General features: G+C 56.5%; 3 protein-coding genes and 1 pseudogene across 8 annotated transcripts; 2 read left to right on the top strand and 2 right to left on the bottom strand.

Annotated features, from left to right (window-relative positions):
* The first annotated feature begins 334 nt into the window (after positions 1-334).
* Positions 335-13868, top strand: AIFM3 (AIF family member 3). Of its 3 annotated transcripts, XM_004442367.3 has the most exons (21): positions 335-1000; positions 1604-1646; positions 2207-2379; positions 6135-6348; positions 6569-6678; positions 6935-7044; positions 7140-7184; positions 7435-7531; positions 7605-7717; positions 8008-8094; positions 8568-8659; positions 8768-8898; positions 9001-9116; positions 9218-9289; positions 9382-9445; positions 10050-10126; positions 10229-10346; positions 11602-11700; positions 11981-12056; positions 12565-12669; positions 13533-13868. In XM_004442367.3, exons 3-21 carry the CDS (start codon positions 2349-2351, stop codon positions 13570-13572), a joined length of 1797 nt encoding a protein of 598 aa, XP_004442424.1. In that variant the 5' UTR covers positions 335-1000; positions 1604-1646; positions 2207-2348; the 3' UTR covers positions 13573-13868. The 3 variants fall into 3 exon arrangements, with proteins under 3 accessions (XP_004442424.1, XP_087279919.1, XP_087279920.1); XM_087423793.1 differs by lacking the exon at positions 6135-6348 and having other exon boundaries at positions 337-1646; XM_087423794.1 differs by lacking the exons at positions 6135-6348; positions 6569-6678 and having other exon boundaries at positions 337-1646.
* Positions 13869-15362: 1494 nt separating this feature from the next.
* On the top strand, positions 15363-33227 carry LZTR1 (leucine zipper like post translational regulator 1). Of its 3 annotated transcripts, none has more exons than XM_087423791.1 (21): positions 15363-16004; positions 16483-16545; positions 19635-19691; positions 21179-21258; positions 21698-21806; positions 22349-22432; positions 23363-23420; positions 24473-24612; positions 26578-26779; positions 27235-27390; positions 27810-27920; positions 28313-28405; positions 28556-28666; positions 28750-28915; positions 29186-29355; positions 29523-29634; positions 30487-30613; positions 30704-30853; positions 31792-31897; positions 31985-32065; positions 32356-33227. In XM_087423791.1, the coding sequence occupies exons 1-21, from the start codon at positions 15805-15807 to the stop codon at positions 32470-32472; spliced, it is 2493 nt and encodes an 830-aa protein (XP_087279917.1). In that variant the 5' UTR covers positions 15363-15804; the 3' UTR covers positions 32473-33227. The 3 variants fall into 3 exon arrangements, with proteins under 3 accessions (XP_087279917.1, XP_087279916.1, XP_087279918.1); XM_087423790.1 differs by having other exon boundaries at positions 15366-16004; positions 29478-29634; XM_087423792.1 differs by lacking the exon at positions 15363-16004 and adding an exon at positions 16637-18289 and having other exon boundaries at positions 29478-29634.
* Positions 33228-34764: 1537 nt separating this feature from the next.
* THAP7 (THAP domain containing 7) lies at positions 34765-37662 on the bottom strand. Of its 2 annotated transcripts, none has more exons than XM_087423795.1 (5): positions 37219-37662; positions 36838-37046; positions 36398-36553; positions 35677-35817; positions 34765-35475 (listed from the first exon to the last, which is right to left on the bottom strand). In XM_087423795.1, exons 2-5 carry the CDS (start codon positions 37044-37046, stop codon positions 34911-34913), a joined length of 1071 nt encoding a protein of 356 aa, XP_087279921.1. In that variant the 5' UTR covers positions 37219-37662; the 3' UTR covers positions 34765-34910. The 2 variants fall into 2 exon arrangements, with proteins under 2 accessions (XP_087279921.1, XP_004442421.1); XM_004442364.3 differs by having other exon boundaries at positions 36967-37046; positions 37219-37659.
* Positions 37663-38168: 506 nt separating this feature from the next.
* Positions 38169-42860, bottom strand: LOC101388124 (tubulin alpha-3 chain-like; annotated as a pseudogene).
* Between the last annotated feature and the right edge of the window lie 10424 nt (positions 42861-53284).

The raw sequence follows: 53284 nt of genomic DNA, 5'->3' as shown, positions 1-53284 counted from the left end.
TGGAAAGGGCCTCCCGGATAGAACGCACTGCACGTGCAAAGGCAGGGAGAGTGCACAGGAGGTTTGCGCCTGAGCCCCGTGGGGAGGAGGGGAGGGTGATAGCCCCCTAAACTGGAATGCCGGGCTGAGAGCTCGGATGCCATCCCGAGGAAGGCTGGAAGCAGCCTCTGGGTGGGGGGTGGGTGTGGGGAGGGCCCATGAGATCCTTGATGAAGCGGGGGGCGCTAGGCGGAGGAGTGGGGAGAGGCTTCTGCCCAGCCTGCAGTAACTGGGGGTGTGCTTGGTGAGTCAGGACACAGGCTCCTCCCTGGGGGGGGGGTAGTTAGCACTTGGGCACTGTTACAACTTTTCAGCATTGGGCAGCTTGTGGTCAAGGGACAGCACCCCGCAGAAACTTGGGGGCCTCTCCTGCCCTGCCCCTAGCAAGGACCTTTGCCTTTGAGTGGGGCTGTCTGGGTCTGCAGGAGGCAGGAGGGCTCCAAGCCAGCCGGCACACAGTAGCCCTGCGGGAGGTTCTTTTCCCAGCAAATCTCTTTCCAGGCCCAAGGCTCTGAAATAAATACCTGGGGACCTGGGAAGGGAGAGAACAGCCTAGACAGGCGCCTGGTGGCAGGTTGAGGTCCCACCTTTTCTGGGATCTGTGGTCCAGCAAGTGAGGCCCGAGGCCAGGCAGGAAGGTGGGCAGGGCTGAGTCAGAGGTGAAGCCAGGATCTGGGGAGGGGGCAGGCAGGGAAGGAGGTGGTCACATTGTACAGACCTGTAAAAAACCTGGGAAAGAGCATGGGTACATCCAGGTGGGCTTTGGGTCCACCGCCTCCTCGCCTCTAGGGCAAGTAAGATCAAGTGCCAGGCAGGAGATGGTTGTTCCCCAGCCTTTCCCTCCTATCTTGGCCCCTTTGCTCTCAGGCACCTGCCCAGCTGGGGCCCTTGCTGGGATCTGGGCAAGACCAAGTCGGCCTCAGCCCCACCTCGAGTTAGACTTCAGGAAGAACTTCCAGGGGTAACGGAGGGGATGTCAGTGGGATGGACCATGGGGAGGTCAGTTGTAAACAGGGCAGTTATTCTTGTCCCGGGCCTTCCAAAGTCCAGTCTGTAAGCTGCATCTTGCAGAAGGCCCACCCTGTGGCCTTGAGGGCTTCTTGGCTGCAGGATCTCTTTGCTAACCAGGTGACCCCTCCCCCAGCCTGGTGGCTTGCAGGGTGATATGGGGGCTGCCTGGGGCCCTGCCCGTCTTGGAACTAACTAAGGTGGGGGAGGGGTGGGAGGCCACCCAGATGCCCCTCCCTGCCGCTTGCCCCGGGCCCCTCAGTTTCTCCATCTGCTGCTGGGCATGACCTCAGCATCGGGGGCCTGGTGGGCATTTGTGAAGAGCGGGAGATAGGGGTATGGGAGCCAGTGCTGTGGGCCTGGCCTCCCTTTCCCCGAACCCCAGTGGCCTGGGCTGGCCGCCCACTTCTGTTCACCATGGAGCTGGGTTTCCCTGGGGACCGGTGGACTGGCCCAGCCCTGCCCCCTCACCCCTCCTGGCCGCAGCTCACACTGGGAGGAGGGGTGGAGGCTGGGCTGCCTCCTGGACCCCTACCCCCCTTGCCTTGCCTTCCAGAACCTGGGCTGGGAGCAAGAGGCAGTGGCTGCCCTTGGAGGAGGTGGGTATTCAGGGGCTGTCAGCCAAGGGGGGGGGGCAGGGGAGAACTAAATGTCACCCCCATTGTAGGCAGGATAAACTCGAGGACCAGGAGGGCTGTAATCTGCCCAAGGTGAACCGGGGCTTGACCCCAGGCATGGTGGCCTCCAGGAAGGATGGAGGATCCCAAAGCTCCCAGGCTGTGTGATTTTGAGGGGGCAGCAGAAATCAGGGAGGACTTCCTGGAGAAGGCAGCTGTGGGGCTGGACCCAAAAGAGTGGCTGAGGTTGGGCCAGAGGGGCTCCCCTGGCAGTGGGCACAGCCCATGCAAAGTAGGAGGAGGGAGTGAAGGTGCTGAGCCTGGAGGGCCTCAAAGGGGAGGTGTCCTCCAGGGTCCCGTTGTTCCTCTGGGATCTAGCTCTGCTACATACAATGGTTCCCAGCTTAAATGTGGACTTCTTCCAGAAGCTTCCCCCCTCCCCCATCCTGTGTTTCCCCCATCCTTATCTGTCTCCCTCTGTCTCTACCCCCACCCCCCATCAAAGTGCTGGTCCACATAGATGCCCCATGTCTCCCTTGCAGGTCCTGGAGGCAGCTCTAGCTGGGATGGTGGCTCCAGCATCTCTAAAGGCCGTGGGAGGTCCAGCCCCACCGAGGGCACCCTAGGCCTCCCACAGCCCACCACCTGTGCCCCTTCCCCCTGCCCATCCACAGGCCACTCGCCATGGGCAGCTGCTTCTCCAAGCCCAAGCCAGGTACCTCCTCTCTTCTTGCCTCCACCCTCCCTCTGTTCTCCCTTCTCCCTCCCTCCTCCTGCTATCTTCCTCCTCCCCTTCCCCCTCTGCCTCCGAAGTAGGTCAGGCTGGGCTGGGTGGCAGCCGGCTCCGGCTCCGAATGTTAATGCACTGCGGGCAGGAGGGGGTAGGGGGCCTAGAGCCCTTCTCCTGGCCTGTCTCCAGTGGGTCCCCCTCTGTATTTGGGGCTTTGGGTGCTGGTGGTGGGAATAGCTGCTGAATCTTTCTCGGAAAGGGGAGGGGAGGGTTTCTCCTGCTGCAGGGTGGGTGAGGGGAGCAATGTTCCCTAGGGCTGGGGAAGGGGGACTCTGGGGACACCCTCAGCCACTGTGTGACCCAGGGCATGCACATCACTTCTCTGAGCTTCAGTTTCCCTCCCTACAAAATTAGCCTGACTTCTCAAAGTTGCTATGAGGGTGGAGTGGTCAGCTCCTGGCCCTTTTTACCTCTTCTGATCCCCTCTGTGACCTTGGGCCACCTCCTCAGCCTCTCTGGGCGTGCTTCCCCATTTGTATAGGAAATACCCACCCTGCCTGGCCCAAGCTGTTCCAGCGGGGTTGGAGGTATCCCGGGGTGCTGGGGGAGGCCTGGTCTGCTCTCCATGGAGACCCTTGTCTGCCAGGCTGTCCCTCCAGCCCCTACTCTCCCTCTTCCGTCCTCACAACACCCAGGAAGGAAGGGTGTGCAGGCCTGTCACAGATGAAGAAACCGAGGCTGAGTGAGGCATCTCTAGTGCCCAGCCAGTGCCCCCACCACCCTGGCCAGCCTGCCCTGGCCAGGTCGACCCGGCTCCCCTTACCTGATACCATCGGCTCCATTACCTTGGAAGGCGTGAGCCTTTTCTCCTTTTCCTGGGTCTGAGGGGAAACTTGGGGGCAAGAGGAGACCTGTGATGCCACCAGGCAGAGGGACTCACCTGCACCTGCCCCAGGAAATGGGTTCCCCTCCCCTAACACCCAGCCCTGGGCCCGATCCCGCCGCCCTCCCCACCTGCCTCGATGTATGACTTGGGCTCATGATGTGCTCTGTCTTGACGTCAGCTTTCCTCCATCAGAAGTGGGTAGGAAGATGCTGGCTGGCCCCATATTGGGCTCCTGTAGGACACTGGGCTGGCAGGAGGCCCTGGGCAGAAGATGCTACCTGTATTTTCTTTTAAAGGACCCCAAAGGGCCAGCTTGCCTGGGACCTCTGGCCCCAGGTCTCCTGGTTCAGGGGCTAGCCACTCTCACCACCCCAGAGGCAATGCTAAGAACTTGGGCTCTGAAATCTAAATCCAGCCCTGCCCCTTCTTTGCTGTGTGGCCTTGGGCAGGTGACTTCACCTCTCTGAGCCTCTATATTCTCATGTGTAAAATGGGGCTGTTGTGCTTATCACAGGGCCTGGCACACAAGAGGCATTTGCAGAATGGTGTTATCCCCTCTTTTGGGGGCTGGGATCCATGCTGCCAGGACTCCCCTGTGGGGCTGTGGCAGGAGAGCAGGAGCTCAGGCCCCAGGCACCCATGCTGGGCAGGTCAGGGGTGAGGCTCAGGGAATTTCAGGGTGTGGGAGTGAGAGCATTCAGCCATGAGCGTTCAAGGGGGTCAGCAGGGGCCACAGGGAGGCTAGAATAAGCAGAAGATTTTTGTGCAAATTCTTCACTTTCTACCTTGCTTGACTCTGGCTTGGTGCACATTAGCACATGCTTCCTGAGCTCCCTCTGTACTCTCCATGCTCCAGTGGCTCTGTGTTCCTGATAGGAAGTGTTCCAGGCCAGACCCTTGCTAAGCTCAGAACTAGGAGAAAGTGCAGCTCTCTTGGCATCTGGTCACTTTGCCTTTTTTTAGGCCACAAGTGCTACCCAAAGGCTTTCTGTCTTCACTATGGCTGCCAGGAAGCTCAGAGCTAACCAAAAAACACCACTACCCAACTTCATCTATTGAGCTTCTACTCTGGGTTACATATATTATCTCCTTCTGCACTGTTCTCTCCGTTTTATAGTGAAGCCATCTGCCCAGTGGCGCTAAGGCAGGGGCCCATGGTCATGTGGGCAGCTGGCACTCATGGAGCTAGGGCTGATCCGGCTCTGTGGGTGAACAGAGATCCCCTTCCCTATCTGCCTTTCTGCCACTGCTCTTGACTTAGTGGCTTCCCATTAGACGGCATCAGCAAGTGCCTCAGAGTCTTCTGGAAGGAGGGGGAGGATGAAAACAGCCTGGCTTGGCTGTTATCTGGGCCCCTGCCAGGCTGTCCCTGGGACCTCCCTCTCTCCAGCTCTCATAGCTAGTGTCAGCTGAATCCGAAGTATTTTTCTTTTTAATTCTTCTGAAAACATTCTAACACAATTACATAAAGTGTGGAAAATGGAGGAGAAAACCCACCCTACTCGTAATGCCCCCACCTGACATAACAGATTCAGCGTGGGGGGTGCTCCTGCACCCTTCCTGCCCAGCTGGAGTCACCCCCACCCCTGCCATGCCTGGGCTTGGGCTGGGGCCTGCCCCCCAGGCTCCTGGGCCAGGCCGGGGTGGGGACGAACACTGCAGGATGAGGGACGTGCAGGGGCTGGGCACCGGGGAGGCAACACCTGAGCTGCATCTGGTGGACGGACAGGAGGTCTCTGGGCCGAGCAGGATGGCAGTCCGAACCACGGGGAGCTGAATAAGCAAAGGTCGGAGGGGTGGCTCGGGTTCTTTGTCCCTGGAGGGTCAGGTCTGAGGTGGAGGGGGTGAGAGGAGAGGCCAGAGAGGCTCTGGTGCCCTGGGAGGCGAGAGAGGCCCCTCCTGCTCCCACCTGGGGCCCATGCTGTGCCAGGGGCTTAGCCTCCATCACTCCCTGCAGCCGCAGCCCAGGAGGCCAGATTATCGCTGCTAAAAATTCTGTTTATTGTTCCCTTCTAATTAGAAAAATACCCCAGGCACACTGCAGGGAATTTGGAAAATGTGGAAAAGAAGAAAGAAGACAATTACAATCTTTGGCTAACTCCCCCTAGAGTAGGCCCCATGTAGGGGAAGTGTCTTCTGTGTGGAGGCTGGGGACCCCCGTGTCCCCTCTTCGTGGTCCACATGCACCTCCCCCAGGTGGGGTTCACCTCCAGGGCCCAGACCCCTGCACACGAAGACTGACAAACCAGCACCTGGGTAAATGGGCAGGATTCTCAAACTGGCGAGAATAGCTATGTTAAGAAGTTGAAATTATACTGTGTACACTTTTAGTTTTAGGAAAAGTTGCAAGCGTAGAACAACGAACCCTCCATATCCTGTCACCCAGATTCACCGGCTGGGAACTGAGCCTCCCCTGGTTTTGATGCCCTGATCGCGCTTGAGTCAGACTCTAAATGCGCCCCTGATCTGTCAGGGATATGGTTGTCCTGCACCAGGGGCTGTGCCCTTGGAGTCAGAGCAAGACTCGGGGCATAGGGTTCTTTCCTCCACAGAGATTCTTGGAGAAAGGGCAATTTCAGGGTCGAAGGAGCTTCGCTTTGTTCCGCCTGATTGATTTTGTTATTGAAAAAGAAAACATGCAGAAATTAATTGAAGCCCACCCAGCCGCCCCCTGCCGGCCCTGCTCTGCTTCTTCCCTGTTTTAAAGGCTCTTTGCTGGTGGTGCACGTGGCTTTCTGGAGAGGTCGGGCACAGGGGAGAACCTGCGCTCAGAGGAGCCAGCCGCCCAGAGCTCGTGGGGTGGGCGAGGAGGGGGCCCGGCTGGGGGCTCACCGGCCAACTCGCCTCCCTGCAGTGGAGCTCAAGATCGAGGTGGTGCTGCCGGAGAAGGAGCGGGGCAAGGAGGAGCTGTCAGCCAGCGGGAAGGGCAGCCCCCGGGCCTACCAGGGCAATGGCACGGCCCGCCACTTCCACACTGAGGAGCGCCTGCCCGCCCCTCACCCCTACCCGGGCGCTCAGGACTGCGTGGAGGCCGCCATCTGCCATGTCAAAGACCTCGAGAATGGCCAGTGGGTGCTGGGCCTGGGAGTGGGGTCAGAGGAGCCAAGGTGGGAGGACAAGGTGCAGGCCATGGATGGGGCCGGCAGGGTGGCTTGCAAGGGGCCCCTGGCCAGCTCCTGTCCTGGTGGGTTGTGGCTTCTGGTCTGGGCCTGCTCCCCAGAAGGCCGGACTCTGGGAGGAGGCGGTGCCTGGTGTCTGGCCTGAACTCTGAGTGCAGCCCCTCCCCAGGATGCGGGAAGTGGAGCTGGGCTGGGGGAAGGTGTTGCTGGTGAAGGACAATGGGGAGTTCCACGCCCTGGGCCACAAGTGTCCACACTATGGTGCGCCCCTGGTGAAAGGTGAGCTGTCCTGGTGCACAGGAGGTGGGGCTGGGACCTCCATGCAGGAGGCTTGGCTGAGGCACCATCACAAGGGGGCGCTCTACCCCACCTCCACTAGGCCCCAGTCCAGCTTGGCCCCTCCCTGGACCTCCAGGCCCTGGTCTATTAGTGGAAACTCCTGGGCTGTGGGGAAGGGCCAGTGGGTGCTGGGACTGAGGGATCCTTGGAGAGGTGCTCCTGCTGGTGGCCCCAGCCTAGCACTGTCCCCTCCCAGGCGTGCTGTCTCGTGGCCGGGTGCGCTGCCCGTGGCATGGCGCCTGCTTCAACATCAGCACTGGGGACCTGGAGGACTTCCCTGGCCTAGACAGCCTGCACAAGTTCCAGGTGGGGCTGGGACAGTGGTGGAGTGGGAGCCTGGGGTGCAGGGTCAGGGGCTGGAGCACCCCAAAGCCTGGTCCTGAGCAACACAGCCTTTGCAGGTGAAGATTGAGAAGGAGAAGGTGTACGTCCGGGCCAGCAAGCAGGTGAGGGAGTGGCTGGGGCTCAGGCAAAAGGGAGGGCCAAGGAGGGCATCTGGGCCCAGGGAACAGCTTGTGCAAAGGCCTTGCAGTGGGAGGGAGTGTGATGTGTGTGGCTGGGGGGCAGAGTGCAGGGCTGCATGGTGGGGATGAGGCTGGACTGGAGCAGCAGGACCTGGCCTGCTGGGATGATGGCATAGGAAGGATGACGATGACTCCAGCTCCCAGCTGCCCCCCACTCTCCGGCCAACCCCAGGCCTTGCAGCTGCAGCGAAGAACCAAGGTGATGGCCAAGTGTATCTCTCCGAGCGCTGGCCACAGCGGCAGTACCAACGTGCTCATTGTGGGCGCAGGTTGGTGGTGGGGTCCTAAGGGGCAGGGTTGGGTAGGGGAGAAGTGGTCCTAACCCCAGCCCTCTCCCCTCAGGGGCAGCTGGCCTGGTGTGTGCGGAGACCCTGCGGCAGGAGGGCTTCTCAGACAGGATTGTCCTGTGCACGCTGGACCGGCACCCCCCCTACGACCGGCCCAAGCTCAGCAAGGTGGGAGGTGGGGCGAGTAGGGGCTGGGCAGGGCCCACACCCTCCCCTCTGGGTCCCAGTTAAGCCCACTTGGAGCCTTGCTTGTCTCCCCTTGGGGGTCTGGCCAGCTGCCCTCTCCGCTCATGCCAGGCCCACCAGTGGTGCCCCAGGAAGACATGGATTTGTTGAGTTCTGTCCTGAAGCCCCTATGTGACCTGGTGCTGGCCCTACCCTCCCTGGGCCCCAGGTCCTCTGTTGCAAAATAGAACAATGGCCTCCTGGCCCTGTTTCAAGCTGGCTGTCTCCTGCAGTCCCTGGATGCACAGCCCGAGCAGCTGGCCCTAAGGCCCAAGGAGTTCTTCCGAGCCTACGGCATCGAGGTGCTCACGGAGGCCCAGGTCTGGGGCCAAGGCCAGGGAACAGGCCTGGGGAAGGCTTCGTGGGAACGATGAAGGGCGTGAAGCATGTGGGCCCATGGATGGGTGTGCAGTGCTCCGCCCTCCTGCCCCCACTGCCCTGGCACCTGGGGTGCTGCAGGCCTGGGAGGCAGCACTGGATCCTCTTGTTGGCAGGGTCATGGGCACTCGTGGAGGTCTGGTGTGTGGGGACACAGACTCTCTGCTCGGGGCTGGAGCAGGAGAGCCTGGTGGGACTTGGGAGTGTAAGGAGGGCTTTGAATGGAGGGTGATGTCTGAAGCTTACAGAGCGAGGAGGAGCTGCCAGGAGGGAGGGGAGACGACCGGATGATAGGAACAGCCCTATGGAGCTGCCCAGAGGGCCTGGCCGGCTCTGGGTGTATTGCAGGACCCGAGAGTGGGTGGCCAGGCCCAGGTCCATGCCCAGGCCACACTCTGCCTGGCGGGGGTTGCAGGTGGTCACAGTGGACGTGAGAAATAAGAAGGCCGTGTTCAAGGATGGCTTCAAGCTGGAGTACAGCAAGCTGCTGCTGGCACCAGGGAGCAGGTGGGAGGGGTCTCCCCTGGCACCCTGTTGGACACTGGTTAGAACACCAGCCAGGATGGGAGGGCTTGGGGTGCCACGAGCCCCTCACTGACACCAGCCACATCTCAGCCCTAAGACCCTGAGCTGCAAAGGCAAAGAGGTGGAGAACGTGTTCACCATCCGGACGCCTGAGGATGCCAATCGCGTGGTGAGGCTGGCCTGGGGCCGCAACGTGGTGGTCGTGGGAGCTGGCTTTCTGGGTGAGCAGCTGGGGGTGGTGGTCAGGCCATCATCACCGGTCCTGGGGTGGTACTGGCCCTGGGAGGTGCAGGGTGCCAGCCTGCCCCCTACCCTGGCCCCAGGGATGGAGGTGGCCGCCTATCTGACTGAGAAGGCCCACTCAGTGTCTGTGGTGGAGCTGGAGGAGACGCCCTTCAGGAGGTTCCTAGGGGAGCGTGTCGGTCGTGCCCTCATGAAGGTGAGCCCACCCCAGCACTCAGCGCTTCGGAACCCTGGGCGCCCAGCTCAGTCCCTGGGCGGGCTCTCACCCACTGCCCCCCCACCCACCTTCCCTGACAGATGTTTGAGAACAACCGGGTCAAGTTCTACATGCAGACGGAGGTGTCGGAGCTGCGGGCGCAGGAGGGAAAGGTGGGCCCTTCTCCTTGCTCCTGCTGCTTTCTGTCCCCGCTCCCATGTGCCTGGGGGCTGGGCCTTCCTGCTCACCCAACCACTCCCCACAGCTGAAGGAGGTCGTGCTCAAGAGCAGCAAGGTCGTGCGGGCTGACGTCTGTGTGGTGGGCATTGGTGAGTGGGTGAGCAGGCAGGCGAGAATGAGCAGAACTACACACACGTGCTTGAGAGTGACCTTGGGCCAGTCCCTTCCCCTCCCTGAGCCTCAGTTTCCACATCCGTAAAGTGGGGACCCCAAACGTACCCACTTCACAGGGCTGTTGGAGAACATGCATACCAGGCTTAGCCAGGGCCTGGCACAAGGATGCTCCCAGTGACCGCTGCCTACTAATACTTGAGTGCATGGCCTGCCCTGTGCAGGCTGCAGGACATGAACAAGCCTCTAACTGGTCCCTGCTCCAGTTGAGGTGCCTATTTGGGGAGGGACAAAGCTGGGATGTGGCAGCACAGGGGCTGGGGAGGTGTGGCCCACTGATCCCCCAGGGGGCTTCATGGAGCGCTACTCAGAGGAGGTGATGCCTGAGGCCTAATGGGAGACACGTGGGTCTGTGGGGGTCCAGGCAGAGGGAACAGGAGGTGTGGAGGCTGCAGGGTGGGCAGCCGGTTGGAGGATCAGTCTGGGGCTGGATTGCGGCACGTGAAGGGTGTGGGTCATGGAGAGCAATGAGGCGGGAGAAGGGAGGGACCGGGGAGTGGATGCTGTGGTGTGTCCTGTCAGGTGCGGTGCCCGCCACGGGCTTCCTGAGGCAGAGTGGCATCAGTCTGGATTCCCGAGGCTTCATCCCTGTCAACAAGGTGGAGCTGGCTGGGGCGGGCAGGGTGCTCGGCTGGGGGCCGTGGAAGGTCCAGGTCAGGGCCCCTGACCCACCCATGGAGCCCTGAGCCCTCTCCCCACAGATGATGCAGACCAACGTCCCAGGTGTGTTTGCAGCTGGCGATGCTGTCACCTTCCCCCTGGCCTGGAGGAACAATCGCAAAGTGAACATCCCACACTGGCAGATGGCTCATGCACAGGGTATAGCCAGCCCCGCAGAAGGGTGGAGGGTGGGAGGCTGTCCCAGGGTCTCAGCCTCCCCCTGGCCCACCCCTCAGTTGCTGGCCTTGGTCCTGGTCACTGGGTTAGCCGTTCAAGGCTCTGTGGTGACCTATCTGATCAGCCTCACCAGCTGATCAAGCCAGCTCACAGAGCAAGCCCTGTGGCCCATCTCTAGAGACCTCCTTCCAGTGCCCTCTGGACACCCCATTCAGCCATCCACAGTGCCCCTCCCCCCTCAGTTGTCCTTCCACCAGCCTCTCCTTTCCTTTTGTCCTCAAACACACACGTTCTGCAGAATTCCCCACCAACCTGTGCAGTCACCCAGGGAGAGAGAAAGGGGCCATGGGACATGGGCCACCTCCCCAGTCAGTGCCTCTGTCTCCCGTGGGCCATTCGACTGGCTCTGTGAACCCAGTTGCCTCAGGCAGGCCTGGAAACTCGGGCTCGGTGGGGAACTGTTGTGCTCTCTGAGGAATAGCTTTCCCTTCACGTCTGGTGGTCACCAAGCCTCTGAAGCCTCACTCACCTGTGCATACCTGGTCTGGGCCCCTAAGCTGTAGGTGCCAGCAAGGTAGCTGCCTCACAGGGAGGACCGCCAGACTCCCTGCACCCCCCCTTCCCTCTGCCTTCACCTTGTCTGAGCGGCTGCCTGAAACGCCACTCCTGGTACCAACTTCTGTTCAGGTCCAAGGTCTAAAGTTGGTGCTAGGTTTCAAGGAACCAAAGGCTACTCATCAGCCAGGGTACCTAAGGTTTAACTGGGGGGTCCAGGGGACTCTCATAGACACCCCACTGCTGGGGTCCACTGGGGCCTCACATGAACTGGGAAGCCACTCATGCTATTCTCTCTGGGTCCCTGGGTGTGACTGTCATCTCTGCTTCTCTGGGGACTTGTGTGCCCCATTCTCCTGCCTCCTCTTCAGACCTGACGTGTCTGAATAGTTCTGTGTGCACACCTGAAATGGCCGGGCAGCCCCACAACCCCAGGAAGCAGACCTTCCAGACCCAGGACACGTCATTCAAATTCTCCAGAGAAGCAATCTAAGTGGCCAGCTTTGAGCCAGGTGTACCCCTCAGCACCCATCAACTGCAACTGAGGTTGTGCAATGATGCCCTTCTTGATCTCTGGGAAGGCGAGGAGTCCCCACATGTCAGGGTCCCCATAAAGCCTTGGCAGGCAGTGTAGGGGTGGTGAGGACTAGGGTCGGGGCTCACACGACCCTGGGTCCCTCAGGGCGGGTGGCGGCCCAGAACATGCTAGCGCAGGAGGCAGAGATCAGCACCGTGCCCTACCTGTGGACAGCCATGTTCGGCAAGAGCCTACGCTATGCAGGTACCAGAGGGGCCTGGCACGGGGGCGGGGCCCAGGTGCTCGCGGAGGGCAGAGGCGGGGCTTGGAGGTTAGGGCGGGGCTATGAGCATCCTAGGGCCGGGGCCGTGACAGCTATACGAAGGAGCACAGAACTCGCTGGGGGCGGGCCCGGGGACTACCTAAAAGGACAAAGGGAGCCGGGCCTGGAGGGGGTCCCCGCGGGGGGGGGGGGAGTTAGAAGGGCACAGGGCGCTGACCCGGTGGAGCTGGCTCACGTGGGCGCCGCCCGCCCGGCCCACAGGGTACGGAGACGGCTTCGACGACGTCATCATCCAGGGGGATCTGGAGCAGCTGAAGTTCGTGGCTTTTTACACCAAGTGAGAGCGACGTGGCGGAGCAAGGGCGTGAAGCAGCGGAAGCTCGGGCGGGAGGGGCCTTCCCAGAAAGCTGGGCCAAGTGGCGAAGGGAGGCAGCTAGGCAGGAGACAGCCAGGAAAGGTGAGGAGGTGGGCAGCAGTGACTCCCCTGCCACGCGTTGAGGAGGGGCATTTATCTTCAGGACAGCTCTCTGAGGCGGGGGGTGACACCCTACTTTTACACTGAGGAAAGTCACACAGGTAGAAAGTGATGATCCCCGACGGAGCCAGCCCTGAACCCCATTGAGGAGGAAGGCTGGAGCCTCCATGGGGTCCTGCAGGAGCCGGAAGCCCTTGCTGGGCCAAGCGGTAAAGTGCGAAGCGGGAGGGCTGGGTGCTCAGGACGTTCCTGTTGTCTTGGGTAAGATCCCTGCCTGGGCCCCAGGTAGGTGGACAGGAGTGAGTCAGGGTCTCCAAGAAGGGCTGCTGCTGCTGGGCAGTTCCTGGGCTCAGCCACCCTCTCTCTGCAGAGGCGACGAGGTGATCGCCGTGGCCAGCATGAACTATGATCCCATTGTGTCCAAGGTGGCTGAGGTGCTGGCCTCAGGCCGTGCCATCCGGAAGCGGGAGGTGGAGTGAGTGTTGGTCTCAGAGGCCTTGGCTGGGGTGAGGGGGTCCGCTGAGGGACTGGCTCAAGCTGCCCATGGCAGCCAGCTACCCCCACAGCCCTCTAGGGCCCTTCCCCCAACTCTTGGCCCCCACAGTCTGAGGATGCCAGGGTTGTGGGGCCGTGTGGGGCAAAGGTTGTGGTTAGGGAGCGGGCTGGTTATATGTGCTCCTGGGGGTGGAAGGAAAAAGGGCCGTGTCCTAGGGCAGGGCCAGTGCTGTGGGGAGGGGTCAAGGCCCACTGCTTGGGCAATCACCGGGCCTGGGACACCTGACTGGACATGGTTGTGTTGAACCTGGCAGAAGCTAGGTGGGGAAATGCCCCTAGTGATGCTCCTGGGGACACCCTGCACAGAGATGTGGGGTGGTTGTTCAGGGTCTGGGGGATAGTGGACACCAGCTGTTACCCTCATCCCGGCATGGTGGCAATGGGAGTCCTGTCTAGGGAGAGCCCCCAGGGACTGGGGAAAGCCTGGAGGCCACAGGACAGGGGTAGGCCTCAGGCTAGAAACAATAGAGAACCAAGAGGGGACATGATGAATGACATGCTCTCTCCCTGATCCTCTCTCTCTTTTGCCTTCGAAAAGGCTGTTTCTACCGCACAGCAAGTACGTGTGTCCTGTCCTTCCTGTTGACTGTTCTGAACTTTTCCCACCTCAGCCCAGAGCCTGCCCCGATGGTCTTCCCTCCTCTGCCCTAGTACACACTCGTGCTGGGCACCAGGGCCTGGCACAGAGCAGGCCCCCTGCTGTCCTCAAGGGCCAGCTGCTCATGGTGCCGAGTGGGGAGCCTGCTCTCTTCTTCTGCCCTGATTATTCCCCCATTCCTGCAGGACTGGCGACATGTCTTGGCTCACAGGGAAAGGATCCTGAGCTCGCATGCAGCGGACCTGGACAGGCACGCTGGGGCACCAGGGACAGAAGCCATGCCTTGGGGGCAGGTGCCAACCTCCAATTTCCCAGGACCCCCCAGGGCAGCATCTGAGCCCTCCCAGTGCTTGCCTTCGGCTGCCTCCAGGATGCTCACCACCCAAGGCCTCGGCTGCCACCAATGGCTGGCGGTGGAGGCAGGACAGGCCCTGCTGCTTCTCCCTCTGTTGGGACTGGTTCCCTCTAGGACCCTGCAACATATTAGACATTATCTTAAAATTAAAATGCACACATTTGCAGATGTGTGTGACTTCCAATGTCATTGGGCAAACACTTGTCAGGAGAGGGAGAGAATCTCCCTCTGCCCTTTTCCTTAAGGTTCTTATGGCTGGCCAAATAATTAACAAGACAGGTTAGCAGGAGAAAATAATACCAAGTTTAATAACATGTATACATGGGAGAAAGCAGGGACACTGCGTTTCTCAACACAATAGCAGAAATTCTTGTCTTAAATACCATGTTCAACCAAAGACAAAGGAGGATGTTGGGGGTGGGGGGAGTCAGTTACAGGAGATTACCACTAAAGCACAGTAAACAAGAGTAAGGTTATTATGCAGTTTTAAGGCCTCAGCTTCCACATTGATAAGTTTCTAGAAATGAGGTCATCCCCCCTCTTCCCAATACAGAGAGGGAGATACCTTTACAAATGGAGACTTCCCTTATAAATGTAAATGTTTGCCTGGCAACTCCTCGCAGGGCCATCCAGAGAATGTGGCCAGAGAGACAGAACTTCCGATAAGATGGGCTTGTTGGTGCCTTTTCTATTGTAACCTCTATCCTACATTATCTTTACAGCCGTCATGATAATAACTCCTTACTGAAACAGATCTTTTGTTTTAAATTCTTTAGGCAGTTTGGGAGGGGAAACTCAAATATTCTTCCTGAGTTCTCTGAGTCCTTATTGTCTTCAGCTCGAAATAATCCGCATACCAGAGTGGCGCCTCCTGGGGTAGCTTGCCCTGAGCACCATCACACTCATGAAGGAGAAAGCAGATGATGGAGAGACAGGCACAACCACAGAATGCTCAATGCCACACCAATTAAGTTTGGCCTGTGAGTGCCCAGAGGAGGTAGCAGCTGATCCACACCCCTCCCCAATCCTCCCCGCCCCTCCCCCGGTGTTAGGAAGGTTTCTCCAACCAGTGTCTTGGATCTGGATTTTGAAAGAAGTGCACTCCAGGTGAAGGGGACAGCACACACAAAGGGCTTGAGACAAGAAGTGCTACTTGAGAGGCCAGAGGCAGCTCCCGCTTGGCAGTTTGGGGGCATTTGCCCACTTTTTTTTTTTTTTTTAAAGATTTTATTTATTCATTTTTTTTCCCCCCAAAGCCCCAGTAGATAGTTGTATGTCATAGGTTCACATCCTTCTAGTTGCTGTACGTGGGACTCGGCCTCGCGTTGGACGGAGAAGTGGTGCCTCGGGGCGCGCCCGGGATCCGGACCCGGGCCGCCAGGATCAGAGCGCGCGCACTTAACCGCTAAGCCACGGAGCCGGCCAACCCACTTATGGCTGTAGAGCCTGGGTCCTGAGACAGACCCCATGCTTCTCATGGCAGCCAGAGCTTCCCGAATCCCCATTTCTCAGGTAAAGAACCTGAGGCTCTGCTATTAAGTAGGAATGAGAATCCAGAGCCTCTGCGCCACTCTGCCTCCCAGACAATAGGAGTGCCGAGGGGAGACGCGGGGGGCCAGAACTGGGGGCGCAAGCAGGAAGGGGATAGTTGGGCTTCCTCGCAGGCCGCTGAGAGCCCGGAACCCTCCACCGGGGATCCCGGGAGCGGCGGACGATCAAGGCCGGAGCCACGCGCAGACAGGGCATGCCGGGAAATGTGGCCGACCTCCGGGCGGCGTGGGCCTGGCAGGCACCGGGACAGGGCTGGGGACCTGATACCGTGTTCATTGGAAGGGGGAACCGGGCCCTCATACTTCGCAGGAAACGTTTCCCATAAGGTGTCGCGCTTGCCGCAGGATCCCGACGCCGGTGCCTCCCGGACCCGCGGCGTCTCGAGGAGCGCTAGGCTTGCCGGGAAGTGCGGGCCGGCGAGAGTGGGGCGCCGGCCAGAAGTGCCGCGCGGTCGGCACAAAGCTCGCCGGGAAATGTAGTCCTTCGGGGGAGGCCCGGGGCGGTGGCCGCACGTCCCGCGGACCCGGTGGCCGATCGGGCGTGGACCCGGGATGGCGGGGCCGGGCGGCTCGGGGGGTCCGATCGGGGCCGGGGCCCTGGCAGGCGGCGCGCGGTCCAAGGTAGCCCCGAGCGTGGACTTTGACCACAGCTGCTCGGACAGTGTCGAGTACCTGACGCTCAACTTTGGGCCCTTCGAGACAGTGCATCGCTGGCGGCGCCTCCCGCCCTGCGACGAGTTCGTGGGGGCCCGGTAAGGCGGGGCTCAGGGGGCCTTGGTGACGGGACGAGTTGTCTGAGGGGGTCCCATGGCGGGGGTCCAGGGGCGAAGCTGGGGCGTGATGTCCTGAGTATGTCCCGGTAATGGGGGGGAGGCGGGGAGTGGTGGTGTCCAGAACGGTGTCCAGGGCAGAGGAGGGGGTTCTGAGGGAGTCTCGGAACGGGGTGGCCCGGGGCAGGGTGCTAGAGTTAAGTTGTGTTTGTGGGTCTCGAGTGGGGGTCCCAGGTGCTCTGCAGTGTGATGGGGGAGTCCAGAGAGTCCCAGGGCAGTGTCAGGGCTCCTCACCTGCAGGGTCCTTTGGGGTACTGTTGGAATTTAGGGGTCTCCATTGATCTGGGCAGCTGATAGATGTTATCTAACTTCTGTGGCAGCCCCAGATCTTAGTCTCATTCCTTGGGTGCCCCCAGGAGGGTCCTGGCCTCATTGCTACCCACCCCTCCTTTCTTTCCAGGCGCAGCAAGCACACAGTGGTGGCCTATAAAGATGCCATCTATGTGTTTGGTGGAGACAATGGGTGAGTGAGTCTGAGCATCACGGTGTTTGGACCAGGGAGGGAGAAGCATGATGGTTCAGACTGGGCCTCTGCAGCTCCATGCTCTTTCCAGATGTCAGCTAAGCACCCAGCCTCAGTTTCCCCATCTGCGAGGTTCATCACATTCAGGGCCCTCAGCGCAGCATCCAGTGGGTATCACATGCTCAGGAGACAAATGTCCCTCTGGTTCTGAGTGAGTGGACACAGTCTTGGAAGAAACACATCTGCCCTGGCTGCTACCTCTGCCAGGGTGCACTTCCCTCCCTGCACTTCTTTCTGGGCTCCTCCACATGCTCACATGGCAGCTGAGAACGTATGGAGGACACAGTTTCATTTATTTCCCATATTTTTCACTTTTTGTAAGAGTTTTCTCTCATTGCTATAAATTCCTGGCAAACAACTTACCTGGCAACTGCCTGATGTTCTGTTGGGGGGCACACCTCCATGCCATGCACTGGGGATGTGCCCAGTTCAGTTGTGGCTGGGGTCCTTTGGTGAAAGGTAATGGCCAAGATGAACTCTTGGTTTCTGCAGCCGCTTCCTTTTCCTGACATGTTTCCCTATGACCCAGCCCCCAGGAGCTGGACCTACCCAGAGGGAAAGAGCTGTCTTAGGGTAGGCTGGGCCATGCCAAGTCCTGGGCGCAGGCGCAGCAGGCATGCTTGTTCTGGACCAGGAGAGGGGGATCTGGTCCATCAGAGAAGCCTTCCTGGAGGGGCTGATGACTTGAAAGATGAGTAGGAGTGAGCCAGGCAAAGAGGAGGAGTGTGCCAAGCAGAGGGATCAGTGTGGGCAATGGCCTGGAGGTAAGAGAGTGCGAAACAGCACCGGTCTGGAGTCTAGGTGGGGCTTCCCACCCTCATTCATTCGTTGATGTGCTCTGGAAAGGCCAGGGCTGCCCCCCGAGCCTGCTGGACGTGGTGCGGAAGCTTGGTTTCCTGGATAGACAGGGCTCAGGGCAGGCAGCTTGACAGCATGAACTGCACCCCGGTCTCCTCCTCTGTGTGTGAGGGTGGCCACATGCCTGCTTTTTCAGGGTACTCCCGAGGGTCAGTGAGCACAAGGCTGTGAGGGGCTCGAGACAGAGGTTTCCTTGTGCTGAGGATGCAGTGTTTGCACACGACTGATCCTGCCTGAGTCCTGTCTCCGGCTCTCAACCACAGCACCTGGCCTGAAGCCCAGGGAGGGCTGGCTTCTGATTGGTGCTGCAAGACTCCCTGGGGGAGCTGATGTGGGGCTGGTGGGGTACGCAGGACCCCATGAGGACCTGCAGACTAGGCAGAATGGTCTCCTTAGGCATGCCCCGTGGCTTCCAGCCTGTCTCCCCCTCTTTCCCCATGAGTAGCCAGAGGGATCCATTTGAAAATGCAAGTTGGAGCATGTTCCTCCTTGGCTCATAACCTGAGATGTCTCCCCACCTCTCTCTGAGTAAAAGCCCAAGCCCTCCTGGCAGTCCGCGTGTCCGCACTGCTCCTCTGCCCTCGTCCGGCACTGCACAGGGCATACCGCCTTGCTGTGTTCTCATTGGACCAAGCATCCTCCTGCTCAGGCCTCTGCACTGACTGTTCCCTCCTTCCTGCTCCTCTTCTGAGTCTCCTGAGTGAGGCCTTCCCAGACCACCCGGACCAACTGGACCAGCTGGCAGCACCCCCCTGCTCTTCTGCACATCTTACAGTCTCCATTGGTCCGCAGAGCACATAGATGTTTATTTGTCTCCTCCGCCAGGGTGAGACCTGTATCCCAGCACCCAGAGAATTAAAAAAATTTTTGTCACACAAGGGAATGGAATAAGGAAGAGGCATCTGCCCACAGATGTTTACTGCAGCCTTAACGAGAATCCTTCAACCCAGAACAGGCCTGGTGTCCAGCACAGGGCAGTGGGTGGGATCATCCCCAGGTATATTCTGTAGCAGGTAGAGTTTGCTACGATGTGACACTGAGAGACAGGATACAAATTTGTCTCACTCTAGTTGCAACTTTGTAAAGACTGGGTAGAAAGAAAGAAGGCCTCCTCAGCATTGGGCGTGGGGAGGAGGAAGGGCAAATGGGAGAGGGGTGGATTACAGTCACACCCCTGCTTCCCAGCTCCTGGCTTCCTGTCCCATGGCCTCAGGCAGGCCCTTTTATCTCCCAGGCTGGTTCCTCTTCTGTAAATAGACGTAGAGAGCTCCTGGTGTAGACTGAGCAAGGCAGGGCCCTGCCTGGCTTGCAGGAGGTGCTGGGCTCCCGCTGGGTTGATGCCCTTCTCTCCTCTTACTGACAAGGGCTGGGTGAGAACAGGCAGGTCTTCTTTTTTTTTTTTTTTTGTGAGGAGGACTAGCCGTGAGCTAACATCTGATGCCAATCCTCCCCTTTTTTCTTGAGGAAGATTGGCCCTGAGCTAACATCCTTGCCCATCTTCCTCTACTTTTATATGGGATGCCGCCATAGCATGGCTTAACAAGCGATGCGTCGGTGCGGGCCCGGGATCCCAACCTGTGAACCTCTGGCCACCGAAGCGCGTGCACTTAACGGCTTGTACCCCCGGGCCAGCCCTAAGGCAGGTCTTCTTAGGTGGTGCCATGGCTGGTGGATTTGTTTTCCAAATATCATATCTTTAAAGTAGTCATTACATTGGCTTTTTGATAACAAGGTGGCAGGAAGATCAGAGAGAAGGGAGGGGGCCTCCCCTGAGATGTGGGCAAGCATCTGCATTGTGGTGGCACAGACTCAGAGAGGGGGCGCTGGGACACGTGAGTGGGAGTGCCAGCTAGGATTCTGGAGCCTGGGGTGACGTGTGAGCCCTCAAGTCAGCTGCCGGGTGGCTGGGATCCTGGTTTGGTCCTGACCCCGGGCAAGCTGGTCCCACCTATGTGGCAGCCCTGGTGCCTGCACCAGCTGGGGAGCTTCCTTTGCGGTCACCTCTCTGGTCCCTTGGGCATCAGCTGGTTGTCTAGCCCTGGCTAAGTCCCTCAAAACAGCTCCCCCCAACCCCGACCCCGGGCCGCAGTGTCCATCTCCTGGGTCCTGGTGGAGCAACACCCTCCAGAGCAGACCAGGACTGAAGCCACCTCTCCCTGGCTGTCTTTCAGGAAGACGATGCTCAACGACCTCCTGCGGTTTGACGTGAAGGACTGCTCCTGGTGCAGGTGGGTGGCCTCTCCACCTCCAGGTCCCTGCTCTTTCTCCTAGGACATGGTAGCACCGTGCTGGGCCCTGATTGCCAGCAGAATCTGCTCATCATGGAAAGCTGGAGAGAAGCTTCAGGGGGCAATGACAGCGGCCCCAGGGGTGCCACGCCCAGAGCCACCCTTAGCGTTTCCCTCTCTCCTGGGTTTCTTTTCTGAGATTGATGTTCTGAATCCTGTTAATTAAGAGGATCTGTTTGATCCAGTTGCGGGTCCTTAAATTCTGCCCTGGGAGAGCCTTTCAGTCACCAGGCCTGTCTCCTGGGCCGGGGGCTGCTGTGGGAGTCAACATGGTAGCCATCGGCTGATGGGTCCTTCCAGGATGGACTCCGCTGCTGCAGGGTGCTGCCCAGGGGCTGGCAGCAGTGGCTCCCCTCCCCTCCCTGCCCTGTGGGGCCCATCCTTTGCCAGGAGACCCCACATGAGCAGTGGGCAGCAGGCGGGCCCTGGCCTCCCTCCCACAGATGGCCCTCCCCAGCTGTGTGACCTTGGGCAAGACATCTACCCTCTCTGAGCACTGCATATTTGTGCCCATCTATTCCAGTCCAGCCCCTGCTGGGGAGCAGCTCAGAGCTGAGGGGGAGAAATGGATCCCGGGATTAGGAGATGCTGGGCCTCCTTCTGAGCTCTGCCATCTGCTCGGGCAGGAGCGCAGACCCACTGAGCTGCTCGAGTGCCCTGCTCCGTGCAGGAGCTCTGTGTGCCGCCCTCTCGGTCCCCAGCAGCACTCTGGGATGGGGTCTCATTGCCCCCCTCTGACGGAGGAGGACGTCCAGGGCCGGGACTCACAGCTGCCGAGCCTGGCACGCCTGGGTGGCGTCACTTCAGGCCGTCCACTCTCTGCCCGGGAGACCCAGGTGGCGCTGGGATTGGAGCAGAAGTGCATGTGTTGTTTCTCTCCCACTGGATTCTCCAACATGGCGGCACACAGCTACAGATCAATTTAAAAAGTCACTCTGAAGACTTTACAATTCTTTGTTAAAAATTGCTTACGTATAAAACTCTAAAAATGAGCAGCCCTGGGAAAGCAGTATAAATAGGTTTTTAATTCAATAAACAAAATTTGTTGCAGAATACATGCTGCGGAATACAGCACAGCTGTGAGAATGCGGGTCTAGATGATTTTAGAGTAGCGTGAAGACCTAGTCACATTCTACTGTTCAGTTGAAAAAGCAGATTACAAAATACCTGCTACGTGATTCCATTTAAAAAAGTTACTCAGAGGCATAAATATACATAGCAGAGATGTGAGGAGAGACCTTGAGATAAGTTTTAGGCTGGTTTTTTGTTTTTTCCTTACTGGCGATTTTTGTTTAAGTTTCTATAATGAAACAATTATTACCTTCAAAATACAAAATTAAAAGGAAGCATGGGAGTGGCAGGCACTGCCTTGTGACCGTGGACCGCACAGCTGGCTTCTGCTGACACTCCCTGCCCCCGTACCCCAGGGCCTTCACCACTGGGACCCCGCCAGCCCCCCGCTACCACCACTCGGCTGTCGTCTACGGGAGCAGCATGTTCGTCTTTGGTGAGCTGCCTCTCTCCTCTGGCCCGTGGCACCCCTGCCCTCCCACCAAGCCTTGGGCTTGTGTGCTGGCCTCAGCCGGCCTCTCTCTGTCCGCCCCTCGGCTTTCTCTGCCCGAGTCCTCTAAGTTCCTGTGCTGGGTTAGGCGCCTCGCCTGGGCCCCTTTCCCTAACCGTCCTGATCTCCTGGGATTGGAATTGTCTGCCTCCGTGACTGGGCCCGAAGGTAGCCTTCCGCCAAGGGCAGGGAACGCGGTTCTACTCATGGCTGTGTCCCCGGAGCCTGGCATAGAGGCAGGCATGCAGTAGGTGCTCCCCAAGGTTTATGGGGGGAGTCCTGGAATACATATTAGGTGGGGCCAGATTCTGCCCCCACCTTCTGGGGTTTGAAGACTCTGAAACGCTGCCTTTGGGTGTGATAGGTTTTCACTCTCTTTACCCAGGGGGCTACACGGGGGACATTTATTCCAATTCTAATTTGAAGAATAAAAATGACCTCTTTGAATACAAGTTTGCAACTGGGCAGTGGACGGAGTGGAAAATTGAAGGCCGGTGAGATACTTCACTGAAACCTTTGGGGGTTTTCCTGATGGCTCCCACTCCTGGTCTGGGGAACAGCGGGCCTGGGATCTGGCCCCTGTAGCGTTACAGATGAAGAGCCCGAGGCTTAGAGGCCTGGGGCACACAGCGGGGAGCTGGGAGTTGGTGCTAACTCCCGGCTGCCTGTCCTCGGCCTCCTCCCAGCTCTCAGATTCCCTCCTTTTAGAAGGTAGAAGGGACTTGAATGTCCTGCTGTTAGGCGCTTCTCTGGTCCTGTGATATTTTGGTGGTGGCTGGGAGAGGGCTCTGTGTCCTGTGGATGCCTGAATTCCTCATCCAGCTGGCCCGTGCCTCATGAGCTCAGCCTCTGTTGCTGTCGCTTATTCTCAGTGTCCCGGCTGGAGTCCCCAGAGCCCCGGTGTCAGCAGATGTGGGCATGGCAGCCCCGGGGCCCTGGCAGGATCCGCAGGGCTGTGACCCCTGCACCAGCCTCATGGGCTGTGAGGCTGGGTCTGCGCTAGCTGCCTCACTCCCCACCCCCCTTCACGCTCCAGGTTGCCAGTTGCTAGGTCAGCCCACGGTGCCACAGTGTACAGTGACAAGCTGTGGATCTTTGCTGGCTACGATGGCAATGCCAGGTAGGTGGTGGCTGGCCCGTGCACCCTGACTCTGAGCGCCCCGTAAGTGTACAGAGGCACCGAGTGGGCCTTCCTGGCACGGGAGGGCCCAGGTTAGGGCTTCTCAGGAGGGTGGGTGTGTGGATGGGGTGGCGGGAAGAGGGTGATGGGCAGTGAGTGGAGCCCTGCCCGACCCCCACAGAGGTCAGCAGGACTGGCACCCTGAGGCGCCTCCTGGGGCATCTGAGGAGGTGGCAAGCCTGGCCCCTGTTTGTGCAGCTGTCTTGACGGCGTGCTGGTCTTCTCAGCAATGGGGCCAGAGCTGGTGTCATCAGAGCCGGGGCTGCGGGCAGGTGGCCATTTGAATTGCTGGAGTGAGAATACTCAGGCCCACAGTGAATGACCCTGAGGGCTGAGTGAGCAGGAGGAGGGCAGTGGCAGGGCTCAGCCCCGGCCCCTCCCCTATGGGGGGGCTACACAGGGCTCTTGCCTACGTCACAGGCGTTTTCCTCCTTACTGTAGAAAATTGGCCTTGCTCTATTTTTCTGAATATAAAAGTAGCACGTGCTCATTCCCTGGAACGTCAGCTTTACGGAAACTGCAGATGATGCAGTGTCAGTGGTGCTTTCTGTGAGTGGTGCCTCCCAGAGGTCCTCTCCTAGCCCTGGGGTCAGCTGAGGGAGTGGCTGAGCCTGCCACACTGCCCTAGAAGTTGTGAATGAGGCCACTCATTCCTGTCTGGGCTGGGTGGTGGGCCTGGAATGGCAGGGATTTCGTGTGGCCCCCCCGTCAACTGAAGCTCCCACCTCATGGCTGCTCTGAGTCCCCTGGTCAGAGTCCCACCAGAAGTGTTGTTCTCTGGAGCCCTCTCTCCTGGCCAGGCCCAGGCCCAGGCCCACCCAGACAGCCAGCCCCAGCTGTGGGGGTCCTGATGCCTCTGTCCTATTGCAGGTTGAACGACATGTGGACCATTGGCCTCCAGGACCGGGAGCTCACATGCTGGGAGGAGGTGAGGGGCCCGGGGGGCCGGGGTGGGGCGGGGGAGGCAGGGAGGTGAGGGGCACAGGGGACTGGGATGGGGCAGGGGGAGGTGGGGAGGTGAGGGGCCTGGGGGCTGGGATGGGGCAGGGGAGGTGGGGAGGTGAGGGGCCTGGGGGCTGGGATGGGGCAGGGGAGGTGGGGAGGTGAGGGGCCTGGGGGCTGGGATGGGGACGGGGAGGCGGGAGGTGAGGGTTACAGGGGCTGGGATGGGGCAGGGGAGGTGGGGAGGTGAGGGGCCTGGGGGCGGGGAGGGGGCAGGGGGAGGTGGGGAGGTGAGGGGCCTGGGGGCTGGGATGGGGCAGGGGAGGTGGAGAGGTGAGGGGCACAGGGGCTGGGATGAGACAGGGGAGGTGGGGAGGTGAGGGGCCTGCGGGGGCTGGGATGGGGCAGGGGAGGCGAGGAGGTGAATGGCACAGGGGGCCGGGATGGCGCGGGGGAGGCAGGGAGGTGAGGGGCCTGGGGGGCTGGGATGAGACAGGGGAGGTGGGGAGGTGAGGGGCACAGGGGCCGGGGTGGGCCGAGGCGGAGGTGGCTTTTTCCCCCTTGCTAAAGCCCAGCCTTGTCCTTGGCCTCGCTCTCCCCACCAACCTCCTGTCCAGCCCTCACTACCAGTTCCAGTGGCAGTTACCTGGTGACCGAGGGCACTGTGCCTCAGCTGGCAGCACGTCCTGGGGGCTGATGCGGTGTGGGTATAATCCACCCTTGCTTGAACTTAGCGTGGGCAACATGCTGTCAGGTGTCCTGCTTGCTGCTGTTTCCAGGCAGTCTGTCCGATTGCTCCACTGTCTTTTCCCTTGGGGTTTCTTTCCCCTGTAGTGATGATTTTTGCCTCAACTGTTCAAAATTGGGCCCATTTAGGTGGGCGAGGTGGGGCTTTAAGCTGTTCTGCAAAAATTAATCTGTGAACCTTCATTCACAGAAGTTTCAAGAAGTCAGGCGGTCCCACCTCAGCAGTGTAGGCCGCAGCCATGTGTGCCGGGGCCTGGGAGGCCCTGGGCTGAGCTGCCTTCCCCACCCCAGGTGGCCCAGAGCGGCGAGATCCCGCCTTCCTGCTGCAACTTCCCCGTGGCCGTGTGCCGGGACAAGATGTTTGTGTTCTCAGGGCAGAGCGGAGCCAAGATAACCAACAACCTCTTCCAGTTTGAATTCAAGGACAAGACGTGAGTGCCCTGGTGGTGGGGCCTGCGGTCAGCGCCCCATGCCTGCATCTGGAGTTGTTCTTGCGAACTCCCACGTACCCAGGGCAGGCTGCCCTCACGGAGCAGCGATTTGTGGGTGCCTTCATACAGACTGGGCAAGAGGCCCCCGCAGGCCCCTTGGGTGTGACTGCAGCTCAGCAAGATAGGTCTTGGGCCAGTCCAACTCTTCGTCCAGTGTGAAGGACGCCCCCTGCCCCATGAATGGCCTAGCCAGTGCCACCGGTAACAAATGTGGCTGGCACAGATCTCATACAATGGCAGAAGACCGGAGCGGTGCACAGGCCCTGGGAGCTTCCAGCCTCTGCTTTCCTTGGCTGCTGGCCAGCCCCTGACCCCTGTGATGGGGACAGAGCCCTGGAGGTGGTATGGGCCAGGCTTTGGCTCGGGCAGTGAGTGGAGGGGAACAGGGAATTTTGGCTGCAGGTCAGGGAGGCTGGGGAGGGGACTTGGAGCTGCCCTAGAGGCCAGGGGTGTCAGCTGGGAAGGAGGAAGGGCAGGGCATCCCAGGCAGAGGGAACACCACTGACCCCTGCCCAGCTCTGCTGTCCCAGGATGGCCAGGCCTGGGAGGAGAGCCATACTGCACACAGGCCAGCTCTCTGTCCTGGCCTCGGTCTTCAGGATGGCGGGCAGCATGGAGAGCTTGGCACAGGTGGAGCAGACCTCTGGGGAGGTGAGGGGTGGGAGAAGTTGGGAAGCAGAGGCCAGGTGTGCCCAGATGTGGGGAGGGGTGGGGAGACACACAGGCTCTGGCCAGGTGGGCAGGTGGCTGTTCTGCGAGGGGGTCCTCAGGGAGGCACTGGCATTGGGAGAGGACACAGGGCCCGAAGGCTGCCCAGAGCTGTGGGGCCGCAGTAGAGGGCAGAGGGCTGTGGGGTGAGGGCCCAGCCCGGAGCTGGGGGCAGAGCTGCAGCTTGGGGCAGAGTGGACAGGTAGGAAGAAAACCGGGGGAGACGTGGCCACCGGCAGCAGCCCAGGACAGGTCTTGGGAGACCCTGGTGGCTGCTGGCAGCAGGAGGCCCTGTGGGGTGGAGCCAGTGTGGGGCCACCTTCCTCACAGGCCAGCGCCCCTCTGGTCCCCGAGGGAGCCTCCTGCCCAGCTCCCCCACACAGAGAGGTGGGAGCAAACACACCCTGGTCTTTTTTAGGCCATGTGTAGGTGGGCAGACCCTGTTGTGTGGACATCACATGGATGCCATCTCCCATGGGGCCACACAGAAGGCTGCAGGTGTGAGATGCTTAGCACTGGGGTTTCTTGCAGAGCACCCCACTCCACCTGGCCCCCAGATGGGCATTCTGGGCACTGGCCATCTGGAGGGGGGCTTTGCTCAGGCACATCTCCTGCATGCTGGACAACCTCCCTGTGGCAGCGGCAGCGTGGGCACCTCTCAAACCCAGTACATGCAGGGCACGGGGGCAGCACGGAGCAGATGGCACGGCCGTGCCTGCCCAGGACCTGTGTGGGTTCTTTGGCTGACTTAACAAAGAGAGGATTTGCTGGGAGCTGCTGGGAAGCCCGTGAAGGGTGGAGAGCACTGCAGGGGTAGCATCGGGACGTGGGGTTCTGGCAGCTCCTGGGGTGGGGACTTGGCCGTGGGGATCATCCCACATATCGGGGTGGTGGACATGTCAGTGCAAGACTCCATTCCCCAGAGAGTGCTCTGATGCCACCCCTCCCGCCCTGCTGCCTGCTCCGGCAGGACCCCATGGTGGGCTGCGTGGAGCCAGGCGAGCTGGTGCCAGGGCCAAATGGGGTGTGGGACACTGGGTACATGCTGGAGGCCCTCCCTTGGCCCGGACTGGCCTTGCCAGGGGCTGCAAAGCACTTCCCAGCCGGGGCCCACAGTGGGGGCCTCGGAGCCCTGGTGGGGGCTGTGGGGGAGCAGGAGCCCCCGCCCGGCACTGGCTCACTGTCCCATGCCCCCAGGTGGACACGCATCCCCACTGAGCACCTGCTCCGGGGCTCCCCGCCACCTCCGCAGCGGCGCTACGGGCACACCATGGTGGCCTTTGACCGCCACCTCTATGTGTTTGGGGGTGCAGCTGACAACACGCTGCCCAATGAGCTGCACTGCTATGACGTGGACTTCCAGACCTGGGAGGTCGTCCAGCCCAGCTCGGACAGCGAGGTGAGTGCTGCCAGGCCAAAGACGGTGGGCAGAGGGGGACCCAGGGTGTGTAGCCTGGGGGGGTCCTGATCCACCTGCTGCCACCTCCTCCCCAGCCCCTCACAGCCTCAGAGGGCTCCCAGGGCTCTAGACCACAGCAGCAGCAAGGCCAGGATGCCCGGGGTCCTCAGCCCTGGACACCTGCCCTGGCCCGACCCTGGGCCTGGGGTCCCTCTGGCCTGTTCTCCATCTTGCAGCCTGTGAGCTTTTAGCCTTCCACTTCCCATCAGGTCTGCACCGTGTAGAGGACGTTCTCCGGGACGCCTTTCAGGCCTGCTGCTAGTGCACTCCTGCTGTGGCTCTTCCCCCTCCCACACTTGTCCCCACAGCACTCTCGGGCAGGGGTGGCAGGAGGTCTCTGGTGCCTGCCCGACCCCTGCTGACTGGTCCCACACCTGCACGTCTCTCCCCACCAGGTGAGCGGGGCTGAGGTGCCAGAGCGAGCGTCTGCTTCCGAGGAGGCATCCGCCCTGGCCTCTGAGGAGCGGGGCGGCTTCAAGAAGTCCCGAGATGTGTTCGGCTTGGACTTTGGCACCACCACAGCCAAGCAGCCCGCCCCGCCAGCCTCAGAGGTGAGAGCTGGTGCCATTGTTACTGCTCTGTCATCGCCTGAAGCCGGTCCTGTGATTGGCTTCTCTCACAGATGGGGAGACCGAGGCTCAGAGAAGTATTTGTTGGGGTCACACAGCAAGTGAGGCGAGGGCCAGGAACCCATGCCCTGCTGGCCGGGCCACATTGGTGCTGCACGTGAGACCAGGCACTTGCTCTGTCCACTCCATGGGTCCACAGGGGCCTGTCCTGCCCACCACCCACACAGGTCCCACCTCCCACCCTGTGCTGCGCCTGGGGCCCTGCTCTCTGGTCCCTCCTTCAAGGCCATTGGTGCCATATCCTTGCCCACAGCCTGGCCAGCTCCAGGCCTCAGCCAGCCCTGCTGCTGGAGACCCCACCCCCTGAACCACCCTCCTGACTTGTCTCCCTCTTCACCCAGCTGCCCAGCGGAAGGCTCTTCCACGCGGCGGCCGTGATCTCGGACGCCATGTACATCTTCGGGGGCACTGTGGACAACAACATCCGCAGCGGGGAGATGTACAGGTTCCAGGTGGGGCTCCCGGCCTGCAGGGCAGGCGCTGCCACATGGCTGACTCTGCAGTGGGGCCCTGGGAGGGAAACTGCGGCTCAGTGGGTGGGGGCGGGGCCTGGCCGAGAGCATCCAGAGCTGGAGCTGCACCTGGTGGGACAGCAGCCTTTCTGAGGAGTCGGGCAGCTGGGATGGGGCCTCTAGGCTGAGGGCAGTCTGAGGAGCCTCAGTGCAGGGCGGGGTGTGGGGGCTCACAGCAGAGCCAGTGGAGGCCTGTGGGCTGGCCCAGGTCAGTGGAGGGAGCTGGGCTGAGCTGGGCTCGGCACCGGGGCCTCAAGGGCACCTGTGGCCTGGAGAGGGCAGAGCAAGGCCAGCAGTGGCTTCCCTCAGCAACATGGGGTCTCCTCCTGCAGTTCTCCTGTTACCCCAAGTGCACGTTGCACGAGGACTACGGGCGACTGTGGGAGAGCCGCCAGTTCTGCGACGTGGAGTTCGTGCTGGGTGAGGTGGGTGCCCTGCCTGTGCCCGGCCCCGCCTGTGAGCGGCTGGCAGCCCACTGGTGCCTGGAGTCCTGGGGTCCTGCCCCAGCTGGCTGGGCCTTGGCCCCCCTGGGTGAGGGTCCTGTGCCTTCCACCAAGGCAGTGTTCTCACTGCAGAAGGAGGAGTGCGTGCAGGGCCATGTGGCCATTGTCACGGCGCGGAGCCGCTGGCTCCGCAGGAAGATTGTGCAGGCGCGGGAGCGACTGGCCCAGGAGCGACTGGCCCAGGTGAGGTGCCTGCCCCAGCCCACCTGGCCCGGGCAGCAGCGGCATCCGTGGGGCACCCTTGAACTCCCCACCTCTCCCCACAGAAGCTGGAAGAGGAGGCAGCCCCAGCTCCCAGGGAGGCCCCTGGTACAGCTGTGGGTGGGGTCCGGCTGCCCCTGCTGCACGTGGCTATCCGCGAGGCCGAGGCCCGGCCCTTTGAGGTCCTCATGCAGTTCCTCTACACCGACAAGATCAAATACCCTCGGAAAGGTCCGCCTGGGGTGGTGATGGAACGGGAATGGGCTGGGGTTGGAGCAGCCCTGCTTAGCAGGTGAGCAGTCTGAGGCTCAGACTGATCATGCAATCACTCATGATCACCTGCGTATGGCTGAGCCGCTGCTTGGGACTCCCAAGGCCTTGTGCTGGCCTGTCGGCCCCAACCTATCCTCATCCGTGGAGGGAGCCCTGGGCCCTATCCTCCCCTCCCCGTCCCCTGCTCCCTCTCCCTGTGGTCCAAGGCTCAGGGAGCTCTTGGCTCAGGCCACGTGGAGGACGTGCTGCTCATCATGGACGTGTACAAGTTGGCACTGAGCTTCCAGCTGTGCCGCCTGGAGCAGCTGTGCCGGCAGTACATCGAGGCCTCCGTAGACCTGCAGAACGTACTGGTTGTGTGCGAGAGCGCCGCCAGGCTGCAGCTGGGCCAGCTCAAGGTGCGGGGCAGGGGTGGCGCGGCAGCCCACCCACCCACTGCTGCAAGCCGCTTGCCTGGCCTGGTGCCTTGTCCAGGGCCGAGGCCTGACCCCACCCGCCTGCCCTGGCCTGTCTGTCCCAGGAGCACTGCCTGAACTTCGTGGTGAAGGAGTCCCACTTCAACCAGGTGATCATGATGAAGGAGTTCGAGCGCCTTTCGTCCCCACTGATTGTGGAGATCGTGCGTCGGAAGCAGCAGCCACCCCCCCGCGCACCCTCAGACCAGCCTGTGGACATTGGTAGGGAGCCCCGGTCCCCTTCCCTGAGAGCGGCTGGGGCAGGGCAGCATTCATCTTGGTTGGAGACTTGGGAGCCAGGGAAGCAGCCGCCAGGCCCTCAGGGAGGAGGGTGGGTGTGGGGGGTCCCCAGAGTGCTCCCCTGGGCACGGGGACAGGGGCAGACAGGGAGGCAGTTCAGACTCAGTGAAAGCAAGAAACCCCGATGCACCAGGCTTTCCACTGCAGGCTGTGCCCTCGAGGGCGGGGAACCTCCCGAGCCTGCTCTTGGAGGTGGACATGGGGCACCTCTCTGGGCGGGTGCCTGCTCTGGCTGGGCCGTCAGGGCCGAGGGCTTCTGAAGGGAGTGACTGCTCAGGGTCGTGGGGAGGAGTCGCTGAGCTTCTCTTAGGCACACCCTCTGTCTGGGGCCTAGTGAGGGTGAGCACAGCCCGCCAACCTCACACGGTCCTGGCACCTGCCTGTCCCCACCCAGCCTGGGAAGGGACGTCACAGATTCCTTCACCCCCCGACTCTCCCTGGAGCCTGTGCTGCCTCTGGCCACTGGCTCCAGGAGACACATGGTGGGCGCACAAGGTGTGTCAGGCCCAGGAGGGCTCAGTGGGCTGATGTGGGAAAACATCAGACTGTGAGGGGCAGTGTTTAGGGCTGAGGAGAGAAGACAACAGGACCTGGTGGTGCCTCGAGGGCCAGAGTGAGGCCTCTGGCCTGTGGGTGGGAGCTTTGTTCAGGTGGCAACAAGGGCATATGTGCAGGAGGCGGTGCCCGTGGGGTGCCGAGTCAGAAGCTGCCCTCTGGCTCAGGATCTGGTAGGAGGTGGGAGGTGCCGGCTCAGGTCCCTCCACAACCCCCCAGGAACGTCTCTGATCCAGGACATGAAGGCGTACCTGGAGGGGGCAGGCGCGGAGTTCTGTGACATCACGCTGCTGCTGGACGGGCACCCACGGCCAGCCCACAAAGCCATCCTGGCCGCCCGCTCCAGGTGGGTGGGGGATAAGGCCGCTGGGCAGGGCAGGCCCAGGTGCTGGCTGCGCCCACTGAGAGCTGGGCCTCCATCACCCTCTGTCTGCAGCTACTTTGAGGCCATGTTCCGGTCCTTCATGCCCGAGGACGGACAGGTGAACATCTCCATCGGGGAGATGGTGCCTAGCAGGCAGGCCTTCGAGTCCATGCTGCGTTACATCTACTATGGCGAGGTCAACATGCCGCCCGAGGACTCGCTGTATCCTTGCCTCCGAGGCTGCTCCCAGGTCACAACTGGGGGTCCTGTGCCCACCTTGGGCGGCTCTGGGGCCCAGCTGGCCGGTCCTGGCTGGGCGGTTTCCCCAGGGTTTCCTGGTGCCAGGTGCTCTCCCAGGGTCCTCTGAAGCAGTTGGTCGGTTGGCACGCAGGGGTTTGCAGCCAAGAGGGATGGGTGGGTTGTTGATCCTCACGACTGCCCAGGGGAAGGGGTCAGTCATCGCTCTGTGTGCCAGGCAAGCAGACTCGTGGAGTGATTCCTGGTCATGTCACTTCAGTGGCCTCTGAACGTGGTGGGTGAGGAGGCCCTGGGGGGCTCTTTGAGGCCGCCGGTAGTTCTGCAAGTGTGCTGTGGCTGTTTTCCTGGGGAGAGGGTCCTCTGGTTTTCTCTGGATCTTGACTGGGGCCTTTGACCCCTAAGTGGTTCAGAGTCCATGTAGAGAGCAAGTCAGTGTCCTGCCTGGATTGGGGCCCTGGCCCCTGACTCCCCATGGAGCCCCGTGCCTGTCCCTTGTGGTGGGGCGGGTCGCCCTGGTTCTGAGCAAGCAGGAGGAGGCAGCCACGATCTCAGGTTTGCTCTGCCCCCAGTGGTCGTGGGGCTCCAGCTGCACCATCCCTGGGAGGAGGGCAGGTCCGCCTCCCTGGGCGGGAGGACGAGCTCCTTTGGCCGGCAGCTCCTTTTTTTTTTTTTTTTTTTTTAAAGATTTTATTTATTCATTTTTTTCCCCCCAAAGCCCCAGTAGACAGTTGTATGTCATAGGTTCACATCCTTCTAGTTGCTGTACGTGGGACTCGGCCTCGCGTTGGACGGAGAAGTGGTGCCTTGGGGCGTGCCCGGGATCCGAACCCGGGCCGCCAGCATCAGAGCGCACGCACTTAACCGCTAAGCCACTGGCCGGCAGCTCCTTAACCAGCCCCCAGCTACCTGTTCGCGGCCCCCTACTACTACGGCTTCTACAACAACCGGCTGCAGGCGTACTGCAAGCAGAACCTGGAGATGAACGTGACGGTGCAGAACGTGCTGCAGGTAGATCACCTCGCGCCCGTGGGCCTCCTGGCACCTGGGCAGGTTGGTGGGAGGTGGGGCAGCACCTCAGGGAACCTGCCGTTCCAGATCCTGGAGGCGGCTGACAAGACACAGGCGCTGGACATGAAGCGGCACTGCCTGCACATCATCGTGCACCAGTTCACCAAGGTCAGGGCCCTCTCGCCCGGTGCGCACCACCCACTCTCATCTTCAGGACCCACTTCCCCTTGGCAGTGGCCTTGGCCAGGTTGGGGGGTAGCTGGAATCTGGCCATCTTCTGCAGCAGTGGGCCCTGGGGATAACAGACAGAGCCACCCACCCACTGGCCATTCCTCACCCCGCCCTCAGAGCCAGCCCGGGCCCTGAGCTGGTTGAGCCCCCAGAAGACTCCGTAGCCCACCCTGGCCCTCATGAGAATCCGGTTCCATCGAGTTTTGGCCTTTTGGTTGCCTCCGCAGGTCTCTAAGCTGCCCACACTGCGCTCCCTGAGCCAGCAGCTGCTGCTGGACATCATCGACTCCCTGGCCTCCCACATCTCCGACAAGCAGTGCGCTGAGCTGGGTGCCGACATATGAGGGCCCACGCGGTGCCAGCCCATGCGCGGAAGATGACCATACCTGCCCATTGCAGACTGCACTAGCCACACTCAGGCCTGCTGGCTGAGGGGCAGGGGGCCCAGAGCCTCCGAAGAGAGCTGTGGGGATGTGGGGGGCTCTGAACGCCCCATTTCACTGCTGAGGACACAGGTCCCACAGGGAAGCAGGCACCCTAGCCAACACTCTCTGCTGGGTGGATGTGTGGGTGGGAAGCCAGGACTCCGGGATGAGGACATGGCTGGAGGAGGCAGGGGTCCTGGCCAGGGCCCAGCAGTGGGGAGAGTTGAGCCCACCAGGGAGCTGGTTTTGGGTCCCCCACCCGCCAGGAGCCTGGCATGCCTTATGGATCTGGCCACTGGGTCCTTGCCAAGGCCCCTCTGACATGGGGGCTGCACAGCACCCTTCACCCTCACCCAGGTTGATGTAAGGGGCTCCTTCTGCCACCTGGAGCTTGTGCTTGGGCAACAGTGATGGGCAGATGAAGTCTGACTCAAGGTGAATTTTGGGGTGTGAAGGGCCCTGAGGTCAGCTCCTAGCCCGTGGGGTCAGCCACTCTGGACTGGGCCTGGCTTCCAGAAGGGCTGCAGGATCCCACTGCCCTGTGTGCTCATCGGGGCCCAGTGTGGGCCAGGGAGAAGTCAGTGGAGCTGCCCCCCAAGTCCCCATCTGTCCCCACGTATTTATTCTGTCATAGATGCGCCTCCATTAAAGCCACAGCATTGCTACCTACTACACACACCTTGCCGGCATAGTCCCCAGTGGCAAAGCTGAAGACCTTCCCAGAGCTGAGGACTGGCAATGCGGCCCGCCTGCTTGGGATCACCCAGTCTTGTCCAGTTCTCTATCCATGTGGGCAACTCCCTGCCCCCACCTGAGGCAACTCAACCATGTGCAGGGAGGGCTGTGGGAAGAATCCAGGCAGACCCCTCCCCTTCTGAGGGGAACCCTGGGGGCCCGGAGCCTGCTCTCCTGCACTGCACCGTAGTCTTCCGCCTGGACTGGGAAGCTGGGATAGACCACTGTGTCCTTCTCTGTGCCCCGACAGAAAGCCCTGTGTGAGTCCACCCCAATGCAGAAGCCACTGGTTTGCGTCCTTTCTGGGAACAGAACCCCAGGGACCCTTCTGTCCTGGCTGCCAGGAAGCCACTTTGGGGGCAATGATCTCTTCCTGATCTTAGAGCTCCATTCCTTCCTCTGGTTGTGCCCCACACAAACGTGGCATGCTCCTCCTCAGCCCTTGCTGAAGAGCCCCAGGTGCTCTGTGCAGGTGGATGGGGAGCCCCAGTGGCAGGTGGGTACCCCAGGCAAGGGGAGCCCATCCATAAGGGCACCAGCAAGCTAGGAAGTAGCCCAGTGCAAGACGAACCTCAGGGAGCCTGGAGACCTCAGCGAACCACCTGCAAACCCTGCTGTCCAGCACAGCTTTTGACCCGTCACTGGAGTCTCTGCTCCAGACATGAATAAATGAAGTTACACACCAAAGGCCCTGACAAGCAAATTTCAGGACATTGTGTGGCAGTTTCCAGGACTAGAGAGAATTCAGCTGCACTTCTGGGGCTGCTGTGGCCAAGGCCCAGGAGAGAGTGGTCACATATGCGGCTAAAATCGCCCCCCACACTGAGCTGTTGGCCACAATCACAGATGCAGGGAGGCCTTACAGATTCTAATCAAGGTGAAGAAAAATGGGGACATAAGTTGAGGCCAGACCTGCTGCCTCCATGCTTCCCCGACCTCTCTCCCCAGACCTCAGGGGACTAGAAAGGTCATTTGTCAGGCCCTCACTACTCGTCAAGCATAGCAGCCCCAAGAAGTCACAAATCATCATCCTTGTCCGTTTCTCAGATCAGACAGGCACAGTGGTGGGGGGGGCTGGCCTGCAGCCAGGGCTCAGGCACTGTGCCAGGTCTGCTAACTTCTGGGCAGACGGCCTGGGGATGGAAGTCTGTTGTGTCCCCTCAAAGGAACTGAGTCTGCCTGGGTTTTGCGAGTGTTTTCAAATGGGCAAGCTGGCTAAGTCAGGCTGTCTCAGGTGCCAAGGAGAGGATGCTTGGTGCTGCCCCCTGGCCTCTACTCACACCACCCTGTTCCTCGGAGAACCCTGTGGGGCATGGTGCTACACGGGGAAGGGTGGGCAAGAGCTGGGCTTTCCGTTCTCCACAATCAAGAGCCTGGACTTCAGGGTCTGAGCCCTTCAGGGGCTGCAGCCAGTCCGGGGAAACCAGCCCAGTACCCAGGGGAGGGGTCCCACCCCCAGTTGAGCCAGATAGCAGGGCCTCTAGAATCCTCTTTATTATGGTGTCTGGCGGGTCTGGTGGAGGCAGCTCAGATCAGGTCCCTTTCCAAGTGGATTCTGAGGAAAGAGGGGGCGAAGCCCTGATGGGAGCCTCTAAGTCAGCTGGGGTCCGGCAGCCTTTCTCTCAGGCCATACTGCTGCTCAGCTGCATGGCAAAGTCCTGCACGTGCTCCTTCAGAGTCTGGCGAGCATCCGCCTGTGCCCGCTTCTCCCGTGCCCGCTCCTGCTGCAGCTTGGTCAGCCGCAGCCGCAGCCGCTGCTCCCGCCGCTTACAGGCCTGCAGCTGGCGCTGGGCCTTGTCCAGGGCATCAAGTGCAGCCTCAGCCCGCCGCTTCCAGAGTAGGGCACTGCCCACCTGGTAGCTGTGCTCATTCTGGATGTAGGCTCCAGCGGGTGGTGGGAGGCGCAGCATGTAGGCTGAGGGTGAGACAGGCCGTGGCTCCAGAGGGGATGGCTGCCGCTCTGGCTCCTGCTCCGGTGAGGGCTGGGCACTGCAGCCCGCTTCATCTGCCTGGGCACCCAAGGGCCCCAGGAGGTCTGAGAAGGGGCTGCTGAGGCCAGGCTCCAGCCTCCCAGCATGGGAAGCAGGCAAAGCAGCAGGGGCTGAGGCCTCTTCCACAGGAAAGCAGGTGACATCACCAGGTGGAGGTGGAGAAAATGGAGTCGTGGGTCCTCGGCCCTCAGAGCAGCTACGGGGGAGACAGAGAGAGACTGACAAGCCAGACTAAGGGCTTGCCAGACCCCACCTCTCCAGCCCACTTGACCACCCCTATCCCAGAATTCACTGCCCCAGCTCAGAACCCTGTCCAGCAAGGCTTCTGGCAGACACCCCACAGCCAGTTCCTGAGACTTGGGGTGGAAGTGGGGCACCCCCCAGCCACAGCACATACCGCTTCCTGCATCGCCGGAGCCGGCTGACGTCTGTGGGGCCAGGCGGGTAACTGTGCCCCTTGGTCTTGGCTGTCTGGCGCAACTTGGAGAAAGACTCAAATATCGTGGGAACTGCCCCCTCCTTCAGCCTGTGATACCCACTGTGGGGGAAAAGCAGCCTGCGTGAGATGGAGAACAAGCACTGCCACCCCAGGCTGACCTGAACAGGCGCGGGGCCAGCACGTCCCCCAGCACCCCGGAGCAGGCTCCCCAGTGCTACCACTGTGGGAGGTGGGAAGGCATACCACAAACAATTAGTTTGGGGAATGCCAAGTTTAGTAGAGTTACACCAATCTCTTGGTGTAGGACTCCTCAAAGTTAAGGTGTGTGGAAAGGCTCCACCAGAACTGGGTTGACCAGCCAAAAAATTACTTCATTTGTGAACCTGCTGGGAGGCCTGGGGTTCTAAGGAACACTCTCTGGAAAAGCTGATGTTTTTCTCTTGAGTCACTAGCACAGTGATTCTGAGGGGCTGGGTCTGACTGTCCTCGTCTGTCAGAAGAAGAAACTGTGCTACAGAGCTGGGAAGAAGCAGCCACCCTGGAACCAGGTCTGCTTGTCTGCCTGTCCCAGTGCTAGCTGCCTTTGGGACCTCCTCGTCGGGCCCTACAGCTGTGCCAATCAGCCCACTACTCCGATGCCCCACAATCTGCCCCAGTGCAGGCTGGCAAGGAGGCTCACCTGATTCCCACCAGCTCAAAGCAGTTCTCCTCGAAGTGTTTGGAGCAGAAGTAGATGTACTCGGACGCCGGGTCCCACAGGCCCTGGCCGCTGGGGTCCAGCCGCTGGCAGTTGGCCAGCCACAAGCCTCGCCTTGGGTTGTCCTTCTTGGGAAGTCTGCAGAGCCACAAACCTGTGAGCACCTGGGCAGCCCCGCGCTCATGATCCCCGAGCTCCCCGGACGGGAAGCGCTGGCCCTGTCCATGCCGCCACGAGACCTCCCTTCCACGCTACCGGGGAAGCACCGCCCGCCCGGGCGCAGTCGAGGAAACTGAGGCCTCAAAAGAGAAACCTGCTCAGCGTCGATTAGCAAATTAAGAGTCCGAAAGGTTCCAAGGCCGGTGGACCTCCCGTCCTCCCTTTCCCTTCTAGGTTCGATCTCACCTGGACCGCCTCCTCACCTTCCTCCACCCACAAACTCAAGCCTCGGCTTAACAGAAAGGCGTACGCGCGCTCGCGACTCCATGAGCTGAGCAAAACGAGAGCATGCGCACGAGAATCTTGGCGCGCCAGCACGCACGCGCGCTGACCTGTGGAAGGAGATGCCGCGGTTGCGCGTCTCGCGCGTGTCCCGTGTGCAGCAGCCGGCGGCGGAGCAGTGACGCGGCATCTGGGGAAAAGGCGGGAGCTTGCTCGCGGGCGGCTGTCCGGGCCCAGAGGGGCCGCGCGCCCCCAGCTGCCGCTCCGTTCCAGGCGGCCCGGGCCTGCTGGGTCTTCCTCGGCCTGATCTTGCCCGAACCCCGACCCAGCCCGTTCTCCTGCCTCCCGTCAGCGTCACTCACGGTCTCGCCATTGCTGCGCCGCAGAAGTCTCGCGAGGTGCAACGCGCGGCGGAAATTGGCACCATAGAGACTCGGAAGCGCCAGGCGCTCGCCTCAGGGGCGGGGAGCCGGAAGCAGGCTGTCGCAGCTGGGCGCGTGCCGTCCCAGGGGCCCTGGACGTCTGCGCTGTCGCACACGTGGGCCCGTCTCCTTTGTCCCTTCGGGGGTAACTTTCGGCCGTCAACACCACGGCACCTGGGGAACAGCTCGGCTCGGCGGCAGGAAACCGGCAGTGCCGCAGGAGCCTCGCAGGCCGCCGGGCAGGTGCCAGCTGCGAAGAAGGAAACTCCCACGACGAGAAACAGGGGACGGGACTCGTGGTCAAAAGACCCTGACAAAAACCAGGGCTCGCCGCTCACTCCGGGAGAGGTGCCTCTGATGGAAGCGCGGGCAGGGCACTGATGACGTTGTGGGGCAGTGGGACGGGCACACAGGGAGGAGCTCAGGGCCTTAGTGGGAAAGGATCGTCAGGGGTTGGGTTTGCGCTGCGGCTGCCTACCAGGCCCCGCCCACCAGAGAGAGTGAAGTCAGTCACTCCGCGACTGAGGAAGAACACATCTGATTACTGTTCCGTTCTCCGCAGAACGTCAAGTGTGGGTGGTGGATTTATGAGTGTTTAAATTTGTAATAATCAAAGCATTTTTTCGTAATTCCCTCACCCATGCCTTTTGAAGTCTGTTTTCTGGGAATAATGCAGTAACCAAATAGAAATGCTTAACTTTTTCTGTCTGAGATGAAACAGATGTTTTTCCCCTAGAAATCCACTTATAAAAGGCAGCTATCTGGACAGGGAATTTTGTCCCAGGGCAGCAGAAGAGAGACCATGCCTCAACACAGAAACTTTAATAGGTGAGCACAGCTGTAACATCATAGGGGGGGAGAGTACAAAGGGCGTGGCCGCCAGCACACACTCAGTACTCTTCCCCTTCTTCGGCCTCTGCTTCCACGGAATCCACGCCCACCTCCTCGTAATCCTTCTCCAGAGCCGCCAGGTCCTCGTGGGCCTCAGAGAACTCTCCCTCCTCCATGCCTTCCCCCACGTACCAGTGCACAAAGGCTCGCTTGGTGAACCTGAGATCAAACTCATGGTCCGGGCGGGCCCAGGCCTCGGTGATGGCGGTGGTGTTACTAAGCATGCACACAGCCCGCTGCACCTTGGCCAGGTCTCCCCGGGGATGACGGTGGAGGGCTGGTAGTTGATGCCCACCTGCCAGAGAAGGAGAAGAAAGCACTCTGTGAAGCTTCCGGCAAACTCAGAAATGGTGGCCACTTTCATGGAAACAGATGACACACGGGTCCCCTCTGGCGATCTGGGAGAAGGCTTGGTTCACCCTGCAGGCTCTGAGCCCTTTTTGGTGCCAGGCAGGGAGCCAGGAGAGCAGGGTGCTGGTTTCCAGACAAGGAAAACAGGGAAAGAGGAGCCCCCGAGTCGGCCACCCTGGCTAGGTCCTGAGCTGCCTGAAGGGCTGTGTCCCAGCAACTGCGACGTGTGATAGGTGCCCAGGTGACAGGACTGTCTTCCTTCTGAAAAGGGACACTGCTTTGGATTCTTGGTACATTATTTTCTCCACAGGCTTCAACAAGATGAGGATTAATTTCTGTGGCTGAAACCTTTTCCACCCAGACAGATTCAGAGTACACAACTGTGGTTGTATCACGAGGGAAGGTCATACCCCCTGCTTTCCCACCAAATGAGCCAGCCTGTGCAGAGCAGGGTGACAGGCACACCATCAGAGGTCCTGGGACTGCTGTCACCACTGCATCAGGAGGTGGTCTATGTATGTGCTAAGTAGGAGGAAGGGGGTGACGTTCTAGGGCTGGGACCAAAGAGGAGGCATTCCAAGTTTCAGATCCAAGGGACAATGTGACCAGAGGTTTTGGCAGCAGCACGCAGGGTCAGCTGGAGCCCAGGTCAGCAAACCTTGTCTGTAAAGGGTGAGACACTGCATAGTCTAGGCTGGGTGGGCCACGCAGTCTGTTACAGCTCCTCAGTTCTGTCTTTGCAGCAAAAGCAGCCACAACAATACGCCAATGAGCAGGTGCGGCTGTGTTCACACACAACTTATTACAGAACCAGGCGGCTGGTCCACCCACCATGCTGACCTCTGAGCTGGAGGAGGAGGACCAGAGGAGGAAGGCCTAGTTCAGAACCACCACAGCAGGCCCAGCAGGAGCAGTGAGGGTCTGAGCTAGCAGAGGAGGCCTGAAAAGACTCAGGGAAGCACAGTCCTGAAGGAAAGAATCCACAGGGTTCGGTGACCGAGGATGGGACAAAGCTGGAGAGTGACAGCAAGGTTTCATCTTGTATCCAGTAGAAGGTGGGGACAAACTGTGGTCTGAGGCAAACTCAAGCCAGACTTTCTAGGCTTACCAAGAGAGAAATAAAGACGTTGCCATTTTCTTCACAGAAATATTTCAGATAGTTTTTGTTTAAATCAAGCACTGCATGATACATTTAAATTGGATGTAGTTTCTATACACTTATGGGATGAAGTAAGATTTAGTGACAGCAATCAGTTTATAGTAATCCCCAAATTTCAAACATCCACAGGGATTACCAAAATGCCCTGAAAATGCCTACATTTTCTCAGTCCAACCTACATTTTCCAAACTTATTCTACCACCCAAAAAAGGGAACAAGAATCCTTCAAAAATTTTTGTTGTGTAAAGAAAAAATGCTCTCATCACAGATCTATATGTGGTGACTCAGGAAGGAAGTTCAAAAGATGCCACTGTTGGGGCCGGCCCTGTGGCTTAGCGGTTAAGTGCGCGCACTCCGCTGCTGGCTGCCCGGGTTCGGATCCCGGGCTCGCACCGACGCGCCGCTTCTCTGGCCATGCTGAGGCGGCGTCCCACATACAGCAACTAGAAGGATGTGCAGCTATGACATACAACTGTCTACTGGGGCTTTGGGGGAAAAAAATAAATAAAAATTATTAAAACAAAAGATGCCACTGAATAGATGGTCACTCTGGTTCCCTAATTTCTGACCAAGAGCTGAGCTGCCAGGGAACAGAGGAATTCTCTGCAAAGGACCACGTTCTGTTGCAGAGTCTGCTGCTTGCTAACAGGTAGACCCTCTCCACATCACCCAGACCTACCTTAAATCCAGTCAGGCACCAATCCACAAACTGGATGGTGCGCTTGGCCTTAATGGTGGCGATGGCTGCATTGATGTCTTTCGGGACCACGTCCCCCCGTACAACATGCAGCAAGCCATAGACTTGCCGTGGCAAGGGTCACACTTGAACATCTGGTTGGCTGGCTCGAAGCAGACATTGGTGATCTTTGCCACGGATAGCTGCTTGTGGTAGGCCTTCTCAGCAGAGATGACTGGGGCGTAGGTGGCCAGGGGGACGTGGATGCAGGGCTACAGGACTAGGTCGGTCTGGAATTCCATCAAGTCCACATTCAGGACCCCGTCGAATTGCAGGGAGGCTGTGATGGAGGACAGGATCTGCCCAATCAGATGGTTGAGGTTGGTGTACACGGGCTGCTCGATATTTAGGTTGTGCTGACATATGTTGTAGAGGGCTTCGTTGTCCACCAGGAAGGCACAATCAGAACATTGCAGGGTCATGTGGGTGGTCAGGATGGAGTTGTAGGGCTTCACCACGGCCGTGGAAACCTGGAGGGCTGGGTAAATGGCAAATTTGACCTTGGACTTCTTGCCATAGTCCACCAAAAGGCGCTCCATGAGCAGAGACACAAACCCAGAGCCGGTGCTGCCCCTGAAGCTGTGGAAGATGAGGAAGCCCTGCAGCCCCGTGCACAGATCCGCCTGAGAGAAAGCAGAGAACGTGAGCCAACACCTGCAGAAGCCACACCGCCCACCTCCAACCAGCCACAGTCACTTCTCTTCCTCTGCAAGATCATACGACTCACATTCTCCCCGGTGAACATGCATTACACCTAGAGGCAGAGCAGAGCAGACGTTAAAGATGTATGGGTGCACCGCAGCCGCACTGGAGAGTCAGACTGTGGACTCGTGATTCTGGCCTCGGTTTTGCCACAATGTCCTCCTGGTTGCAATCCAAGGCCTACCCTCCCGTCCAGGACAACGTCCACAGGAAGCCTTCTCGGCGCTCTTCTTACCAGTTTGCGGATGCGGTCCAGGACCAGGTCAACGATCTCCTTGCCGATGGTGTAGTGGCCTCTGGCATAATTATTGGCTGCGTCTTCCTTCCCGGTGATCAGCTGCTCCGGGTGGAAGAGCTGCCTGTAGGTCCCTGTGCGCACTTCATCTACAGAGGACACAGGGGCCGCGAGTCTTTAAGGCCTATTGTTAACTCACCTGGTGGACACATTTGAGACTGTTTGATTCTTTTTTTGTGTGTGTGAGGAAGATCAGCCCTGAGCTAACATCCATGCTAATCCTCCTCTTTTTGCTGAGGAAGACCGGCTCTGAGCTAACATCTATTGCCAATCCTCCTCCTTTTTTTTCCCCAAAGCCCCAGTAGATAGTTGTATGTCATAGCTGCACATCCTTCTAGTTGCTGTATGTGGGACGCAGCCTCAGCATGGCCGGAGAAGCGGTGCGTTGGTGCACGCCCAGGATCCGAACCTGGGCCGCCAGTAGCAGAGCGTGAGCACTTAACTGCTAAGCCATGGGGCTGGTCCCACTGTTCAATTCTACCAGGCACGTGCTGATCCTTGTAGGTCAACAGCATCAGTGTCTCCTAGGAAACATCTGTGTGTAATACACAGACCACAATTGCAACCTATGGCTCTAGGAGAGAAGAGTACAATCAAGGTATAAATGCCAGCATGACCGATTCCCAAAGAAGTGAACAGAGCTCTCGCACCTGCAAACAGGCAATTCTACATGTGCATATTTCTTTCATACCTGTAGCTACAGCCAAGGGTATAGTTTGAAAATCCCTTACATACTAGACAGTCACCAGGTCAGACTGACTTTTCTGGGCAGTCCCATCAGGGCACCCTATGTGGCCTGGGTCTCACAGACTTCAGGGTGACATTCTGTCATCTCCTGGGTGGCCACTGAAAGGTGCTCTCTCTGCAGCTCTCCTTGGAAACTACCTCAGACTCCTAATCTGAAGGAACCCAACGAATGTTCTATACTTACCCTTCTATGTCTAAGATGCAGGCCAGGACTTGTGCACCAGCCTGAGGGAGTGCACAGCATCAACGAGGGACCCGGGCACCCTGCAGACAGAGTTTACACAACCACCTGACCGGGGCTGAGGTGGCCACAAGTGAATCTATCCCCAGCCCATCTTCCTGCTGGCCAACCTTACAGTAGGTTTTTCTAAATTAAGAGCCTGTGTCCCACAGACATTTCAAGCACTAACTTTCCAGTTTCTCACCTAACATGGCCACAGGTATACACTTGTACATCCGTCCTTTCTGAAGAAGGATTCAAAGGAGCACACGTGGGGCTTTAGCAAGGCTCTCCCACCCTCCCAGGACAGCTGCCCTGAGTGCCCGAGTACCTACCCACCATGGTGGGCTCCAGGTCCACAAATGCTGCTCTGGGCACATGCTTGCCAGCCCCAGTCTCGCTGAAGAATGTGTTGAATGAGTCATCCCCACCACCGCTGGTTTTGTCACTTGACATCTGACCACCGGGCTCAATTCCATGTTCAAGGCAGTACAGTTCCCAGCAGGCATTGCTGATCTGGACCCTGGCCTACCCCACGTGGATAGAGATGCACTCGTGCTGGAAACCACAACATAAAGGTGAGACCCGCGTCTTCAAAGCAATCATCCATTGCTCTATGACATGCAGAACATATGTATATGCTTCAGAGTGTCTACAACTTTCTCAAACCTCATTTCCCACAAGGTTTATGTGACAGTTTTATGTGAAAACTGACATGTCCTAAACCACCCTAGCGAGTAAGCACCTGAGTTAGCCGAGAACCTAAGTGTTTGCTACTATACAAAAATTGGGTTATTTTATGGGCCAGCCCCATGGCTTAGCGGTTAAGTGCGTGTGCTCCGCTGCTGGCGGCCCCGGTTCGGATCCCGGGCACGCATCGACATGCCGCTTCTCCAGCCATGCTGAGGCCGCGTCCCACATACAGCAACTAGAGGGATGTGCAGCTATGACACACAACTATCTACTGGGGCTTTGGGGGGGGGAAATAAATAAATAAATAAAATCTTTAGAAAAAAATTAGATTATTTTAAAACTTGGAAGTGGAGTAATGTCAATAGCAAACTCCATATTATGACTAGTCACATAATTCTTTGAAGAATACAGCAGGTTTTTTTTAAATTTTTTATTTCTTTTTATTTTTTTGTGAGGAAGATCAGCCCTGAGCTAACATCTGACACCAATCCTCCTCTTTTTTTGCTGGGGAAGATTGGCCCTGAGCTAACATCCATGCCTGTCTTCCTCCACTTTATATGGGATGCCACCACAGCATGGCCTGACAAGTGGTGTGTCAGTGCGCACCCGGGATCCGAACCTGCAAACCCTGGGCTGCGGAAGTGGAGAGCGCGCAGTTAACCACTTGTGCCACCGGGTGGCCCCCAATACTGCAGTTTTTGATTGTGTCTTGACCAAAGAGTAAAGTAAAAGGTGATAGAGTGGGGGAAGGAAAAGTGGACTAGGACACAGTTCACTGTGGCCCAAGTGCTGGCGGTCACTGTGTGTCCCCCAGCTGTCCTCTGGATCTACCCTCTGTTGTTCTCCATCCAGCTCCGGGCTCCAGGAGGCTGACCATGGGGACTGCATCAAAGGGCTTCCTTGCCCTCTGGCTTCTGCTTGCTCCAGCCAGTGGCAGGCAGCAGCAAAGACCCGGAGGTTAGAAGAAAGTGTGGTCGGGGCTCCCTCCCGGGCTCCCTCCCTGCCAGACCACCAGGGGTTGATGGAGGCCACTTATCAAGGGCACAGCTTTCAGCAGCCAGCGCTCCTCATAAAGCTACCCTGTCAACTTCTAGTGACCACTCCCTTCCCTCCCCCCTTCAAGCCTAGGAGGTGATGGCTCCAGACACCCCGAATGCTGGGACACTGCGCTGCCCTTTGGAGGTTTCCTGAAATTCTGCCCATTCCATTATAAAGAGTACCTTTTAAAAGATTCTCCCTGGGGCCAGCCCCGTGGCATAGTGGTTAAGTGCGCGAGCTCTGCTGCTGGCGGCCCGGGTTCAGATCCTGGGTGCGCACTGATGCACTGTTTGTCAGGCCATGCTGTGGCGGGGTCCCACATAAAGTGGAGGAAGATGGGCACGGATGTTAGCCCAGGGCCAGTCTTCCTCAGCAAAAAGAGGAGGATTGGCATGGATGTTAGCTCAGGACTGATCTCCTCACAAAAAAAAAAAAAAATTCTCCCCAAAGTACCTATTCTGAATGTACCATCTGTTTCCTGCCAGGGACCTAACTGTACAGACATGAACCACTTGTCCAGTTGTAGACACATCCTTATGAATACAGAGAGGAAACCAAATGAAACTTGAGGTGTCCTGTCCACCCTAAATTCTAATGCACAAGCCCAAGAACTTGAAGTCCTGTTTTCTACTATACAAGCACCAAACTCAGAGTCAGCAGGGCATCAAAGATGGACATGACGCAGCAGTCCCCCCATATCACCCCAGAAGGAGGCATTCAGTTCCAGAAAGAACTTCTCCAGTGACAAGGAACTCCCTCCTCCAGAGGAAAATTCCTCAACACTCTGGGAAGTGCTCTGGAATCCACCCAACCACACCATTTTCAAAACCATCTTATCGTTGTGCCTTCCTTAAGTCCAGACACCCTGCATTTCACAGAGTGTGTCTCCCAGGAGGCCTGATGTGGCACTCAACTCCTCAGCCCCAGTGTGGTCAGAGTCAGCTCTGTGACCTGGGGAAACCCCCCAACTTCCTCATTTACAGAATGGGGGCTGGGGAGCTAAGTGGTCTGCAAGGCCACTTCCATCTGATTATCTAACCAATGACATAATCAAAGCAGTCAGGAAAATCATTCCTAGCTTTCAACAGAAAGCCTTAATTACAAATTCATCACCAACCCCACCTGGATCATTAAAATCTACATTTCTTTAGTCAGCTGTATCTCCTCTCTCAAAAAATTATTTGAAACTTCCTGTGATCTTTTCAAACTCCAGACCAACTTCTCTCTCCATATTCTTGGAAGATGACCTTGTTCCCTTCCTACCCCGAAGATTCACCTTCCTGCTCCAAATGTGCAAACAGACCCTCTGAACCTCTGAACAGTGCCTTGAGTTCTGCCCTTAGAAAGATCGCTTTGGCACTAGGAAGGAGGGGGATGGAGAGCCAGGGAAACCAGGAGAAAACCTCCCTGCAACATCTCTCCAGGAGAGTGAGTCCTGTCTCAGTCAGCTAGGGCTGCCAGAACAAAATACCACAGACTGAGTGGCTTAACCAACAGAATTTTATTTTCTCTGTGGACAGAGACAACAAAATGGAGTAACATATGTCAAGGCTTCTAAAATGGGGCTGGGAGGCCATTAAGGAAATGAAGCCAATGCGCGCACACCATGTCTCTACCCAGAGGGATGTAACTTTTGAACTGTGCTTCACTGTTGTCATCTTTCCCTTCTCTCAAGAAATATGCTTACTCCTGTAGATAAGAACTTTCTGCCTTGGAGGTGGTCTTAGCAACCGATCACGTATAGCCAAGAAGTAGCAGTTGTTGCAGCACCAATCACAAATTTTGCAAAACAACCTGTGTAGTTTATCTTTTTGCCTTTATAAACCCTTGCCTCCTTTGTCTTTCTTGCAGTACATTTTGGGTTTCTGCCTGAATCTGTGTCTCCCAAATGGCAATTCTAATTGCCCAAATAAATATCTGCTATTTGAATTGTAGTGAATTTTTCCTTGGTCGACATTTCTTGGCATAGTTGGCAGGATCCAGAGCAAGTGACCCTGGACACTGGTGCTGCCACAGACACGTGGAAGGTACCTCGGTTTCCACCAGAGAGCCTCGGAGTTCCAGTGGTAAGTTCTCCTGAATCCAAGCTTCTATTTTCAGTTGAGTTTCTGAGCATGTTTTATTTGGGTGACTAGCTGGTTCTGCCCTCACTCCTCTGGAGGGGAGGATTCCATCCTCACCTTAACTAGGTGGAGGTTTGGGTTTAAGGACATTTCTTGGTGAGTGTTATTGTAGCGCTAGTAGTTTTTCATTTTATTCAAGTGGCCACATTCTCTCACAATTTGAAATTCAGCTGTTCTTCAGTGCAGACCTCTTAGTTTCTCCTCTTATGCAAATGAGACTCCTCTGACTCCGAAGAGCAGAGACATTGCTCCCTCTGACCCTCTTTGGGTTGTTTCCAGGTGACTAGAAACCTAGTGGAAGTGTCAGGACTCTGTCCCTGACCTACAGCAGTTTCACAGGGCCTCCCAACAGAAGGACATACCCCATTCTTGGGTCACAAGGACTTTCATAAGGTCATCCGGAAGGTACACATAAAGGATTGGTTTTCCTAGGACCTTGAGCAACCTGACAGCACTCGGTGCTCGAGAATCTCCGAGACACGTAAAAGAGAGAGACCAACAGCCCATTGGTGACACTCTGGGAAGTGGTCCTCACACAACAGCCCATACCTGACCCAGAACATATACCCTCCTGCCTTGGTCATCCGAGAACACCCCTCTCTAAATTATGGGGAACAATTGTTCTAGAACAACCATAACTGATCAACCTTCCTTAGGAACTCCAGCTGGATTTATGTTTAAAGAATATGGTCCCTCTTCTTGTAATTTTACCTCAATGGACCCATATTACTCAGGGATATTTAAAACTTCCTTAGCCCCAATGGGGCTCACTTGAAATACCTAAATTAGTTTATTTGCATGCACAGTTAGAAAGTAAGAGATCTAAAACTAAGCAAGTAGAAATGGATGAACTTTTGAGATAATTTGGAATTGTAATGGCCATTCTGGGGAAACTTTGTTTCAGATAAGTCCACCTTAAGGGTCCCTCTTAAAAGAGAGGATTCCAAACCTCTCAGAGACAATGGAGTGCATTCTTTGATAGGTATGCAGAAGCTTCTAAAAGATAAAATGACTTCAAAAACAGCTCTAAAAAGGATCCCTACAGCATGCAAAAAAAAAAATCTTTAGTAAAAATCTCTGGCCATCTGAGCAGGTAATCTTAACTTAGTCCATCTGCCAGAAACACTATTTGGATCCAACTATTCTGTCAAGTTTTGCATCTGAGACATGGCTAAAAGTTTTAAAGACCTTTGTTTGTGTCTATCTGTATGTCTATGTATGTTTGTCTCCCTATATATGATATTTTTTCTACCTCTGGTTGGTATTGCCAAAATTAAACATTTATATATGTTAAGTATTCCTAAAACTCTCAGAAATATAGACACTAACCCAAATGTTTTTCAAGACCAAGTGATTTGAGGGCCGGCCCCGTGGCTTAGCGGTTAAGTGCGCGTGCTCTGATACTGGCGGCTCTGGTTCGGATCCCGGGGCGCGCACCAACGCACCGCTTCCCCGGCCATGCTGAGGCCGTGTCCCACATACAGCAACTAGAAGGATGCGCAGCTATGACATACAACTATCTACTGGGGCTTTGGGGAGAGAAAGGATGGGGATTGGCGATGGATGTTAGCTCAGAGCTGGTCTTCCTCAGACACACACAAAAAAAGACCAAGTGATTTGAGATAATCTGTGGTAAAAAATAGTTTTAAGTTTGTTGGTTTACTAAAAACAGACACATCTTCCGAGTTATCAGTATTGCATGTAAAGCAAACATACAACTATTTCTACCTGGGTTTACTGGCTGAGTAGGCTCCTGCTGTTTCTGTTGCGGAATTTGTCTGCAGGGGGAATGACTTGGGATGATAGTTAGCTGTTTACTGTCTAGTCCTAATTCAATTATTAAAAACAAGTGTTTAAATAAATGTAAATAAGATAAGAGTTTATACTAAGTTAAACTAAATAATAGATATTCATTGACTGTCTAATCATTTTGGGTAGAACGGTATACTGAGACATTGATTACTAAACATCAGTTCGTCTAGTTCTAGCTTTCTAATTCTTTTTCTGAGAGACAAGCAATATTTGGGTTATCAATAGACATGTTTTTTGCCACATTGAAAAGTTTTCTGTGAAGAGAAATATGCTTCTAGAAATTATGAAATGTGTTTATGGGTTTGCTAATCTACTATGGTTTCTACTATACGACGGTTCACAATTGCCTGCTTCCTAGTTTTTATTGGAAAGCAAAGATTGCAAATAGCTTTTTAAAAAGTTGGAAGAATGGGGTCGGTCCTGTGGCGTAGTGGTTAAGTGCACATGCTCCACTGCTGGCGGCCCGGGTTCGGATCCTGGGAGCACACCAACGCACCGCTTGTCAGGCCATGCTGTGGTGGCATCCTATATAAAGTAGAGGAAGATGTTATGCACCCCTATGTTCATTGCAGCATTATTCACTATAGCCAAGACATGGAAGCAACCCAAGTGTCCCTCGACTGATGAATGGATAAAGATGATGTGGTATATATACCATGGAATACTACTCAGCCATAAAGAAAGACAAAATCATCCCATTTGCAACAACATGGATGGACCTGGAGGTTATTATGTTAAGTGAAATAAGCCAGAAAGAGAAAGACAAACAGTGCATGATTTCACTCATACGTGGAAGATAAACCAACACACGCACAGATAGAACTGTTTGGTGGTTACCAGGGGCAAGGGGGGTGGGGGGTGGGCACAAGGGGTGGAGGGCTGCACTTATATGGTGACTGATAAACAAAAATGTACAATAAAAATTTCACAATAAAAAAAGAAATCTAAGATATAAAAATTTGCGATGAACAAAGACTCTGTGAAACTTGTAAACTAACTGTTGATAATATGGTGGTAAATACAATTTATTAGATAAAGATTCATAGAACAGATGAGGTATAATATTAAGAAGAAAAGCCAGTGGTGGAAAATTCAATCTGAGTTGAACAAAACTGTTTGATGATGGAAAATGTGAGAGGAAAACATTAAATTATGATAAAGGTCTATCTGGCTAAAAGGAAAAAAAAAAAAAAAGTAGAGGGAGATGGGCGCGGATGTTAGCCCAGGGCCAGTCTTCCTCAGCAAAAAGAGGAGGATTGGCATGGATGTTACCTCAAGGCTGATCTTCCTCACACACACACACACAAAAAAAAAAGTGGGAAGAAGAGCTGAGAATACAAATGAAGCAAAGAGAAAATGCAGAACACTTAGAGTAAGAGATGTAAATTCACTCTACGCACACTGTGTGCATCGATGCGGAGAGAACGCAGGCAGAGCAGCAGGCGCCCCTTTGACAGATGAGAAGCGATGGAATCTCATGGAGCTTCCTCCTACTCTGGAAGGATTTACTGTAACTTCTTATTTTTCAAACTGTGCTCACAGATCATTGATAAATTATGATTAACATTTATTTAAATAGAGAATGTACACAGTGTCTACATTTATCAAAATAGAGAAATGGATAATATATATCTTCAATTTTATCTATAATACATAGATAAATTTAATATAAATTTATTTATTATATATAAACAAATGAATAATTTCATAGAATGAAAAATAGAATACATGTATGGCATATACTAAAAATAGGAAATACATGTCAGCTTATTAAATTTTTATTTCAGTTACTTATATGGTTTTATATACATAAGTATATGCTAGACCATAATATACACTCTGTGTCTTGCTATGGAATGATCTGAAGCCACTGCTCTTATACCACAGTAAACTGAGCAACAGAAAGTTCTGTGTGGCCCGATGGAGAGGCCAATACAAGAACAACCACCCTTTCTGTCCTGCACACACACTGACAACTCTTCAAGGCCAGGCTGTAATCACTCTCTGAGAGGCTCACACTTTGTTGCCTTGTCTTTTCAGATTTACAGCCAGGCAGCGATCTTTATTTAGAAGAAGTCCCCCATTTCTTATAACTGCTTCCAAGGCTGAGAATTCTGATGGTGGCTTCCCAGGTATTTATAGCTCTGCCATCAGTTTAGAAGTTGTTGTTCCATCTGTCAAATCTTTATTCTGCCTACTCAACCTAGAGCAACGCTCTTCAGCAAGAATGTGGGGATCTTGTTGCCTCTGCCTGTTCTGTTATTCCCAGTTGAGCAGAGCAATGTCAGGATGAACCTGTAGACACGAGTGAATCTCATACTGTCATTTCAAAAGAGTGGATGGTTTAACTATATTGTATAGAAGGAGTTTATACTCATTTAATGTAATGCATAGGCAATTATGCTATCCTCCAAGAGTAAAATGCGTAATTATTCTCTAACAACTGCCTCACGTCAGTTCTTTCTTTAGATAAATTTTGTAAGTTTTTGAAATTAAGAAAACAATTATATATGAAAAGTAGACAAGGAAAGTAGGATACGTGTTTTCGGTAAGAGAAAGTGTGAAGGATGAAGATGCATTATTTATTTATTTATTTGTGAGGAAGATCAGCCCTGAGCTAATATCCATGCTAATCCTCCTCTTTTTGCTGAGGAAGACTGGCCCTGAGCTAACATCTATTGCCAATCCTCCTCCTTTTTTTTTTTTTCCCTAAAGCCCCAGTAGATAGTTGTATGTCATAGCTGCACATCCTTCTAGTTGCTGTATGTGGGATGCGGCCTCAGCATGGCCGGAGAAGCGGTGCATCTGGTGCGCGCCCAGGATCCGAACCCAGGCCGCCAGTAGTGGAGCACGTGCACTTAACCGCTAAGCCACAGGGCCGGCCCTGAAGAAGCATTTTTGTTAAAGGAAAATAAGAAAGTAATTTTGTCTTAAAATAAAATGATAGTTCCAAAATAAGAAAGAAAGAGATTGGACAAACCCGAAATAGACATATAAAGTTGTAGAAGGTTTATGAATAAGGAATCTTTATTTTATTTTATTTTTTGTAAGGAAGATCAGCCCTGAGCTAACATCTGTCAATTCTCATCTTTTTTGCTGAGGAAGACTGGCCCTGGGCTAACATCCATGCCCATCTTCCTCTACTTTATATGGGACGCCGCCACCGCATGTCTTGACAAGCGGTGTGGTGGTGCGCACCCGGGATCTGAACCAGCGAATCCCGGGCCGCCGCTGTGGAGCACACGCACTTAACCGCTTGGGCCACCAGGCCAGCCCCGAGGAATCTTTAAAAAGAAATTTTGATGTGTGGTCAAGCTGGCTAAGATTAAAATGAATTTATTTAAAAATGAATTTTAATATCAAAAGTAGACTGGTACAAAATTAAAATTTGGTTTTTCTCTCTATTAAAACACAAAGTCGGCTGGCCCCGTGGCTTAGCGGTTAAGTGCGTGCGCTCCGCTGCTGGCGGCCTGGGTTCGGATCCCGGGTGTGCACCGACACACTGCTTCTCCGGCCATGCTGAGGCCGCGTCCCACATACAGCAACTAGAAGGATGTGCAGCTATGACACACAACTATCTACTGGGGCTTTGGGGGAAAAAATAAATAAAATAAAATAAACAAAAAAAACCCCACAAAGTCTTCTCAGATTATTTGTCTGCTCTTAATAAGAAATTGTAAACAGGGCCCGCCTGGTGGCTTAGTGGTTAAGTACGTGCGCTCCGATACTGGCAGCCCGGTTCGGATCCCGGGCGCGCACCGACACACCGCTTCTCCGGCCATGCTGAGGCCACGTACTACATACAGCAACTAGAAGGATGTGCAACTATGACATGCAACTATCTACTGGGGCTTTGGGGAAGGAAAAAAAAAAAAAGGTGGAGTATTGGCAATAGATGTTAGCTCAGAGCTGGTCTTCCTCAGCAAAAAGAGGAGGATTAGCATGGATGTTAGCTCAGGGCTGATTTCCCTCAAACACACACACACAAAAAAGAAACTGTAAACAAAGTTTCTTTACATTTAATGTAATCTGCCTAGGAAACAAACATTCTGTGTTTTGTTTTTATCAAGTCTTCAATTACTTAGAAAAGCTAGGTTTTGCTCAGAACCGTGTAACTTTCTGTGTTTGCCTTTAAAATCTCTTTGTCACTTTGGTTAAATAGATAAGTATTGTTCCATAAAAATCTGTCATCCTTTTTAACCAAATATATATATATTTTAAGTTTATTGAGGTCATAAATGAAATTTCCATTGTACATTATTATTCGTGAGTAACCATATGAATGTGCCCCTTAACCCCTTATGCCCACTCCCCAACCCCCTTCCCCTCTGGTAACCACTCATCTGTTCTCTTTGTTGATGTGTTAGTTTCTCTTCCACATGTGAGTGAAATCATACAGTGTTTGTCTTTCTCTGTCTGGCTTATTACACTTAACATAATACCCTCAAGGTCCATCCATGCTGTTGTGAATGGGATGATTTTGTCTTTTTTTATGGCTGAGTAGTATTTGTGTATATATATAAACCACATCTTCTTTATCCATTCATTAGTCGAGGGGCACTTGTGTTGCTTCCACTTCTTGGCTATTGTGAATAATGTTGCAATGATCATAGGGGTGCATAAGCCTCTTTGGATTGTTGATTTCAAGTTCTTTGGATAAATACCCAGTAGTGGGATAGCCGGGTTGTATGGTATTTCTATTTTTAGTTTTTTGAGGAATCTCCATACTGTTTTCCATAGTGGCTGCATCAGTTTGCATTCCCACCAGCAGTGTATGAGGGTTCCCTTTCCTCCACAACCTCTCCAGCACTTGTTATTTTTTGTCTTGGTGATTTTAGACCTTCTAACGGGTGTAAGGTGATATCTTAGTGTAGTTTTGATTTGCATTTCCCTGATGATTAGTGATGTTGAACATCATTTCATGTGCCTCTTGTCCATCTGTATATCTTCTTTGGAAAAATGTCTGATCATATCCTCTGCCTGTTTTTTGATTGGGTTGTTTGTTTTGTTGTTGTTGTGTTGTGTAAGTTCTTTGTATATTTTGGGGATTAACCCTTTATTGGATATATGATTTGCAAATATTTTCTCCTAGTTGTTGTGTTGTCTTTTCATTTTATTCCCGGTTTCTGTTGCCTTGCAGAAGCTCTTTAATCTGATGAAGTCCCACTTGTTTATTTTTTCTTTTATTTCCTTTGCCTGAGTAGACATGGTATTTGAAAAGATGCTGCTAAGACTGATG

Source organism: Ceratotherium simum, chromosome 35 (assembly GCF_057802395.1).
Source record: "Ceratotherium simum simum isolate JZ-2026a chromosome 35, ASM5780239v1, whole genome shotgun sequence".
NCBI classification, from domain to species: domain Eukaryota; kingdom Metazoa; phylum Chordata; class Mammalia; order Perissodactyla; family Rhinocerotidae; genus Ceratotherium; species Ceratotherium simum.
Note: the sequence above shows the minus strand (reverse complement) of the source record. Positions and strands in the feature narration are given on the sequence as shown.

What these genes read in the sequence shown, in the direction of transcription:
- THAP7 (XM_087423795.1), bottom strand. Translation starts at nt 37,046, where the DNA reads ATGCCGCGTCACTGCTCCGCCGCCGGCTGCTGCACACGGGACACGCGC. An exon ending in GAGTTTGTGGGTGGAGGAAG is followed by an intron (nt 36,554 to 36,837) that starts GTGAGGAGGCGG and finishes GTGGCTCTGCAG; the next exon opens with ACTTCCCAAGAAGGACAACC. An exon ending in CTCCGGCGATGCAGGAAGCG is followed by an intron (nt 35,476 to 35,676) that starts GTATGTGCTGTG and finishes TCTCCCCCGTAG; the next exon opens with CTGCTCTGAGGGCCGAGGAC.
- AIFM3 (XM_004442367.3), top strand. Translation starts at nt 2,349, where the DNA reads ATGGGCAGCTGCTTCTCCAAGCCCAAGCCAG. An exon ending in CGTGGGAGCTGGCTTTCTGG is followed by an intron (nt 8,899 to 9,000) that starts GTGAGCAGCTGG and finishes CCCTGGCCCCAG; the next exon opens with GGATGGAGGTGGCCGCCTAT. An exon ending in CAAGAGCCTACGCTATGCAG is followed by an intron (nt 11,701 to 11,980) that starts GTACCAGAGGGG and finishes CCCGGCCCACAG; the next exon opens with GGTACGGAGACGGCTTCGAC.
- LZTR1 (XM_087423790.1), top strand. Translation starts at nt 15,805, where the DNA reads ATGGCGGGGCCGGGCGGCTCGGGGGGTCCGATCGGGGCCGGGGCCCTG. An exon ending in GAGCAGCATGTTCGTCTTTG is followed by an intron (nt 21,259 to 21,697) that starts GTGAGCTGCCTC and finishes CTCTTTACCCAG; the next exon opens with GGGGCTACACGGGGGACATT. An exon ending in TGGAGTTCGTGCTGGGTGAG is followed by an intron (nt 28,406 to 28,555) that starts GTGGGTGCCCTG and finishes TTCTCACTGCAG; the next exon opens with AAGGAGGAGTGCGTGCAGGG.